Source organism: Danio aesculapii, chromosome 11, assembly GCF_903798145.1.
Source record: "Danio aesculapii chromosome 11, fDanAes4.1, whole genome shotgun sequence".
NCBI lineage: Eukaryota > Metazoa > Chordata > Actinopteri > Cypriniformes > Danionidae > Danio > Danio aesculapii.
This window is the reverse complement of record NC_079445.1, coordinates 30322216-30394304: the sequence shown is the minus strand read 5'-3', so window position 1 is coordinate 30394304 and position 72089 is coordinate 30322216. Positions and strand designations below refer to the sequence as shown.

The window sequence follows — 72089 nt, the reverse complement described above, 5'->3', positions numbered from 1 at the left end:
TCAGGCCCGGTGGTCCTTATTCTTCTCCAGATTTCAGTTTTCCATATCATATCGACCAGGATCCAAAAACATCCGAGCAGATGCACTTTCCAGAATCCATGATCAGCAGGAAATCATTGAGAGCCCGGCCAAGATCCTTCCAGATCAGATCACTGTTTGTCCCATCACATGGTCCGCTCCTACAGTCATTGCCACTCCAGAATCCAGAACTCCGCCGGGCTGGTCCCCCCAATCGACGCTTCATCCCTGAAAATCAACGGGTAGATCTCATTCATTCCAGCCATACATCTCTGGGCACAGGGCATCCCGGGGCCAACAACACCCTCTCGCTGCTATCCCAACGCTTTTGGTGGCCGAATATGGCAAGGGATGTGAGGAGATACATCCAAGGCTGTAGAGAATGCGCTATGTCGAAGAGTCCTCGCCATCTACCTGCAGGTAAACTCCATCCCTTGCCCATCCCGAACCGCCCCTGGTCACACCTAGGAGTTGACTTCATGACAGATCTCCCATCATCTGAAGGTAATACCTGCATTCTAGTCATTGTAGATCGATTCTCAAAATTCTGTCGTCTGATTCCTTTGAAGGGCCTGCCCACAGCCCTAGAGACCCATAGAGAACCCATAGAGAAACCTATTCAACCATGTCTTTCGATGTTTTGGGTTACCTGAAGATATAGTCTCGGACCGAGGACCCCAATTCATCTCCAGACTATGGAAAGCCTTCAGACTCCTAGGTTTGACCGTCAGCCTCTCGTCTGGCTATCACCCACAGACCAACGGCCAGACAGAGAGGAAAATTCAAGAAGTGGGGCGGTTCCTCAGGACCTTCTGTCACGGTCATCAAAACTCCTGGAGCCAGTTTCTGGGCTGGGCGGAATACGCCCAGAATTCCCTGCGGCAACCTACCACCAAACTTACGCCATTCCAGTGCATCCTGGGATTCCAACCTCCACTCTTTCCCTGGGATGGCGAACCTTCTGATGTTCCTGCAGTGGATTACTGGTTCCGGGAGAGCGAGAGGGTCTGGGACGATGCTCATCACCATCTCCAGAGGGCAGTTCGCAGAGCCAAGGAGGTGTCCGACAAGAGGAGGATTCCAGGTCCTATCTATAATCCGGGGCAGAAAGTCTGGCTCTCCACCAGAGACATCCGCTTGCGACTGCCCTCTCGAAAACTTAGTCCCAGATTTGTTGGTCCCTTCACCATCCTGCAACAGGTCAACCCAGTCACTTATAAGTTACAGTTACCACCACAATACAGAATCCACCCCACATTCCACGTATCACTCCTCAAACCCTTTCACGACCCTCTGATTCCCTCCACAGAGCCTGGCCACGAAGAGGAACCCCCTCCCCCACTGATGTCGGAAGAAGGGTCCATCTATAAAGTCAAGGACATTCTACAGTCCCGACGTCGTGGTGGTCATCTGGAATACCTTGTCGACTGGGAGGGATATGGTCCGGAGGAGAGGTCTTGGGTCCCCAGATCCGATATATTAGATCCCGCACTTATGGAGGAGTTCCACTCCAATCACCCCGAGTTCCCAGCACCTCGTGGACGTGGTAGACCACCACGACGTCGGAGGTTTAGGCCCTCAGGAGCGGGCCCTGGGGAGGGGGGTAATGTCACGGATTGGCCAGGCTCTTCCACCAGTATCACGCAACGAGCATCCTCACCTGAGTACTAATCATGCACAGCTGCACCCAATCACTTCAACACACTATATAAGCACACACCTCACCTCACTCATTGTCCAGTCTCGTTCCCACGAAGTGGACTCATAGCGAGTACCTCCTGGTAGTCACTATTATCTTATCTCGTATCTTGAACTTACATTATCTCTGTTTCCTTCCAGTCTGACCAGTGTTCCGGGTGTCCTGTCAGAGTTGTGTGTGTCGTCAGTCTGTCTTCCCCGCAAGCCCTCTGGTGTGTGCATTCGGTCTTCCTAAGTGTCTGTCATCCATCCTGCCCCGAAGAAGGATTATTAGCTCAACCAAATTTCATTCACATCCCCATTGTTATCCTTTTGTGCTCCACTGCTGTAATCAACATCTTTCATCATATACTCACCTTGTTTGTCCGTCTGCTTCCCTAACAGTTGCGTTGTTACAAACATAGTTCATTGATTTACTGTTTCCCAAATCCGTTGTTCCAACGAACATTCGCAAACTGCGTCGCAAACTTTTACACTTGTAACTACACCTCTAGAGCTGTAGTTAAGCATTGTTCCTGGTTGTGTTCTATTCCCAGTTATCCCCCCTATGCCCTATTCATTAAGAACGTTCCAACATTTAAACTCGGAATGATAAAAAAAAAACAATAATTAGATTAAAGTCGTCTCTCTTATGTGTAATTTGCTTTCACAGTATTTTTACAGTTCAGTTTTAGCAAGCTTCATATTGACAATTGTGCTCCCATCGCAGTGCACTTTGAAAACATTTGACATTTTGAACACAGCCGTGGCTCATTACGAAAGCTATAGGTGACCTATTATTTAAAAGTCTCCAAAGCTTGTGAAAACTAAAATTTATAGTATGGGTAAATAGTTTTAATTTATAGTAGGTTATTTATTAAGAAATGTGTCTGTAGCCACTGTATATGACATGGGCCTTAGCATTTCTGCAGTGGTTTGAAAGTGTCACAGTTGTAAAAGTAGACTTTTCAAAAAAATAAATAGACAATTTCCTACTTAATAATAATAATAATAAAATAATAATAATAATAACAATAACAATATAATAATAATAACAATAACAATAATATAATAATAATAATAATAATAAAATAATAATAATAATAATAATACAATAATAATAATAATAAAATAATAATAATAATAATAATAATAATAATAATAATAATAATAAAATAATAATAATAATAATAATTTTACAACCATAAACAATTTATATGATTTATATATAAGATTTGATTGTTAGCTAAGTAGTTTTATGTTTTAGCAAAGAATATGGATTATTCTCAATAATATTTGTTAATATATAATATTATTATAATATTTGTTAAAAGGAAACATTGTGCCGTTTACATATATTTAAGTTGATATAGAAAACGAGAGTATGTTTTTACTAAAACTAACATTTTTTTAAGTGTGTGTGTGCGTGTGTGTAAAACAAAATAATTTTATTTAAAAAATGATGGTCATTTTCTCTAAAGACGTTGTTACTCCGCCCCGTTTAGAGCATCATTATGGACATTTAACGTTATAACTAACGGGGTTAAAACGATGGATCTGCGACAGAGAAGCTACGGATTTGGGCAAACACTCGTCACTACATCGTTCATTTCCCAAAAGATACATGGTACTATGGTAGTTCAGCCACTAGTCATGTCGTTATTTGAGAAACGCACCCCTGGTTTGCACTCTGTAATAGTAATAGTAATGTAATAATGTGCCCTGTAATAGTATTGTTTACAAATTTTTTTCTTATATTTTTATATTATATTATATATGTAATTATATTTATTGTAATTTCATTTTTTAAATTCTACTTTTTGTTTGAGAGTAACACAATTTCGATTCTCTGCATGTCCTGTACATGTGGTTGAATTGAAAATAAAGCTGATTTTGACTTTGAATGTGTTTTTGGATGAACGTGCAACTCACAAGTAAGGTGGATCCTTCAACCAGAAGATCAGCCAATGACGTTGGAGTCAGATCCTCCACCTTTGTGTTGTTTATCATTATGAGTTTATCTCCCGTGCTGGAAAAAAAAGGGAGACAGGTTAAGGATATGGGAATTTATGAAGAAGAAAGCAATAAAGGACAAACAGACAGAGAGAAATATGTTTACCGTGTAAACATTCCTTTGTTATGGTTTAAAAAACCTTTCACTTCATACGAGTGTTTCCCAGCACATTCAGTATGAAACAACTTAACACCACCACAGACTGGACTCGCCTAAAAGAAGCCACACATTAAATGTTTTCAAATGGATATATTTTAAAAATAAGATACTGACTATGTCTATGTATAACGCAGTATGCATAGACAGCTACACATTTAACAAACTGAACTCCACATACCTCTGATGCCATGATGATCTCAGTGGATATTAGAGTCCGGAATCTGGCACACAGCTTTATGAAGTCCAGTCAACGTGAGAATTTGGTAGAAAGAGGAAGCTGCATTTGATGTCACTAAGTGTGAGGGTTGGCTAAAAATAGAGAAGTAAAAGTCTCTGGGGAAGGACATAAAATCGAAACCCGCTAAGCTGGGATAAGAAAGCGTTTGGTCAATTATTTTTGTAACTGATTTTTTTTCTTCTGTTTCTGTGCAAACAATAAATATCCTAAACAATGCTGTAACAACATTTGTGCATTTCAAAGTAAATGTTTTGTTCCTGAATGAAACTATTTTGAATCGATAGAAATAATGATTTAATGATCAACTAATAAAGACAGCAGGCTCTATTTTATTGTTCTAAGCATTTATGTAAAGCCACAGCACAGGTGCACTTAAGGCATGTCTGAATCCACTTCTATGATTTTAAGCATGGATTTTAAGGATTAAACAGTTGGGTCTTCCCTGTTTGAATTTTAGAATATTGAATTTGACTGTGACCTCACAGCAAGAAAGTTGCTGGTTTGAGTCCCGACTGGGTCAGTTGGCATTTCTGTGTGGAGTTTGCATGTTCTCTCTGTGTTGGCGTGGGTTTCCTCTAGGTGCTCCAGTTTTCTCCACAGTCCAAAGACATGCGCTATAGATGAATTGAATAAGCTAAATTGTCCATAGTGTATAGGTGTTTCCAACACAGGCTCATTCTGACTACGTACGTACCCCTATATACATTTCTGGAGAGAGCAAATTCCGCCCCAGGAGCTAAGTTTTTTTTTGTTTTGTTTTTGCAGTTTATCGCTTTTTCAGATCTCTCGCGAGTGCATTTGCACCTGCAGCGTAAATCCACCAGAGGCCGTTGTCGACTGACTTACTGACTGACCGAACGACCGACTGAAGCCCTCGCCTGATTATTACTACATTTTTAGATTTTACCACATTCTCACCCTGTTATTTACTTGTTATTTTTTTTACTTTTGTTTTTGTCCTACCTGCTTTCTGAAACCGTTCTTCACTGGACTCAAACCCCATCGTCGCAGTCAACTCCGCTCTCAAGTCCGTCAACGTAGATGTCGAATTACGGAACAAACTGGAAACAGCGGAAAAGCCGTCCATACGGAAGTAAGCAGTCAGCTGGTAACAAGAAAAGGAACGGCATCATACCTCCCCATAGCGTTCATTTTAAAGACAAAATGCAGCCATTCTGGCTACATATTTCACGATCTCCAGAAATTTATATAGGGCTACGTAAAACATATGCTGGAATAGTTGGCGGCCTCTGAAACAGAGATTAAGCCGAAGGAGAATGAATGAATGAATGAATGAATGAATGAATGAATGAATGAATGAATGAACGAACGAATGAATGAATGGTCCGAATTTCAACATCTTGAAAACTTGAAACTGTATTTTTAGCAACTGGATATCTGCAGTCTAGAAATGCAGAACAAAAAAAAAAACTGCCATAAAAATTTTTATCTTAAATTTCAGATGTTCAATATTCAAATTCAAATTAATAAATTCAAAAACTAAATTTAATGGCACATAATATTCACTTTTATTAAATTACAATTGTTAATAAATCAAATTAACACAATTTCATATTTGAATAGTTATGGCATACTTTAAGCTCTATATTTGGAGTGCCAGGAGCATGGTCTGAAAGGATTGTCCTTATACTCTTAATAAGTTATGGGTGTGTTTTAGGTGTAACGTGCATTAAAATCATCTCCCATTTTCTTTAAAATCAAGTTGCGAACATCCAAATCAAATTCATTATTTATATGCCGAACTTTTTAAGCAGAAAAACAATGCTTCACTCTCTTCTCATGCATGAGGCAAGAAGAAAATACAGTTAATGAAAGTGATGTTTTTAGATAGACATTGCTGATGTTAGGGGCAGTTGTGGTCTAATTGGTTAGTGAGTTAGACTTGTAACCCAAAGGTTGCTGGTTTAATCCCCCATCCTGAAAAACAATTGGGAGAGAATGAATTGCACACTCTCCACTTTCGATATGCTAGATCAAGGGTGCCCAAACTTATTCTCATGAAGTGCCAAAATCCAAGCTTGATTGAGAGCTGAGGGCCAAAAGCAAATAGAGCAAACTGTTCATTAAAGTTACCATTGGTAATTTCCTAATTTATTTTCTAATATTTATAAATATATAGAAAAAATTACTACAACAGTATCTACTAATGCATTCTAATTTTTGGAAAATATATGACGAGTCTAGATGCAAAAACCTCTAAGTGTCATCTGAAGTTTTCATCTAAAATGAACATTTTTCTGAGACTGTTGTGTGTAGTTTCAGTAATTTTACTCTTTGTGCAAATAATAGGTTGTTTTCATTGCCTTAATAACTAAACATAAACAGGCTGAGAAAAATGCTAATTTGGAGGAAATTTTCAGATGGCACTTAGAGGTTTTTGCATCTAAATTCTTCATATATTAGTTTAATAAACTTATTACAATAAAACCATAAAAAAATTCAAGAATGAAGTTCAATGCCAAATACACTATTCATGCTGAACCTGCCGATGCCTTGATTTGCACGCTGATGTCTTCGGCTTTGTCCCCTATTCGTAAAGGGATAGTATGTCAAATTTTTAAAAACCTAATTCATCTACAACGTTTAATTGAAACATTTCATTTCAGTTTGTTTTTTTTGTAGCTCAACAATAAAACAAACAAACAAACAAACAAACAAACAAACAAATTAAAATTTACATTAAAATAGAAATCACTTTACATTTGAAGGAATAAGAACATAATGTCTTAAATGCTTAACTGCACAAGCTTACACTCCCAAACCACAATCCTACGTACTTCCTAAAATTATAATATTAACAAAAAAGAGGAACAGATTGGCTGGAAGGGTAGAGGCATTGGATCAGTTTACAGCTGTTGTCAGATTTGATGTTTTTTTTTTGTACTTTGTCAATGAAAAGCAATCGAATCCACCCACTCACATCCATCCACATCTACTTACAGCAACTGCATAACACATACTTTAACAACAAAAAAGTGTATAAAATAGCAATCAAATTGCTTTATATAACTAGAGAAGAATATTACTAGTGGAAAAAGTGTTGATATTTCAGTTTGTTCCACACACATTTACACAGAATTTAATTTCTGGTTAATGCCTGACATTTAGATACTGTGGTTTCCCACCAGCACACAAAAACACGTCTGAAAAGCCACAGTTTTGGAATTTAAACACACACACACACACGCAACCCGACCTTTTCAATTCAGATTGGAAACTCATAATATCAAAAACTACTCTACAACACTAACATATATGTTGTTTATTAGTTATACAACACAAACTTTATCTTTACAGCCATTTCCTGCTTGTCCCCCCACAAACGTATATGTGCTTCCTGCCAGATATTTTTACACATTACAGAGAACAGGAAACAGTAGCTAAAATGAGAATGGTCTGCAGAAGAGCATCTCTGAACCGAAGCAGAATACACACTCCTGCCTGTTAAAAACAGGAAACTGTCTCTGCAACTCACAACAGAAGACAACAGAAGAGATGCGGTCTAATGAATCTCAATTAATGCTGTATCATTCAGATGCACAAAAGCATGGATCCCTCCTGCCTTGTATCAGATGTTCAGGTAGTGTAATCGTGTGAAGAAAATGATCCCGGCACACTTTGGGCCATTTAGTCTTACTGGGGTATTACTGCTGACCATGTCCATTCTTTTATGACCGCAGTGTTTACATCTTGTGATGCTATCCATAACATCACATCACATCACAAAGCTCAAATCACCCTAAAATGTTTTCTTAAACACAACTTTAATGGATTTAATAAACTGAAACAGCCACCATGCTAGATCTCAGTCTAACAGAGACATTTGGGATATGTTGAATGCAGGGTTCATACACAATTTTACTACTTAAAGTCCAGGACTTTTCCATTACTTTTCCAAAACTTTCAGGTAAATATTCATGAACTAATGTTTCCTGTAATGTCTATGTTCATGTGGTAAATAAGAAACAAAATGCAAGTTCAAATGTATTTGTCACAGCCAGGCCAGGTTCTCCCCACTCCCAATCACACGATTCACCCCTCTCAGGCACTCCAATCCACATGATCTCCATCACCTGAGTACTAATCACTCCCGCACCTGCACAGCATCATCAGTCATGACTTCAGCCCGATAAAAACCTGCACTCCTTCTGTATTCATCAATTGGTTTGAGTTGCATTAACTTTTTGGGTTTTACAGTGTAGCTATCTAGAAGCTGCTTTGACACAATCTACATTGTATAAGCGCTATACAAATAAAGGTGAATTGAATTGAATTGAAAAAGCTATCAGTTATACTTGCCTTGTCTGGTCCAGTTTATCTATAGTGTTATCGTCTCTCCTCCTAGTGTGGCTTCCCTCCTGGTTGGGTGTCTCCCAATCTCCTCTATGTCAATCTACACCATCAGTCTCCGGCTCATACCATCCTGGTCCACTGCTCATTCTCCTGCAATATAAAAGACTTTACCTGTTACCATATTACCTGTTCTCATCCAATAATACACTGTCATTTATATTCAGTTCGGGTCTCAATCACCCTTCTTGTGACAGTATTACAGCTTATCAAAAAATATGCAACAATCTATGCAATTTATGTCTGTAAAATTATTTACAATCTTGCTGTCTGTGAGGAAATAGTTTAGAAATGTTGGCATGTGTTTTCAGAAGACTTAATAATAAAACAGAATGGTACCAAATAGATTTTAGCACCCACAGTATCTCACTCCTGTAGCTAGAGGTTCCTGACTCTACACTCAAAATGTAGCTTGAATACAATGAAAGCGAATGATAGAGAGGCGAAACTGCAAATAGGTTTTTTTTTACCCCACACAATGTCACCCTGTATTTAAAATTTACCCAATATTATCATCTCAAATATTCAAGTACACAGACATTTGTTAAATTTCCATGACTTTTATAAAACATTATGGGTTTATTTGCTTTTCCAAAACTTTCCTAGGCCAGCAAAATGCCATGACAAACTTTCATGACTTTTCCAGGTTTTCCAGGACCGTATGAACCCTGTGAATGGCAAGTTTGTGTTGAAAAATCTGCAGTCATTGTATGATGCTATCATGTGTATATAGACCAGATATTTTGAGAAATGAACCCAGTACCTTGCTAAATCTATAACACAAATAATTAAGGCAGTTCTGAATACAAAAATCTGTGAAAATCAGATACTACAAAGAAAAGAAATATGTGTGGGTTGTGGTAAAGTTAGTGATTTAATCTTTTAGTCATAAATCAAGTTCAAGGACCCAATGAAATACCCCCATGAAATACCCTTTGCCACCTCTGCTCAGTGACATCAGCTGTAGATATTATCATCAGCAGATCTTACACTAGAAAAAAAGTAAAGATGTGCTGCTGTAGTAATGTAATACACTCTATGAATTAGTCACATTTCACAATTAGTCATTTCATAGGCCCTAACATACACCCAGCGCAACATGTGGCGAATGAGCAAGAAATATGGAACAGAAAAACTAGTAAACAAACATAACAAGAAAGTACTTTCTGTTCTTGCTTTTAGTATTAAGAGGAAGATGATGTATTTGTGATGTATCTGTTAGTTAGTTTAATAAACAAAATACCACTTTTTATGCTCAAATAGAGCTCTATATATTTAGTAACAATGGGGTATATGCACAGCTCATTCAATCACGAAAACTAAAATAAACTTAATTTATAACAAAACTAATAATGAATACATTGGGCCCTATCATACACAAGGCGCAATAATGTGCAAGATATGTTTGGCGTGATTTGTTGCTATATTCAGACCAGCGCAACCCTAATTTTCACGTTTTGCACAACGTTGTTTGAATAGCAAATCCATTTTGCGGACTCATGGGTGTGCTGGTCTAAAATAGCGGTGTGTTAAGGCGCATCGTTGGCGCATTGCTATTTTGAAGAACAGAAATTGACCTCCATGCGTCATCTCTGGGGGCTTTTTCAGTTTATTCATGACAATTTGCATTTGTATAATGTCATTATTTATTAGTATTATTTATTATATTCATATTTGTATTCGTTTTAATAAAAACAAGTTTAGATTTGTCCACCTGTCGGGTTTTGGAGACGTATGCGTCACTATCTGCATTAAATATGGGACGTGTGTTTGGATAAAACTTTGGATATAAGTTAGAACTGGTGGAAATTAGATCTGAATTTGAGAAAATAGTTTTGAAACAAATCGTTATGCTTAACAAACAAAATTAAATATGGCTAATAAATATCTTGTGCAGCACGATGGCACAGTGGGTAGCACACTGCCTTACACTAAGAAGGTCGCTTCAGTTGGCATTTCTGTGTGGAGTTCATTTCTATGTTCCCCCCTTGTTTGCGTGGGTTTTTTCCAGGTGCTCTAGTTTCCCTCACAGTCCAAAGACATGCACTATAGGTGAATTGAATAAGGTAAATTGGCCGTAGTGTATGTGAGTGTGTGTGGGTGTTTCCCAGTGTTAGGTTGTGGCTGGAAGGGCATCCACTGTGTAAAACATGTGCTGGATAAGTTGGCAGTTCATTCCGCTGTGGCGACCCCAGATTAATAAAGGGACTAAGCTGAAAAGAAAACGAATGTTAGATCGATAGACTGTCCTTAACCTAAAAAAAAAAAATTAGTTTTTACTCTCTGATAGTCAAAGCAAGTTAAAAAAAAAAAAATCTATGTTAAATATGCATTAAAAATATTCAGGAATAAGTGTTTTATGTAAATTTGGACCACGAGTCCACATGGACATCATTTTTCTCTCATTTTCTCATTTTACATCATATCAAAAGATGATACTTAGATTTTTATTCTAATTAGGTTCCAATAAGCCCAAATAGTAACGAGAAATAAAAAAATACACGTAAAAAAAACCTTGGGCCTTAAAAGGTTATAATAGCAAAAGTGGATTGGACCAGTGCCCTTAATGCTTTTGCGCCATGCACTTTAGACTCTGCGCCTAAATTGTTAAAATAGAGCCCAATTTGTTACATTGACATCATATTAACCAAATCTTTGATTGCTAGCTGCTAGTTAACACAATAGCCCAATTTCATGTGCTTTGTACCATAAAAAAAATTTTCATAGCTTAAAATATCCTCGTTATTACAAATAGTTATCAATTTAATCAAGCTGCAAAAATAAATAATCACACTGTATACAAAATAATTTTTTTTTTATTAAATGAGGACCACAGCAACAATAACAAAATGATATGCATATGAGTTAGCCACTGCAAATGATTTCAATTACACAGTTTTGACCTTATTCTGCGATGTGGGAGTTCGCTCTTTATGCAGTTCTTTTAGAACTTCAGATTCTGTTTCCTATGGGAGAAATGACTAGAAATAATAAATGGCAGAACACGATCAAACAACTTGCTCTACAAACAAGTGTGTTCATGAATATACATAAAAGAAGAATAATATAATAAGAAAATATCAGTTTGCAACATTAACAAATCAATGGAAGTGAATAAATTCTCGAGCCAAAGGAATTCTAATGGCTGTGCCTGCTCAAATTAAATTTTTTTACATCTGCGATGTAAAAAATATGCCGGAATAGTTGGTGGCAACCCCTGATAAATATGGAACTAATAATAAATGAGTACACCATTGTCATGTAAACATGCCCTTAATGACCGCTGATACAGAGATCTCACAACTTTTCAAATGATGTCATACAGTAACACACTATATCCCTTAATCCTTTAACAAAAGCTTTGTTAGCCAAACAAGAAGCAGGTCATCATAATGAGGAAACAAGGCAACCGCCGTTGAAAACAGGTGATACCAAGGTCATCAAAACTGTTGAAAACCTCAAATCATTGCACAATTCTGCTACAGGTGAGTGAGCCTGAAAACCCACATGCAAAAAAAACCTCTTTCCTCTCTATATGCACTAGACACTTTGTTATAAACACTCCATGTTACAAAGACTGAAATATAGAAAAGAAAAAACGGAATATCCTTGTTTAAAAAGCCCATTATATTGTACTTACACTCGCCGGCCACTTTATTAGGTACACCTGTCCAACTGTTGGTTAACGCAAATTACTAATCAGCCAATCACATGACAGCAACTCAATGCAATTAGGCATGTAGACATGGTCAAGATGATCTTCTGCATTTCAAACTGAGCATCAGAATGGGGAAGAAAGGGGATTTAAGTGACTGAACATGGCATGGTTGTTGCAAGACGAGCTGGTCTGAGCTGGTTATTTCAGAAACTGCTGATCTACTGGGATTTTCACGCACAACCACCTCTAGGGTTTCCAGAGAATGATCTGAAAAAGAGAAAATATCCAGTGAGCGGCAGTTCTGTGGGCGCAACTGCCTTGTTGATGCCAGAGGTCAGAGGAGAATGGCCAGACTGGTAGATAGAAAGGCAACAGTAACCCAAATAACCACTTGTTACAACCAAGATATGCAGAAGAGCATCTCTGAACGCACAACACATCCAAACTTGAGGCAAATGGGCTACAGCAGCAGAACACCATACCGGGTGCCACTCCTGTCAGCTAAGAACAGGAAACTCAGGCTACAATTGGCACAGGCTCACCAAAATTGGACAATAGAAGATTGGAAAAACATTGCCTGGTCTGACATTCAATATGTCAATAAGGACCAAAATCTCTGAGGAATATTTCCAGTACATTGTTGAATCTAAGCCATGAAGGATTAATGCAGTTCTGAAAGCAAAAGAGGCTCCAACCCAGTATTAGTAAGGTGTACCTAATAAACTGGCCAGTGAGTGTATATTATAATTTCAGATTAACTATGTATAAGCTTGCCTCTAACTCATTCACTTTTTCTGATTTTGATTGTTAATGTAATCACACGTACCTTGATTAAAGCTGCGTTGGAGCAATAATTATAACTAATCAAATGAACTTGAATTATATTGAATCAGATCTATCTAGACAGTTCAGATGTCATATACTGTAGACTTTGAGCCGAGTCTTAAAAGTAAGAAAATCCAGTGATTAAATGACAGATAGGTACGATATACATCCACTTTTTAGTTATAATTGAAGAAACATCAACATATTCATGTGAATGGATAGGGGAAAAAAAGAAGAAGACATAAAAAGCTGAACTAAAATGAGATATGATGAAGTTGTTACCAGATATAGATTTACCCAGAGTGAAGAAACAGAAAGATGACACCACCGATAATGACACCACAACCACGGTGGCAAGTTATTAGATTATGTTTCCCTCTAGTGGACGTTTAGATCTAATGTGCTGATGTATGTGCCCTACAGTGCCCTGAATTTATTTTAAATGCTAAATTTAAAATAAATTTTAAATGGGTCATATAAAATCAGAACAGAAACATTACAGATAAACTCTAGTAAATGTTTTGTTGTAATGCTTGTGAAATACAAAAGATAGCAAGTATCTAGAACTAAAAGATGATGAAAAATATGCGTCTGTAAACAATTACGAATCCTTTGGAAAGATCTGAAAAGTGAATAACAAAACTGGAGTGGGATAGCATCTACACAAATTCTGTTGTGTGGCATATTGACTAGGTTTACAGGGTTTTATGGTGCTATTAGACCCTGCGAGTCCTAGTCACCATTGCTCATCTGAAAAAGGCGAAAAAGAGCTGCAATTTAATAATAAATAAGCATAAATTGTATATTTCACTGTGATGTCTGTGATGACTTTCAATTTACAATTAAATTATTTAAATAAACATTTACAATTAAGTATAAGGTTAGTATATATATATATATATATATATATATATATATATATATATATATATATATATATATATATATATATATATATATATATATATATATAATATATATATATATATATATATATATATTTGTCATGTTTAAATATTTGTAGGCTATGTTATATTAAGGGTCCTAATTCTAATTGTTTTTGTTATTAAGTAGTCACACACTTTTGTCATATATTTAGTTTTTGTAGTTTGTTATATAGCTTTCAATCAGTATGCAAAAGTTTTAGGGTGAGCCTTTTCTTTGAATGCAGTGACATCCTTGTAAATATAACTTTCAGATACTCAGTGGTTTACTGCCAAAATGTCAAACCAAACACTACCAAACTCCACCAAACACAGACCAACAACTTCATACATACATGGTAAAATATTACCAGGGGCCCTAAATGGCGCTCTGACTCACATCAGAAAGTAAAATCATCATAAGTTCTTAAACACCCTCAAAGCCTTTATACGAAAAAGATAACAAACAACATGTGAAAAAAATTTACCACCCACAGTTTTGGGGTTGGCACACACAAACAATCAGTCTGGCACACAAACAGGTTCCTCCCTGAAGTGATCGTGCTGTCCCTACAACCATATTTGGATAAAATAAACAAATATGCAGCCATTTGGTATTTTGGATTTACATGTAGCCTGATCAGAAGTACTAATTATGAGTTATGCAATAAGCCTTCACCTATTATAATACTTTTCCCATATAAAAATTAATTATACAGTTGAACTTTGTCTAAATATGAAAATTTACCATTTACTTTCCCTCAAGTGGTTCCAAAAACATATAAAAAGAATGAACCACACATGTGAAATCTGTCTAATATGTGTATTTGATGACTAGTCTAGTTTTGGGCTATTTTTAAAGATTAGATTTTCAATGACAGCACAATTTTAGTCTTGTTTTAGCAAAGCTGTATATGTTTACATGAATTTAACAAAAAAATTGATTCAGAAAACCCTTTTTATATTAGGTAAAAACACAATGGAGGTCAATGGCTTGTCAACTGCTTTCCATTATCAAAATACTGTGGCTTATTTTGTGTTCAACAGATTAAAGAAACGCAAACAAGATTGAAGCCAGCGGAGGGCGAGTAAATGATGAGAGTTTAACATAAATATAGGGGTAATGCTTAAAATGTCTTTTTAAAGATACTAGATCAAGTCTAATTCACATCTAACAGTAAAATATTTCAGTGCTTGAACTCTTAAAACATTCTGGTTCCAAAAGAGGGTTTTCACACAATACCATAGGAGACCCATTCAGGAGTTTCCAAGAGAATGAACAGTTCTAAACAGAACTCTTATGTAAGTACTGTGACTTTAAAAATCCAATAGTGTTTTTGTACAATCAAATGTTTAAGTTTATTTGCAGATCAATCAATGCAAATAATAAAAAAAAAAAAAAACATTATTTTGCACCAAAGAATCTTATTTATACTAAAACTTGCAATATATTAAAGTTTAAGCTTGTTTAGATATTGGAGAGGAGAGTGAGCTAAAATTAAGCCCCTGTGCTCTAGGACAGAGCTATTCTGAGAGCGACACTCAGTCAGGCAGCCAATCGAGAGCTGAAGTATGTATAGACTCAGAGTGGACAGATAACACATGCAATGCTGTTTCCAAACGGAAAGCTTTTTGTCCAAAAGGATTTTTGTCAACGAGCTATAAACCTCATATTCAGGAAACATCAGCAAGTACCAGATTATTTTACTTTTTAATAACTATGACATGCAAAAATTAACTATCTCTAACCATATTCATTAGCTCGTTCCTCTCTTTTTTTAAGGAATGTTGGATGTATTAATAATTGGAGGAGGTCCTCATGCTCTAACCCTCGCTACATTGCTCTCAAACCCTGACAAACCTCTCTGCCAAGCTAGCATACTTCAAGGAATTCAACTCAGCAAAACCAGAACTAAAAGTGTACACCACAAAAACAAAAAGAACACCTCCAGTGAGTCAAACATTTTTAATGTGGACAGCTATTTGTTTTTTTCTTCTTCTATCCATCTATTCCTATCCGTTAGTCCTATTCATCTTTCCAACAGAGCAAGTGTCTGGCACAGAGAATGAGACCAAAGATCTGCCATGTCCTCCAATACACTTCAAAGTGGTGGATTCTTATGGAAAATGGACATCACTTTGGGAAAGTCAGTTCACTGCCCTGAACATCCCTCACCTTCGATCACACATGCTGGTACACACAGATCCATTTAATAAGGTAATTCAGCACTGGAAAGCATGTGTTGATATATGATTTTCATGATTGTGAAAATGCAGAATGAATTGTGAAATCAATTAGAAAGAGATTTAAGCCTAATTTTGGATGAATAAATCTAAAGTAAAACCACAAAAGTAAAAAAAGTAGTGGTGTAAACAAATCCCAAATCTCACAGTACGGATCACATTATGGTTTTTTAGTCATGAATCGGACCATTTTTTGGGTGAGCTAAAAGGGGGAGGAGACTAATGTAATTTGCTTTCCATTTATTACAAAAACAGTACTGCAAGAAACATTTGGTTTTAACAAACAAAACTCAAAACCTGTCATTTTATCAAAAACAAAATGAAGAAATAATCAGCTGAATAAAATAAATAGTAAAATATTACAATATAAATTGCATAATATGTTGCCGCTAAATGTATAACTCAAACAATATAATTTGTAAAATTTTTATTTATTTTTAGTCTTATTTCAATAAATGATTCAGTTATTCACTCATAAAACTTCATGTTTCATTGCTAGATGTGTCATTAATCAGTGGCATATTTTGATAGCTGGTTGTCGCCACCTATTGGTTAAATTATATACTTGCTGCAACTTTTATTTTTGAGCATATGACAGTGATAATCTTTACCATAAACATCAGTGGTTATATCTAAACTATAAACTGTTATCCCAGTACCAGTGATGGACAGAGTACTGAAATTACTCAAGTAAAAGTAACTTTACTTACCCAAAAATGTAGTGCAAGTAGAGTGAAAGTATTTGTTGTAAATATTACTCAAAGTATGAGTAAAAATTTGCCGTTTTAAAAGTACTCAAGAGTAGTGAGTATTACGCTGGGAAAAATGTATTTGTTTACATGCAGTTTGTGCAGGGATGTGTAAACGATAACATTCTATAGTGCATTTAGTGATCTTCCAACAGTCATTCGTTTCTTCCTTCCATTGTTTGCTTGTTTCTGTCCTTCATTCATTCAGTTGTTCATTTGTTCCTTTTATTCATTTGTTCCTTCTTTCATTCCTCCCTTCATTCGCTCACTCATTCCTTTGTTCCTTCCCTCATTTGGTTCTTTGTTTATTTATTCATTCGTTCATTCATTCCTTCGTTCCTTATTCAGTCCTTCCTTGAATCCTTCCTTCATTCGTTCATTAGTTCGGCCATTCCTTCCTATGTTTAGTCCTTCCTTCCATTCCTTGTTCGGCCCTTCCTTCCATTCTTCCCTTTCTTCCATATAATAATTGTTTGAGGCTGTTTGGTAATTTCAGTCATCATACAGTCGACATCCTTTATTTTTTTCATCTGTGATATGCATCTAATGCTTTTGGATCTTGGCTGATTGGCTGATCTTCTTGGACATTTTTTAATGCTTTCAAAAGGTTTGGTGAATTTATAAAGCGCCCATGTCTTGAGGTTGTTCAGTATGATGCAATTTACTTTCTTATGTTTGATTTGATTGGACAGGAATCACATCACTGATTTTTTTACTCAGCCAATCCTCATAAACAAAAAAAAAATTAAGTAGTGACTGCAGTATGAAGGAAAATACAAATAGTGGAGTAAAAGTATCGATGCAGGACTAAAAATGTACTCAAGGGAAAGTAAAAAAACACATTTTTGAAACTAATTAGCAAATTACAATTCCTGAGAAAAACTACTCAACCCAACCGTCACAGTAATGTAAAAACAATAGTTATACCGAGTATTATTTATGTTATCTATTAAATTACCCAATAAATTAAATTTTTTAACGCCTACCCCCACCCAACCGTCACAGTACTGTAAATATATGAATTTTTGTTATACATTGTCATAAAAAATGCTGCTACATTGATGTGCATATCACACTACCGGCCAACCACGTATCCGATCTAGACGTTACTAGATGAATGCTGTTATTTGCAGAATATCGCACGGCTATCAGCCAATCAGATTCAAGAACCAGACAGAACTGTTGTATAAATATATATTTGTTTCTTTACCTACTGTAAAACTCATGAGGCCAATAATTGATATTGAAATAGTATCTTAAAATCAAAGGTCACAGTTTGTAGGTTGTCTTTTATACTTTGTTGTAACATTTTAAATTGGTTAAACAAGTGATTTTGCCCATCAAAGGTCTGATAGTTTCTTCATCTCTGTGCAACAGAAGGCCTTGCAGGACTTTGTGTTGGAGCAAAATCGGCAGGCAGAACTGCACAGTCTACCTGAGCAAATGTACATTCAGGACGAGCATGCCTTTTTCAATGACAATCGCCTGGGAAAAAAAGACAAGAAGCTGCTTAGCACAACAAAAGGCCTGCAGAAAAACCTGTATTTCAGTCTTCCAGGAACACAGCTCAGTATAGACTTCTTCCAGGAGCAGGTCTGAGCGTCACTCAGCATGAGGAATTGAAAGAAATATCTGACTAACAATAATTAATAATAAACTGATTGTGAAAGACTGGCTTTAACAGCACTTCTGGTGGCAAGAAAAAGCTGCATGATGCAAATATGATCAATTATCTTATTTGGAATGCTATGTGTGTTAATACCTAAAGAATTTTAAGTTTTTCTGAAGACTCACTTTTTTAAACTTGTCTATCTGTGTGGTATGTGTTTGGTCGGTTTTATACTTTTTAAGGCCTCTTTATAAGTGTAAAGCGCTTTGACAATTACTTTTTAAAGGCACTAAACAAAAATAAATAAGTATTATTACTTGTTTAATGGAACGTGCATTATGGAAAAGCTAAATTTTGGATTACATTGCCAAGGACTTCCACTCAGGTTCGCAAATATGACCTGGAGAGTGTCTTAATCAGAGCCACGGTGGACAGAATCATCCCGGTCTTAACTGAGGATGAAAGCAAAGTGAAGTTTTTCAAGGTGACGCTAGACACTGGGGAAATTATAGAGGTGAAATCAGTGATCATGGCGACCGGGCCCTCAAGGGCGCAGATGGCAAACATCCCATGCTGGGTGCAGGCAATCCAGGAGAACTACCCAGAGGAAAGTCTGCGACACACAGTGCAGCTCATGCATAACTTCTGTACGCATGAAGAGCAGGGTGAACATTCTTCAGGTGGGCTTTTGACCAACCATATCTGCAGCTAAAAAATGAACTAGAATAATGTATTAGGATGATGTGAAAATTTATTAGTGCAGAAAATGAATGTGATCATTTCCTCAGGTTCTCCTACAGTGTGTCAGATGGGTCAGAGAGTTATGGTGATAGGTGGAGGTTTGACCAGCGCCCACGTTATTTCCATTGCACTGAAACAGGGTGCATGTCATGTGACCTGGGTCTTACGTAAACACTTACAGGTGAGTACAAAATTAAAACTAGATCAACTTATTGCAAAACATTTTACATGAAATTAACACAAAGTTAGTAACTCATGCAGTCTGTGATGATAATGTTGCCATCTATAGGCTAATGGAAAACAAAATACTTGTAAAATAATTGTAGATAAATAAAAAGATCTGTTGGGGATAATGTCTGAATGTTTAAAAAACTTTAAGTGTTTACCAGTTTGAAAGTATTCAAGTATAGATTTATCAACATTAAAATAGCATGACATTTCAAATATTGCCACTAGATGGCTACAGTAGATTGCTCATTTAGCATTTGCAAGTTATGTTATTGTTCATTTAGATTTCAGGGCAATATATTGCACAGCAAAACTAGTTATGGTTGCCTAAATGATGGCCAATGTCATGACCCAAAAGTTAGGATTTAAGTTAAATTAATTAACTGATAGGTTAAATTTAGTGATTAACAATGGCTATTTTACAGATAAATAAATAACGTATATGACAATTTGCTCTTAGTGACATTAGTAATTATCTGTGAAATTTATCACAGAATCACAGAAATAGCCTGCAATTTCTACAATCCGAAATGTTATTTTTACCTGTCACAAAGCGAAAGTTAGTCATCTTCCTCCAGTGATAAAGACATTTAACAAACTTCAACCATATCTGCTTCTTATTTCTTTTAAACCAGTTGTTGTAGTGTTTGTGGACAAATAATCAGCGAACATTAAGGACTTTCAAAACTCTAGAAACGCGCCTCTGAGTTATGATTTCTTAACTTCCGGCTTCCCATATATGGACTAACAGTTTAAAAAAGCGAAATTATTAATAATTATTCATCCACTTCAAAATGCTTTCTGGTTGATTAAGCTGATCACTCATTTAAGTAATTATTCATTCATTCATTACTGTTTATAGAGGCTACAGCTATAAGAGAGTCTTTGGGAGAAAATCCCAGGTAGCAAAGAATTTGGCCCAGATATGGCATAAAGTTGACACAGCAGGAATTCATTCAGCACTGGCATGTGGGCCAAACATGGCCTGGGTTTGGCAGAGGTGTCACCGTCTTTAAGGCTAGATGTAAAATGTAGTATTTGGACCAGATGTTAAAAATTGATAAGTGGGCCATGTAAGTTCGGCCTGTCTTGACCCACATTTAAAATACTTACTTAAAATTATTTTTGAGTAAAGAATATAATTCTACTAATTAGGGTCGCTTTGAGAAAAAGCATGCCCATAGTGTGCCTAAAGCGCCATGCTTCATGGGTTTATCAATTTCATTGCAATCACACACCAACCTATCTGGCCCACTTCAGACTCAGTTGTGAGTTATCAACTTGGCTGTGATTTGGCCCAGATATAGTCCATGTTTGGTGCTTGTATGGAAGCCAGACTTGGTCCAGTCATGCACCATAATTTACTGCAGCATGTGGGTCAAGCAAAACCTGATTGTGTGGGCCAGAGCCGGGCCAGAGAAATTTTGCTATGTGGGATGATTACAAAACTTTTACAAATAGGCTAACTGAGAAGAGATTACAGTGCCATGAATATACAATAATTACATTGTTGTGAACAAACACTTATTATACATATTATTGCAATACAATGCCCATTGCATTGTAAATAAAGATATAGTTAACTAATTAAATAAGTATATAAATCTACTCTGGTGAATATAACCACTGTATATTTTGCTCTTTGGCAGCTGAAGCAGTTTGATGTTGGGGATGTCGAGAGTCTTATTGGACGCTATTCACATGTTGAGCATGGGATCAAATTGGATGGCCTGGCCTACTTAAAGCAGTTCTATAATGAAAGAAGTCTTTATAAGAGACTAGTAATGATAAAACAAGCCAGGAAAGGAGGAGCAGTGACCCCTGAGGCCTATGAACAACTTCAGCCTTTCATTAAGAGCGGAAAGCTACTTATCAGAGCTCACTGTCAGGTTGGTCAGATTTTTTGCTGTACTGCAAGACTGCTGTGCTTGCATTATTAGCCACTCATCTGTATTCTGTGTTTTATCCTAAGGTGACTGAAGCTAAATGGTGTTATGAGTCCCAGCAATGGAGGGTCTCCTTGTGCAGTGGTAAACAATGGAGAGGAGAACGGATCTGGCTGGCAACAGGCTGCAAACTGGATGTTACTCAGGACCCTTTACTCTCTGATGTCAAGAGACAATTCCCCGTTCATGTGAGAAAGTAATAATGTATAAAGTTTGCATTATTCAGTTTCAAAATACAGTTGAAGTCAGAATTATTAGCCCTCCTTTGAATTTTTATTTCTTTTTTAAATATTTCCCAAATAATGTTTAACAGAGCAAGGAAATTTTCACAGTATGTCCGATAATATTGTTTCTTCTGGAGAAAGTCTTATTTGTTTTATTTCAGCTAGAATAAAAGCAGTTTTTAATTTTTTAAAACCCATTTTAAGGTCAAAATTATTAGCCCCTTTAAGCTATATTTTTTTCGATAGTCTACAGAACAAACCATCATTATACAATAACTTGCCTAATTACCCTAACCTGCCTAGTAAACCTAATTAACCTAGTTAAGCCTTTAAATGTCACTTTAAACTGTATAGAAGTGTCTTAAAAATATCTAGTAAAATATTATTTACTGTCATCACGGCAAAGATAAAATAAATCAGTTATTAGAAATGAGTTACTAAAACTATTATGTTTTGAAACGTGTTGAAAAAAAATCTTCTCTCCGTTAAACAGAAATTGTGGAAAAAAATAAACGGGGGGGGGGGGGGCGAATAATTCTAGGGGGCTAATAATTCTGACTTCAACTGTATAAACAAACTGGCAAATCCATTATTATATAAAATAATTGTGTAAAAAAAAAAAGCTAATTTAAAATACAATAAAACACAATTCAAACAAAGAAAACAAGCTATATATATATAAATATTTTCTTTCTAATAATTGTCATATGCGAGGAATCCACTATGATATAAAACAAATTGTGTAAAATAATATTTAAATACAATAAAACGTTCAAACAAAGTCAACAAATGTTACTAACTATATATATATATATATATATATATATATATATATATATATGACAAACAAAATTTTAGACAAAATTTGAGAAAATATTTGTACAATTTTGTATGATATTTGATACATCACATCTTAGAAATGTAGGCATACTCAATGAAATAATTCCTTGACTTTTTATACTCATGATATATTTTAATTTTAAAAATTACTAAAAGGCTGTGGATGTTTTGATAATGTCAATTGTTAATTTTGAGGTCTTTGATTATTTCTTATCAAATATGATACAGAAGACTTCATAGCATTAAAATGCAACTCACAGTTTTATTCCCTATTCTGAGCTCAAAGGCCTTATTTCCCATATATTCCACACATTTATTTCTTAAAAATTGAGCATCATTTTTTATTCTTGTTCATGTGTATATTTGATAACTATAAGTTAGTAAATCAGCACAAAGTAAAGCATTTGCTGCTTGACAGGTCCTGGAGGGCTGGCCATGCATAACAGAATCCCTGAAGTGGACAGCAGGATGCCCTCTCTATCTGATGGGACAATATGCAGCACTTCGGGTAATTTTATGTTATATGCTTATGTAATATGACCAAGTGTAAAATAAGGTGAAAGAAGTGAGTCATGGTACTGTGAGTCATCACTGAGAGATTCATTGTTATTCAGCACACTAACACAATATCATATTTAAGACTGCACATACTACTAAGGGTGTGTTCACATTTTTTCACATCAGTTCGCAGTTTTGGTTTGATTAACCCTCCGGTTGACTGACAGGTCAAAAATTCCCCGGCTCAGCAGAAAAAAAGCGAAACAATATTTTTTCATCTTGAAATTTGGTGATTTTTTTCTACAATAACTGCAACATAAGAAAAAATTCATCACTTTATATTTTTATGAAGGCTATAGGGTACAACTGTTGTCCTTTGGGTCAATTTTGACCTGCAAGCTATAAAGCTATTTTTACATGACAGAAAATCCTGTCACACACATGCACCGAAACATACACGCACAATAAGAATCTGATACCTTTTTTATGAATACAGCCTTGCTAAAAATGTTTTACACGTATGCAGGTAATTTAAGCATTAACAAAAATGCTAAAGCAACTTTTTTACTGTAGTCAAAAATGTGTGATGCCACGGATTAAACACTGATGAAGAAATCCAGACTGATCAGAATCAGAATCAGTTTTATTGCCAAGTGTGCTTCACACACACAAGGAATTTGTTTTGGCTACAGAAGCTTCCAGTGTACATAAAGTGACAAGTGACAACACAAAATAAATATGAAAAAAAAAGATAAACATTAAACAGATGCGGTTAGTCAAGATGAGGGAAAGCCTTAACATTCACAGACTTTGTGAGGAAGATGGGGTTGTTTCTACATGCAAAATAGATTTGAAAACGAAGTTAATTAAATTTAGCTGCTTTATTTTTGCGGTTTAGTGAAGGTGGGTCATTTTTGACCCAATGACTGAATGGCGTATAAAGAATTCTAAGACAGCAGGAGGGTTAAAATAAACTCAGTTGCTAATGCTCTGTTAGTACAGTTAATTTAAATTAAAGTAAACTGCCATCCAAACTTTTGCACGCAATAAAGAAACCATGTTGCATGTTCATATTTCAGTGGCATCAGAGTTTGTTTGAAAGAAGACAAAATCATCTTTTCAGAGCTCTCAGTCTTCTTCCAAATTAACTCTGGTGAAATTTAACTAAAATTGTAATGCAACAAGGACCAAAGACATCAAAACAAACTAAAAACAAGTTCTCAAGGCCTACCTGAGCTCAAACTCCCCTCTCGCCCTTCAAACGGGAGGGAGCCCCAGGCTCTAGGATATTCTGAGCTCAGTGCTCACTCCCGGGACAGCATGCCAAATACGCTATATTATCAGTCATCAGCTAAGTGTGAACTCTTGAAATTACGTTTTACCCCGCCACATCTTTTAAAAAAAAGACCCAGTATTTTGAATGGTGTTTCAGCGCTCGCCTTCTGGTACTGACAGGGCTAGCGGTTACAAGTCTTTGGACTGCTTGGACAACTAAATGAATGCTTAAGTCTATTTAACTGAATATATTGTAATTACATTACAACATTGATGCTGTAAAAGGAACCTTATGAAATTGAAAATACTCACATTAAGCTTTCACCAGAAGTTTAGCATTGGCTGAAAAACACTATGTGTGCACATAGCCCATACAGGCACCAAAACGTGTGTACTTGTAAATCCTGTATTTCATGTGACTGTTAGGGTTAGGACCAGGGGCGGACTTAACCAATAAGCGAGGCAAGCAGCCGCTTAAGGCCCCGGGGAATTAAGGGGCCCTGACAAATGGCAAAAAGCCTATATTAATCATATAGCTCTATTATAAATTTTCTATCATATGTTGTAAAATCTGTTTATAACCGTTAAGAGTATAGGGTCTGTTCAAATAAAATTAAATTTGCCCAATGAAAATTAACGGCTGCCAATTCACAAACAGCAATTATTCAATTCATTTAGTTGGATTAATCTTGAATAATTTTTTTTTTAATTTATATGAAAATGTATTAATAAAAATGGCTAATTTAGTTTAAACAGTTGCAAATTAATTAGAACTTTTTGTGTATGAATGTACTGCATTTGGTTTTACATTAAGAAGATAAGGGTAAATATTGAATTGGCCCCATATCCCGAATTGCTTAGGGCCCCCAAGTCACTAAAGGGCTCCTGGTTAGGACTGCTTTTTTGACATCACAATTTTAAAAGATCTTTAAGATATAGTAAATACTATCATATTTACAGACCTATGGTGAATGCCAACAGACCATTATGATCCATTGTTTTGCATATACAGTAAGCTCTGTCGCAACATAGAAAATGTTAACAATTTCATATAAAAAGAAAGGACAATACCGGTTACATACTTTTAGATTAATTCTTAAAATTACACTATGAACACTAAGCAAACTTACTTAATTGCACAAAAAAACTCTTTTTTAAGTGTGAACACAAACACATGCACTTACAGATAATAACTATATGAAATATCCACAGATTGGGCCACATGCTGTGAACCTTGCAGGGGGTCAAGCTGCAAGTATACGGATTTTCAAAGACCTCATGGTTCAACACAGTGGACTAGATGACAGTAAAAAAGCATGCATGGAGAAGACCTGCACTGAAGAGTATATTTCACACATGCATGGTCTCATGTGGCTGTAATACACCTGAGGAGAGAGGAGGAACCAGATCAACAGTCTCTTATGTCAAGCTGACAGCTTCAAGGAAGAGAATGATTCATATACAGGAAATGCTGAGAACAGCTTTAAAATGTTGCTTTAGGACAGAAGATGACTAATAAATTGCTCCAGTTTTGTTAAGAGGCTCTCATTTTCTTAAACTCCCATGTCATATGCAAATGCACAGTCACTGTTTTGTGGCTGACAATATTGCATAGTCATTGTGACTTGCACTGCCCCTTTAAATAATCCGAATCTGAAGACATGTCATGTGTAAAGGAAGTAAGCCATGGCAAACCCAAAACGTCAACACAGTATAAAAACACACCTGTCGTAGCATGAACTATACAGTAAGAGCGAATAATATTGTGTCTAAATCTAAATAAGCGTCTTGATCAGTCTCGGTGTATTTGGACACTCGCAAACTGAGAACTGAAGCTAAATATTGTGATCATAGGGAGATATAAAGGTGTTTATGATGATCAGAAAAGTTTCTAAGGTCGTTTTGAGCGTCGAACAGTCTGAAGGAGTCGGGGCTCGAGTTCGCAGGAGTATTGGACGGAGGGAGGTACGTTTTATTCTGATTTCAGCATCATTACTATTACGGGTTTGACATGCATGTTGTTGTTGTTGTTGTAACTTACTATTATTTAAAATGCATGTTAACTGTAATGCACAAAATTAATTATGTTTTTCAGCTGAAGAATCTGGACCCTTTCTTGATGCTGGATGAATTCTGTATCGCCAAACCAGCTGGTTTTCCTGATCATCCTCACCGTGGATTTGAGACGGTAAGCTATTTACCAGGAGCAAAGAAGCTATTAGATCGATAACGTATACATTCTGAATCACCACACTGCTGCGAGTGGAAATGGCGACACTTGTTGTCAAATCGATGACATTAAATTAAGTAAGTGGTCTACTAATATCACTAGCGAGTAATTTAAAGTTGTTTAAATTCAGAACAATACCCTATCTTCCACCAGAGGGCGTGTGGTGTATCATATCATGTCTCATAAAACGATTTTCTTATTTGGATGTATTCAACTCTCATTTATTTTTTTGTCCTAAGAACACACTGGTACAGGTCAGTGTTTAATTGTATAAATCTATTAGGCGCCTTATTTTTCTGACATACAGTAAGAAACCTGTTCACAGATAAATTCGCAATGACAAACGGCTGTGATTAGTTCTCGCATAACATCGATGATAAAAGTAACGCGTACAGCATGATGACAGTTTCCTGTCCTCATGAACGGTGTTTATACTGCAGCCTGAAGGATTACATATTACATTTTCCACCTAATTAATGACATTGAATGTCTTCAACATTAATTTAATAGAAAATACAAGAAAAAAAGGGGGAATTTGTCATCAAAATTAGAGAGTAGATACACCACTTTGTCCACTAGAGGGCTCGCAGGTTCTTAAAAATTTAGCCAAAGTTTTAGGGCAGAAAACTTTTAGATTTTAGGGTCATGTGTATGTTAGCTTTGATAATGTCTATTTGTTAATGCACTACAAAAACGACGTAAAAAATTCACTTTTAGCAGGCATGTGTTTAACTTGTTATTACCATGTTATAACTTATCCCTACTGGAAAATCCAGCTAATACCAACTCAAGCTGGTCAACCAGCTAAAACCAGCTTTACTCAGCTAATAACCAGCTTGAACCAGCTACCCGTTTAAGCTGGTACTACCTGGATTTTTCAGTAGGGATATATATATATATATATATATATATATATATATATATATATATATATATATATATATATATATATATATAATATATATATATATATATATATATATATGTGGTTAAATAATATTGTCTCATCAAACAATGCACAAATATGTTATTGCTTGACCACAATGGGTAATTATGTCATTTTGTTTAGAACAGGGGTTTTCAGCCCGCAACCCCCAATAATCACCTCAAAGAATATAATATAATGATTTTAATATAATGTAATCACCCTAGGGGTCGCAAAAAAATGATGTCTATGATGATAATGTTGTCATCTATTGGCTACTGTAAAACAATGCAAGTGTTATTATAATTATAGATAAATAAAAAGATCTGTTGGGGCAAATGTTGAGATTGCCTTGAGAAAGCCTTATGTCTGAATGTGTGAAGTGTTTATCAGTTTGAAAGTATTCAAGTAAATATTCCGACCCCCACTTTGGGAACCACTGGGTTAGAATATAGAATATTCATAATGGTGGGCGATTTGGCCTAAAATCAAAATCTCGAGTAATTGAACATTTTAACTCGACTATGATTAATGAACGATTATTTTTATTTATTTATTTATTTTTTTGCCCTCATAGTTCACTGACAGGTTTTGTACCTTAAATATGCTCACATATTACAAGCAAGAGATTTTTGAATGAAGGGTGCATTACTGGATTTTAAAATAATTAAAGGAAACACACACTATCTACTATCTATGATTATTTATTGATCATCAGTGTTAAACAACTGAAATTAAAACACACATTGCCTAAAACAGTCACTTTTTTCTTATAGAAAAGTGAAAATAAATAACTTGCACAACTAAATAAATAATTTTTAATGTTTTTTATATTAAAAGTAAAAAATAAGCAGCATCTCTTCTAAATAAAATAAAGTAATATCATCAATGTGGTGCAAAGAAAGACTTAAGAATGGGTCCATTTTCCTACTTGACCAGAGATCAGATGTGGCTGCAAAGTGGCCACAGTGATATAAATTAGCCTCAGACTTAAGAGCAGGGTTACGTGACTCCACACACAGTAGGGAAAGTAATTACTTTTCGATTAATCGCACAGTCCTCTGGTAACTTTATGGTAGCATTCATGTGCATTCAATTCACAAATAAAATACTTTTTTTCCCCACATGTACACAACGTCATTCTTTCTTTCTTTTATTTCATTTCTTTTTTCTTTCTTTCTTTCTTTCTTATTTTCTTTCTTTCTTACTTTCTTTCTTTCTTTCTTTCTTTCTTTCTTTCTTTTTTCTTTCTGTCCTTCTCAATTTTTTTCTTTATTTCATTTCTTTCTTTCTTAATATTTTTCTTTATTTTCTTTCTTTCTTCTTTCTTTCTTTCTTTCTTTCTTTCTTTCTTTCTTTCTTTCTTTCTTTCTTTCTTAATTTTCTTTATTTCATTTCTTTTTTCTTTCTTTCTTTCTTTCTTTCTTTCTTTCTTTCTTTCTTTCTTAATTTTCTTAATTTTATTTCTTTTTTCTTTCTGTCCTTCTTAATTTTTTTCTTTATTTCATTTCTTCTTACTTTCTTTCTTATCTTCTTTCTTTTTTCTTTCTTTCTTTCTTAATTTTCTTAATTTTATTCTTTTTTCTTTCTTTCTTAATTTTTTTTCCTAATTTTATTTCTTTTTTCTTTCTTTCTTAATTTTTTTCTTTATTTCATTTCTTCTTACTTTCTTTCTTATCTTCTTTCTTTTTTCTTTCTTTCTTTACTTCTTTCTTTCTTTCTTTTTTCTTTACTTCTTTCTTTCTTTCTTATTTTCTTTCTTTCTTATTTTCTTTCTTTCTTTCTTTCTTTCTTTCTTTCTTTCTTTCTTTCTTTCTTTCTTTCTTTATTTCTTTATTTTCTTTCTTTCTTTCTTTCTTTCTTTCTTTCTTTCTTCTTTCTTTCTTTCTTTCTTTCTTTCTTTCTCTATTTTCTTTCTTTCTCTATTTTCTTTCTTTCTTTCTTTTCTTCTTTCTTTCTTTCTCTTTCTTTCTTTCTTTCTTTCTTTTCTTTCCTTCTTTCTTTCTTTCTTTCTTTCTTTCTTTTTCTTAAGAACCCCTTTAACACGATAGTACGCCAGCCCTTTAACACGATAGTACGCCACAAAGAAATTGAAATCATCTCTGGCAGTTTAAATCCTCAAGTACTGTTTGCACAGTGTTTCAGGATGTACGGTCATTAAAAACGCTTCCTTCAAATTGACAGTGTTTTGGCCAGAACCAGTGCTGAGAATGTTTTCTGAAACTTGACTAGAGAAAAGCCGATCAACTCACTTTGCCTCCGAGTTAGTCTCTTTGATTATTTATTTACAACATCTGATGTAGCCATTTGTTTACTCACAGTTTGGCAAAGTCTCTGGCACAAACCGTCCCTATGGAAAGTAGGTCTGTGCGACTGTGGAAATCATTAAGACTTGTTTATGGGTTTGAAGTCATCAATTGCCAGCACTTTAATCTCAAACTCTATAGAGAATGACTCACTCTGTGTGTCACCTTCTTTCATGAATGGATTTTTCTTCCAATATTTGTAAGCATAATTGAGAGATTTGCCTGGAAAGTGACTCATTAAGTGAGCACTCTCGAGCCAAATCCTGTAAAAAAGAAACATTTATTCTCTCTCTGGTAATTTGTTATGCAGAGATGTAAAACACACACAAACAATATACAACAGACTTTGGTCAAGATAGATGCAAATTAAAACGAGACTGTGAGGGATGAAAATGTACTTTCTAGAGGTTTAATTCAGGCAGAATCAGCGTCTTTTTGCCTGAGAAATGCAGGTGTGCTTGCTGTGAGTGGCCATGTGACCCTCAGATCACAGCTGTGCTTCAAGATCACAGGCTGCCTGTGGCCATGGGTCAAGCAGACCTCAAAAGTCAAACGCTGACCTTGTACCCTGCCTCCTGCATCACACTGAGAGTAACATTGTCTGGATGGGAGATTACATACAATATGTCCACTCTGTATATCGGACCATCTGAGCTCACCATTCAGATTCAGTTTTTCTTTTCAGACACATTAGCAATTATTCACATTTACATTCATGCACTTTTATCCAATGCGACTTACATTGCATTGAAGGCACACATTTAATCAATTACACAAACACAATCAATAATCTTGTTGTGCTAAAGGCATAGTTCACAGAAGAATGGAAAGTTTTGGTCCCATTTTATTTTAAAGGTGCAGTAGATCGCCTTCAGAAACATTTTTTTTGTTGTGCTGGTTGAAAGTCTCTTCACATTCCAATAGTAATGATTAAAGTAAATGATCTAAATGTATTTATATGTATTTTTATATTCTGGGTAAGGCATAAGACTAAAAAATGTTCATCCAATTAAAATTTGTCGGGCTGACAATTCCCATAACACGACACATGCACACGAGAGAGTGAGAGCAGTAAAATCAAATGCTGAATCAAAACTTTAAAATCCTGAATCAATATTGGAGTTACTTTTGCACGCTGGAGGAAGGATGACATGGCTGAAGTATTCCTTTTAGACAGTTAATGTCATGTTTTAAAAGTATTTAAGTCACGCAAAGCTTGTGTAGATTTTGCTTTTTTACAAATGGGTTATATGCACAGTAGTGTTTAGTCACATCAATCTTTCACTGGAAGATTTCAGTGGCTGTTTTAAATATTTAATAAGGGACCTTTTACACCATCGATAATGTAGATTTTGATTTAGTTTACAAACAAAACATTAGTAAATAGCGCTATTCTGCGTAGCCTGCTTTTTTGAGGTGAAGTTGGTTTTATATTCACATTGGTTCATTTTTAAAAAATGACAACCTGAACGCGCTCCCTATATTTTTTTTAACATGCTACCCTGAATGTTTAATCTGAAATAACATGCAAGTATGGCTTTGTAATAAGTAATAAGTGTAATTCCTGCATGCCACCAGCCAAGCACTAAGCATACAGTTGTCGCTTAAGAACAAAGCGCGTGAGAGAGTGAGACCTGCGATCCTTGCATGCATGAAATATTGCACATTATGACAAGTTTTGCTTGTTACACAACTGAAAACGTGTTAGATATAATACAGTTTTTCGTTAAGAATTGTAGTATTACTATACACTGTAGTATTACTATAATTGTAGTAGTACTATAAAGTTTCCAAACAGGGGAATGACATGATCTAGTGGGTCTCTGTCATCTTTAAGGTGCGCGATTGTGATTTCAGGAGGTGTGGCTTTGGATGGCAGAGGAGGGACTGTTTCAAAGAAATTCTGCAAACAGAGCATTTTGGCAGATTACCTACTGCACCTTTAAGTGGCCATACCTTATCTGTACTTTCATTGAAATGAATAATTTGTTACAATGTGCTTAATACTTATTGTGCACATACACAATTTTACATCGTACTTATTACATTTATTAATACATTGTACTTTATTAGATGTATTAAATAATTACATCTGTAATTAATTTCTGTAATTACATTTGATAATCAGATGACTAGTCTGATGAAGAGCCGTGTGCTTGAATAGTTACACGCTTTGTGTCAGCCTTTTTTAATTTAATAAATTAGCATTTTTGGAGGTTTGGTGTTGCCGCCTTTTTGAATACATATTTTGCACTTTTTGCATTTGGCTGAGCACCCAATTAAAAGTGATGTGTGTGCTTTTGTACATTTTTTTCATAATCAGGTGACCATCCCATACACCTGAAAATCTACTGTACCTATACCAACAAACCCGTCCCTAACCCTACCTGTATCCCACCTCAAAAGCACCAGAAGTGCTCTGTGTTCTACTTAAATACACAGTAAGAACATTGTATTTATGTTTTGATGCAAGTACATAGTAGAAAAGGGCATCTAATATAAAGTGGAACCCAATATTCTAATATTTATTCACCCTCAAGTGGTTACAAATCTTTCGGAGAAATTTTAAAGAAAGCTGGAAACCTGTAAACATTGACATGCATAGTAGGAAAAACAAATACCATTAAAGTCAATGGTTGCAGGTTTATAGCTTTCTTCAAACTATCTTCTTTTGTGTTCAACAGAAAAAAGAAATTTGAAACAGGTCTTGAACAATAAAGGGTGAGTAAATGATGACAGGATATTCAGTTTTGGGTGAACTGTCCATTTATGTCTCATGCTGTGTCTTGGCAGAACTATGTATAAAAGACCTTTAGGAGTGATTTATATAAAAATCTATATCTATATTTTAGTTTACTGTAGCATTTCAATCAAATGTTTATTTGAACGCCCATATGATAAAGTAAATCTGTTTTTTGCATTTAACTTTATAGTCCATCAGGACATTGCCAAAACCCCTTGAACATAAACCTTTTGTGTCTACTCTGTAAACACAGGGCCTGAAATATGTTTCACCTTTCACCTGTACAATTCCTGACATGTTTATTTTCCTCTAAATGAATGTCAAGTTGATGACTTTTCCATACTTACTGTCTTTTGCGTCAATATTTCTCTAAGGAGCTCCTGCATACTCGACTATTTAAACTTCACATCTGAGAGTTTTTGTTTGGTAAAACTGTGTGTGGTTAAAACCATTTGCTTTTTTGCACAGGTAACATACTTGTTGAGTGGAGTAACTGCCCATGAAGACTCCTGCGGTCACAGCGGGAAGCTGGAATCGGGAGACCTTCAGGTAGAACATCCATAAACCTGCTTAACATCTCTTGAAATAATTAAAGCAGTACTTGAAGTGTGGTTATTCTTACCATTTTATGGTGAATGTATGCACAAATCCAGCCATTTAATTAGTAATGCTAAATATTTACTCAGATTGCTTAAGTAAATTTGCAGTGCTGACAAAAAGGTTTGTTTAAAATGTCTTGAAATGCTGAAACATTGCTTAAAGACACTATGTATTTTTCATCATTAGACGGCACGTATTCACAACAAACAAAGGCAAAAGCATGTCGCTAGTTAAAATAGCTTATTGTTTCAACATTCTAGATTCAAGCATTCTTTGAAACATTTGGGATAATTTAAGTATTAGTCAGCAAAATATATAAAACTGTTCTAGTGGTATATATATATATATATATATATATATATATATATATATATATATATATATATATATATATATATTATATATATATATATATATATATATATATATATATATATATATATATATATATATATATATATATATATATATATATATATATATCCAAAAACCACTAGAACAGTTTTATATATTTTTTTACATATTATTATATATTATATTTTATATATTATATATTATATATATATATATATATATATATATATATATATATATATATATATATATACATACATATTTTTTATTTTATTGAGTTTTCAAAAGAAAATACATATATAATTTACATAATCTCTCATACAAAAAAAGAGACTTACAGATCTTGCATATGCTTTGTATTTTCCTCCCTTTAACAACAACAACAATAAACAGTAAAACATGGGGAGCTACAAATCCTTTAAAAGATTTACTTTAAAGAAGAAAAGATATATATTTAGCCAGATAATATTACATTTAAAAGTTACAATTCAAGAAAAATCTGGGCATATTGGTGAAATCTTCTCAATCCATTTACTACAAATTAGAAAAAAAGTATTCCGTCTGTGCTCTTAATGAAAAAGATTTTTCCATGACATATATAATGTGCACTTTATCAATCTATTCTTTAACTGTAGGTGACTCTAATTTTAACCATTATTTGAAATTACTTTTTTTACCAGCTGACAGAAGAATAAATAACAGTTTCTTGTCTTTAAAAATAAATCCATCTAAATCTATATTACCTAAATAGAAAGATTCACAAGTGAAGACAATCTCTACTTTAAAAATAGCGTCTAAATGTATGGTTTTTGGATATTTTAATAAAAAAAAAATCATACATACTATGCCTTTAAGGTGCCAATATTGCAGGGCATAACTTAGTAATTGCAAAAGTAATCCACACAATTATGAATTTGTGGACAAACCCCACCAATTTCAACTGTAATACAAATATATGCATATATAAAATGCAAGTTAAAATGCACATTTTACCAATTGACAAAAGAAGTTTGCTTAACATTTTTCAAAACAATAGTTAAGATGTAGTTTTTATTTGCGTTCAGCCATTTTTGTATGATGAAATCCTGTGATTTTAACAGTAATCCACAAAATTGCGAATTTTACAAAAGATTAACTTAGATGTTTCAGTGTTTCAGATGGGTTCACACTGTTAAACACAGCAGGTTTTCTTAATGTCTCTCTAAAACCGATAAAACATTATTTAATGCCATGTAATGTATATGTATGTAGGTGAAATCCAGTGATTTCAATAGTAATCCGCACACATTTGTAATGGGTTCAAATTGGTCATGTAAATTCCCTGTGATGACAAAAATGTGACATTTGCAAGAACTGTGCATCATGTATCATTACACCATTGACTATTGACTATTTTGCCTGCAAAATGTCAGTAAAATGTTGCTAATTAGAATGTAAACTGAAAGGGATAGTTTACCAAAAATGTTATCTCCATCATCATTTACTCACCCTTCACTTATTCAAAAAAGGTATTTGAGTTGTTTCTTCTGTTGAACACAAAACATATTTTAAAGAATTCAGTTTGATGCCACCCACTGACAAAACCAGTCAGTTTTGTCAAAAGTTTGTTATAGACAAAACCACCAAAATCAGTCAGTGGATACTATCAACCAGCATTTTTCAAAATATCTTCTTTTGTGTTCAACAGAAATGGATTAAAATGTATTAAAACCACACAAGGTAGTCAAATAGTGATACAAATAAAATTTTTGGGTGAGCTAAGTTATAGACTAAATATCTGTATTAAGTGCTGTTAAAGTGTAAGCCACCATTCTTACTGTTTCATATTCTAAGCTGTAAAAATAGATAGCAAATTTTAAAATGTCAAAACAATTACAATTAAATCCTTAATGAAATCTATTTAAGTTTAATAGGTAGTTATATTCAAGCACACACACATTGGCCAAATGGACTAGGAGCTAGTATGTCTGTAGGGCACTTCCTGAGTTTGAGTTTTCCTGTGCCGTAAAGCTGTCTCCCGTTCTCCCTGGTCAGTGAGAGAATGTTTTAATGGGTCTTTAATATGTCTGTAGCCCTCACTACTTTAACTACATCTTGCACCCAACCTCCAGCTACTGAGGTGAAACTGTGTCACCATTAAACACTCGGGGACTCCCTAATAATACAAAGAGCACAAGCTGTGAAAAAGCTTCTGAGTGTTTATGGCTATAGCTCCCCAAAAAGTCTGCTAAACTTCAGTACAAATGGAAATTTCCACTGAGAAAGAAAGAGGATAACAAAACGTAGCCCATTAGGTATATTAATCTGTTGTTGTAAAGCTGAAATAGAAGCTCATAAAGGTTTTGTATGCACAACATGAAGATGACATTAAACAGTTTATTCCTACAACTTAGATTCAGATATTCAGATTCCTACAACTTAGTTTTGCAATTGGGAGAGTAAATCATTTGTTTCCTTTCTTACTTCGATAAATGGTCGCTTTCTGTTGTGTAAGTGGATGACTGCAGGTCGTGGGGTGATTCATGCTGAGATGCCTGTGTCGGATGGACGCATTCATGGCCTTCAGCTTTGGGTAAACCTGAAAAGCACAGATAAGATGGTGGAGCCTCAGTACCAAGAGCTGAAGAACAAGGAGATTCCTAAACCTAGCAAGGAAGGAGTCACTGTGACCGTCATCTCTGGTGAAGCTCTTGGAGTGAAGGTATTTGTTTTAAAGTACAAGCTACAATCATGGTGTTTTATTAAGCTTGTGGTAATAGAAACCGCGAAATACAGTGGAGCTCTAAGTTTCATTATTAAAAGTGTGTAATCTTGTTTAAATCATCCATGTTAGCTTACAGTGCTTCCCACAGGTTTAAAATATACTTGTGGTGGTAGCCGGATTGAAGCACGCATAAATGTTCAACTACATGCAACAAACAAAACAACTATATTTTTATTTATTATGACACTGTTTATTAAAAGTGTAGATTATTTGAATAAGTCAAATTAGTTGATTAGCCATTTCTAATGGTGTACAAATATTTTGCAGCCATTATATTTTGTTCTCTCAGAGTATATGGTAGTTGTCTATGTATGGGAAGCACTGGCTTAAGTCTATAACTCAGAAAATCTAATAGATTCAAAAGATTGAATCAAAATATATGACTGATTCATCCAGTAATGAAACAAGTGTTTGTGATTGAATCATACCATTTTTAAATATTATATTATTATTGTTTTGATAAGTTGGAATGTGATTAAAATCTTGATTTATGTTTTAAACAAACAAGTAAAATGTGATTAAGTTTATCCTGAATCATGCAGCCCTATACAGAATGATTTCCACCAAATCATAAAAAAATCATAAAATGTTGTACTTTTATAGCAAGTGTCATTTGTTAGTGAATTATTTACTGGAGTTAGGCTATTTCAGTCAAAACTGTGACCAAAATTGGTCTGAATTAGTGGTAAGCGATATATCTAAATTAGAATTATATATATATATATATATATATATATATATATATATATATATATATATATATATATATATATATATATATATATATATATATATATATATATATATATATATATATATATATATATATATATATATATACACACACACACACACACACACAGTTTAAGTCAGAATTATTAGCCCCCTATTGAATTTTTTTTCCCTTTTTAAATATTTTCCAAATGATGTTTAACAGAGCAAGGAAATTTTCACAGTATGTCTGATAATATTTTTTCTTCAGGAGAAAGTCTTGTTTTATTTCGGCTAGAATAAAAGCAGTTTTAAATTTATGAACCATTTTAAGGTCAAAATTATTAGCCTCTTTAAGCAAATTTTTTTGACAGTCTACAGAACAAACCATTGTTATACAATAACTTGCCTAATTACCCTAACCTGCCTTGTTAATCGTATTAATCTAGTTAAGCCTTTAAATGTCACTTTAAGCTGTATAGAAGTGTCTTGAAGAATATCTAATAAAATATTATTAACTGTCATCATGACAAAGATAAAATAAATCAGTTATTAGAAATGAGTTATTAAAACTATTTATAAAAAAGTAATATAATAAAACTCTATAATAAAAGATTAGAAATGTGTTGAACAAATCTTCTGTTAAACATAAATTGGGGAAAAAATATTAAATAATTTAAAATCTTCCTTCTGTAATGATTAACAACTGACGTTATGGAAATTATTTACAAAAAAAGTGTGGGAACCCTGTAGGTGGTGATTCTCTTAGACAAAGATACTTATTTATGAGCCCAGGTTGTTTCTAAATATTTTTTTCCTCCCATAGTTTCCATTCATATTACTCGTTTCACCTGTAATAAATATCCCAAAGCCAGATATGATTTAAAAAGTAGTTTACTGGCTTAAGAAGGTGGAGGTTGGAGCAGTCGTTGTCATTTTTAGATATACTGAAGCATTAATCTGAAATATGGAGGATTTTGCCAGCCAAGAGAGCTGCTTGTTTATCAGGTGATTAAAAAAACAAGCTCTAAGTAATTATTCTGAACTCTCTGAACCAAACTAGTGAGTGGAAAAAAGTAGTCTGTACTCCTCTGTGTGCCTGACACTTGCATCTATTTATCGTCTATAAGTTTGCAAACGTGTTTATATGTCCATCATGTTTACCAGCATATTGAAGCTATTTCCCAGGCTTCTGTCTATGTCATTCCCTTCTATGATTTAAAGCAAAAGTACACAGTCCTGAAGTGACAATGAGATGCTATTATATTTGATCCAAATGTCCAAGTGCTTTGTAAGTGTTCCAGCCAATCATAACGTCCGATTTACAATCTGATCCTGGTCTCCATCGTGTCTAATTGCTGCTGCAAGGGCATCCTATCTCCCTCCTCTCAGACAACAGCAGGAAATTTGGAGCAGGCTTCATTGGAAGTGGTTTTTGTAAAATGTTTTAAATGTAAAATGTGGTCACGGAGGGTTTCTCTAGGGCAGATGGGGTGGATGCGGCGCTGAAGTTAAATGTGGGTCAGCCAAATGCTTAGGCTTACTGGAACCAGATCTGCACTGGAACTCACACACAATGTTTTTACATCTGTTAGAGCTCATAATTTAAACAACATCCAACAATTTCACTTGTTTTTTTAATCTCGTAAAATGGATATGTTATGAATAAAGAACATAAAATGTTGTTGTCACAGTAGTCTTTTGCTGTAAACCGTTATTTTTTCCAGATCATGTTGCGGTATTTACATGTATTTTCTATTTCAGTCAAAGATTTATACGAGGACTCCAACCATGTACCTTGACTTTTTGCTGAAGAAAGGTGCAATTCACACGCAGCCTGTTCCTCAAGGTAAAATGATTATTAAATATTAGTTTTTTCCCCCATGTAAGGGAAGAGGTGTTTTTCCAATAAATCCAAAGTCACTTAGATAAAGTGAAACTCAATGACTCACACGCTTGTCATTTATATTGGTCATTTTCCCCAGAAATGACCAATATATTGGTTTTCATTTTAAAATTGTATGACTGAAAACATCTCAGTTGAAATTTAGGATAAAACAGTATTGCTTCATTTTTGCTTCATCTATTGAGTCACAGTGTCTCATCTTTTGGCTCAACATGCTGAGATACTAAAGCAAAATGTTAAGTAAATAATCCTAATATGATGTGAAGAATATGATTCATTCAGTGCCTATGAATTGTGCTTGTATATTAAGGCTGCACGATATTGGAAAAATACTACAATATTTTATTTTTCTGTGATAAATATTGTGATATGAATACAGTGTCAGAAGATGGTTCGAATCGCTCTATTTGACAGTTTTCTGGGGAGTCTAACAGTATTTGTGTACAGAAATTGAATAATGAAAATGCTAAAAAAAAAAATCTTAGACCAAGTAAAAATATTCTTTAATTTCAGAAGTGAAAAATTATAGTTTTTTGCTTGTTTTAAGGAAATTATCTGCCACTGGGGTAAGTAAAATAATCTTGTTTTCAATTTTCAAAAAGTTTTTTTTATTTTTATTTTTTGCAAAAATCATATAAGTTCCATATAAATACAGTGATTAAATACAATTATGTAGCTCCTGGTCAACTATAATTCAGACTGGATATTGCATATCTTTGTGATGTGACTATTGCGAATGCGCATATTGCGATATCGATGCTAAAACAATAGATTGTGCAGCCCTACTATATATACAGTAGAACATGGACAGAATACACTGCAGTTTTTTGGCATCATTACCGAACATGTTGTACATCAGAAAATGGCCACATAGCATCACTCATGGCTGCTGTATAAAAAAAAATGCTAGTCTCTTCTTTCTGGTTTTACATCCATATGAATTATCAGAATGGGCTCGTGTGAGAAAATGGTGCTAAATAATTTCTTGTTCAAATTGATTGTTTCTCTTTATTGTACCTTAGTGTATCATCAAGAACCATGGGGTATTAATTTTGTTTTGCCTGCATATATATTTTTTGACTCTCAAACACTTAAATGGTTGTAATTCATGAAAACAGACTCAAGTTTGGTCTGTTTATTTTCAATTTAGTATAAAACTAATCTTTAATAAATATTTTACTATGAAGTTTTGATTTTTCACCACATATTATTTAAACTCCACAGAATTTTTATGCATTCTGTAACAAATCAAATTTGGTTACAGAATTATTTGTATCACAAAGCAGACAGAGAATGTGAAACCTTTCCAATAATATGTGTTTTGTCAAGACTGGAAAACTTTGATCGTATAGTAAATTGACGCCACCCCAATGCCAAAAAGTGGTTAAATTTGGATCCATTATGCCTACAATTGGTGCTATTATATAACTGTAGTTGCATTGTTTTTAATTGTAGCATTGCTTTCTCAGGTTGGACAGCTTTCATCTACACCCTCGCAGGTTCTTTATGCACTGGTGAGTTCAAATGAAGACTGTATAAAAAGAAACTTTGTCCTCCTGCAGGCGAATGCACTACCATAGCAGCTTTCTGTCCTTGAAATTCGAGCAGGTGCTTTCTGATTATTTTTCACTTCCTCTCCCTCTCTCTCTGACATCTGACAGACATTCAGACTATTCGTATGATCTTGTGCCAATGGCAACTCTAAACTCTCACATTGAGAAATGAGATTGCCAAAGCAGTGTTTGATATGTTGATTTATCAGATTGATATTGATGATTTCCAGGTTGTAGCAAATTAGGCATGCATTCATTAAACAGTAAATAATCCACCTGCGACTTCAAAAGAGTTTTGAGTTTCATTGTTCTCTGAAATACAATTAGCATAAATCGAGCAGCTGTTGTGAAATGGACTTCTTGAGAAACTATCTACAGTAAGTGGGTGGGATAAGATCTAGGACCATCTTTACTTTACAAAACATATCTCTTTGCTGACATTTATTCTGGTTTGTGGGGTATCTCGTGTTCAACAGCCTTGAGTCAACCTTAAGTTGTTAGCCAAGTCTAGTAATGTAAAATGATCTATGGTGTATGACTAGTTTTATAACATACTTTGTATAGGGTTGTGAATTCATTTTGGCTGGAAACTTATTTTTATTTCAATTCCCCTAAGGCCCAGACAATGATTTGCGGACAATAGAGCCACACCACACGGTGGTTTTGGAAGGTGGTGACTGCGTTAGAATGGAAAACAAGGTTTTTGTTCAACATTTTCTCCAAATTTACTCTGGTTATTGTACCATTTCAGTCAATTAATTATCTTTTACCATTATTATTTTCAGGGTGCTGAGGACTCTCACTTTGTGTTAATTGCTGGCGAACCCATTAATGAGCCTGTAGTTCAACATGGTAAGTTATAATAGTATTTGTTAGTGGTAATATTACACTTTTTTTATTACCAAATATTTGAATAGGGGTTTGAGTCAAATGTAAATGGTAATAAATTGATTTGCTCATTCATTAATCAAATTCATTTATTTGAATGTATCAGTATTTGTAAATTTGTAAATGTATGTATGTATATATTTTTTTATCAAGTTAGGGAACATTTGCATGACAACAGTGTGCTAAAAATGGAAATTGAAAAATGGAACCTTTTCACAAGATGGTTATGAGGCATTTAGTGGTCATCGGCATCTTGAATCATTAAAAGTTTAGAATTTTTCTTTTTTTTTTTTTTTATTTATGTACATTTATAAAGCTATTCTTTGTATTATATCATCTTTGCATCATATTACAAAAAAAATAATTACCACTTACATGAGGGGTTTCTAATGCAGTGTCTAAGGGTAGGACTGTAAATTTAACTTTATTTTTTATTGCAATATTAGAACACAGAACATACATAAGGGCAAAAATATAATATTAAATTGACATAAAAATAAATACAATATGGCGTCACGGTGGTGCAGTGGATAGAATGATCGCCTCACAGCAAGACGGTCACTGGTTCAATTCAATTCAATTCACCTTTATTTGTATAGCGCTTATACAATGTAGATTGTGTCAAAGCAGCTTCACATAAAAGGTAACAGTAAATAGGAACAGTGTAGTTCAGTTTGTAGTGTTTAGGTTCAGTTCAGTTCGAGCCCCGTTTGGGTCAGTTGGCATTTCTGTGTGGAGTTTGCATGTTCTCCCTGTGTTGGCGTGGGTTTTCTCCGGGTGCTCGGGTTTCCCCCACAAGTCCAAAGACATGCGCTTTAAGTAAATAGAATAAGCTAAATTGTGTGTGAAAAGGTGTGTATGGGTGTTTCCCAAGGACATCCACTGCGTAAAACATATGCTGGATAAGTTGGTGGTTCATTCCGCTGTGGCAACCCCAGATTAATAAAGGGACTGAGCCGAAAAGAAAATGAATGAATGAATAAATACAATATAAATATTAAAATAAAAAAATACAATAATGAGCAAAATACAATAATGAGCAAATTAACAATACACCAAATTTTGAAGTCAACTGTATTTTCATCTTTGAATTCCAATTCAATACTCACACTCCGCTTAACAAAAAAGAAAAGATCACCCCAAAATAGTTGAGTATAAATACAATCATACAATAAAATTTTGACATTGTTCTTTCTTCTGGCTGCCATTATCAGTATCACTATATATATGTCTTGATACCATTATCATTGTCTTTATTTATTTTTTGCATTTGAGAAAATAGGAATGCAAAATTATTTGTTATACTCTCCAATTCACTGCGCTCTAGGTTTACCCAACTATGACCCAACTTCTGCTGCTGAGAAACCCAGAAAAGGGTTAATGGAAATTATTGAAGTAAATTATCGAAAGAAAAAAAAAGCCGTATCTTGCATGGGTGGCTAATTGGCAAATCTGCACATATTTAACTGTTCAAAATGCATGCAGTCTTCCATCTTTAATTGAAAACTTTGTCATGTAGTGATATATTAGCATTTTTCAGGGAAACATTTTTCTCTCTGTGGCTTGAATAACGTCTGTATTCTTCAAATAGAGAGCATTAATAACCCTCAAGTGCTGCATCACTTCAAGGAAAACCAACATATCACACATTGGGGGTGACATGTTTAGACAGAAATCCATTAGACAGGCATTAATCATCAAACTGGCAAAACTTGACTTCAAGAGTCAACAAAGTAGATGATTGTTGATCAGTTTGAAGTGCAAATGAAAACAGAAACCTAGATTATACTTTACAAAGACAGCTATAATTATGTATATAATACAGTCTTTACTCAAGCTATGCATGGAGAGATGCTTTTTGCTGAAAAATGCACATATAGGCATATGTGAGTATTGCTCTGTGTCATGATAGATTTTGAACAGTTCTCTTCTGAGTTCTAGACAGACAAGATCTTAGAGAAAAAAACATGTGGTCAAACTGTAAATATGTGCTGTAGCGTTTCATGCAACTGCACTTCTCATCCTATGTACGACCAATTTATTCTGCTTTTTTTACTTTTATTACTTTATTATCTAAATCAACATTAACATATATCCGATATAATTTAAATACAGTAACCTTTGTTGTAATCTTCATACAATTAAAAATTTTTAATTATTTGTTTGTTTCAGGGCCATTTGTCATGAACACACAAGAAGAGATTGACAAGACCATTTCAGACTACAGATCAGCCACTAATGGATTCGAGAGAGCAAAAGTCTGGCAATCAAAGATTGGTCAACAGTTCTAAAGTTTCTGAAAGATCCCTCTCTGAGGGAATATATCTGCTTTGGTGCCTTTACCTTCAGCTACAGCAGCTCCAAACTTACATTATAATATTGAAATTGTACTACTGACATTTATTTTAAAGTAAGATCGTAAGATGTAATGACATTTTAAATAAAGTATTAGTCGTCTTTCTTGTAAGTTTATTAATAGATAATGTGCTCAAGGACACTTTCATACATCAGCAAAAATCCTCTCAGGGCTCAGTGTGTAAAAGTAAATTGAATTTGTTTGTCGGTCCCAATTAGTGTGATGATCGAATATAATACAATGACGCTGATATAATTTATGAGTAACTTAAGGGTCCACAATATGCTTAATATGTAAAATGTTACTCAATATATTGCTGACCATTACGTAGGTCATTTATTCTGATGTATTGCTTAAAATGTATTTTCCTATGTATTTCTGTTTTTGGTTTGTATTATGTCTCTGTATCGGATCACAACATGATTTCCTTGCATAATATCAGTGTCAAGTTTTCTTTTTTCACATCAACCTCAAAGAGTTTCGATCAGCATTTGACCACACAATTTCATAAAAGTGACCATGTTCGGAATCTCCACAAACAATCGGGTAATAGATTCCTTCGACTGCTGATAATAGATTTCTCTGAAGCTTTTAAAGTAAAAGCATTCAGATGGTCCGATAGAGTGTGGGTGCAAAAAGAACGGCACTCACAACCCATTACGCTGCATTAAAGCTCCCTCTAATTCCCGACTCGTATTACAGGCTCATTGTTGGTGCACACACATAGGGAAGGAGAGAAAGGGCATGTCGGCTTAGCTCCCCTCTTTTTTCATCCCGCCACTTTGCTGCATTTAAGTGGGATATTGGCCGGATTCAGTCTCTCTTCTCTTCGCACTCTCTCTCTCCTCTGTTCCCCCCTTCCCTCCTCCTCGTCCTCCCCCTCCTTGCCCTCTGTTGAGGTCTGGATCACATTTAAAACCACATGTTCATGTGTGCAAGCAACTGAGCCTGGAAGTCAGCAAGCAGGAAACGTGGTGACAGTGGAGTGGGACTGGAGCACACAACGACGGGATAGACATGCACGCCTCCCAGACGGCCTTGCACGCACTGGCGGATAGAGAACACTGGATGTAAGCCTGTGCCGGATTTTGCAAACACTCACGGAGTGTGACACGGTTGGATCTTGGGAGAAGCTGGGCCAAATTTGGCCAGTCAAATACAGATGACAGCATCAAGGGTTCGCCCTGATCAAAGAGAAACAAAACAAAATACTGAAGGAAGAAACTGAGAAATTCAAGTTTAGAGTGATTGATGTCTCTTTCTCCTCCTGTTCTCTAAAAGAGAAGAGCCCATTTGGCTCCGGAAAGCTCGCAGTGACAGGTCTCTATTGGTGTGCCTGTGTGGTCCCGTGTGAGAAACCTGCTACGTGATTTGTGAGCGTGCGCGAGTGTATACACAGACTGGCCTCCCTCACTGCTCAATCGCTGGACTGTACCCTGGAGAGTAAGTAGCAGGATGAAGAAACAGAAATGTGCTGGACTTCACATGTTGCTACTCCTGTATGTCAGACTGATGCTGGCCGTGGATGCCTACAGACCGCAGAGAGTGAGTATAGCAGCCTTCAGCAACATTTACAACGCCAAGTGCAGCCAGAATCACAGGATGTATTTGTTTTTTAAATGCTGAAATGTCCATTTTTAGTTGTTAACCTAAAACGTATCACTCTGAAACTCTGATTTACGCTTCTAAACATATAGACGCCAAATGGAGTTCTCAGAAAACACAGAATATTCATTTTGATTACTGAAGAAAGTAACAGTTTGTAAAACATCTTTATCTTAGTGTATAGAATATTTAAAGAACATTTGTTCGGGGGACATTTTGGCATTCTCCAAGTAACCTTCCAGTAAAGTGTTCCTAAAGGAAGTTCTTAAAGTTCTTAGTGTGAAGAATCTTGGATGTCAAACATTTTTCAAAGAATTTTTATTAGGAGTGCATAGATGTTAAGGATTCTTCTAGGAACCACAGAAATCTTTTTAAAAAATCCAAAAAGGGGGTTTGCAGCCATGTAAGATCCATTTTAGGTTCCACAAAGAGCATATCAAGGGTCAGTTTTTAAAAGAACTTGGTATGAAAAGCATTACCATAAATCTTGATAAAGAACCTTAAATAGTATTTTTAAGAGTGTGTGTACATATACTCATATCCTAACTTTAGACAAACACAAAACATGATTTACTTTGTAATTGTTCATATAAATTTAAATAATTGGTATCTAAAATGATATTGAACCACATAAACATTTGGCAAGAACTTTAGTCTTGGCTGATTCAAGAGGTTTTAACGTCATTTTGCGCTGACTCACTGAATAGGGACCTGCTGCAACCTCAGCAGGACCGGATGGGGCCTCCTAATAGCAAACTTTATAATTTTCCTGTGTTTCACTATGACAAATGAGGCTTGAATCAGTCTGACGTAATTGATCTTCAGAATAGGATGGAAGCACTCTGGGGAACCCCATGGCTACTAGTGAAAATTTCCAAAGAAGACAAGCTGTTAAGGCCATTCATCTGTTTTTCTGCATGTATATCAGTGGTAGGTTATGTAAGAAGGGTGGTGGGTTCCAAGCAGTGGCGCAATAGCATAATATCCTAGTTTTTACAGATACACTCCATAAAGAGCCAGTGTTAGCATCAGTGTTTGTGTATGTGTGTGGCATGTAGCCTGGTATTCCGATGCAGCCTCAGGCATCGGGCCTTTTATGTGCTCAAACTCTCAGTGTTCTCACCCAACTCATTTCTTTTTGCTTGTTAGGGGCCTCCACCTCATTAAGTCTGTCCAGGGAAAAGCATAGCTGTAACTCATATTTGTACTTTCTTTTAAACCCCTCCTCATTCTCTCGCTCTTTCTGTTTGTTGTTGCATTGTCTGGGTGGGTAAGTAGAAGCAGACGGCTCCACCCTAACATACTGAAGGGATCATAGAAGATCATGTCACTACACAACAGCAGGATGCGAGACTTCTCTTGTGATGACTTCCATATCGCGTGCCAGGCCTCTCCATCCCTGCCTCGGCTGTTTTACTTTCCACCCGCTTTGTGGCTTTCCCTTCTCATAAAAGCATGATTGGAAGTCCTTTGGCCCCTATTGCTCTTTTCTTTATTTGCCCTTTTTGTGGGACACACCCGGTGTGTAGTAAACATTCAAAACCGAATCTGTGTTGGTTTGTGCCTGCTTGAATAACTCAATATTCCCTATAAGTCATGTGGTATTGATTGAGAGGTGGTAGACTTTGGGGTTTCTGTATTCATGTGCACTCCAGCTACTTAAAAGAATAGTTCACCCAAAAATAATACAAAAATGTGGCCATCATTTCCTCACCCACAGGTTTTTCCAATCCAATATACATTTTTGTTTTGTTATGCTGAACACAAAGGAAGACATTTGAGAAAATGTCATAAATCAAACACATCTCGACACCGATTTGCTCCTATAGTGTTTATCTTTTTAACTGTTGCAGTGAACGGGGTGGCAAGATCTGTTTGGTTACTGACATACTTTCAAATACCTTCCTCTCTGTTCAGCAGGACAAATACATTTATTTATAAAGTTGGCCCATGGTAACCTTTGATTTGGCCTGCCATCCCATTTGAGAATGTTGGGGAGGGTTGGGGTAATGCCTTTACATATTGTCATTTCGTAATCTTTCGTTTGTTTGTTTTATTGTTAAGCTACAAAAATGCTAATTTACAATAAATGTTGTGAATGAATCCGATTGCTTTTTTAACATACTGTTGCTCGACGGATAGACCACAATTTAGAAGTCCTCGGTGAACAAATCAAGGCAAAGGCAGGTGCAGATTGACAAGTTTATTCAGCAATAAACTCTATTCTGTTGTAAATGGAATTCTTATGTTTTCCTTATTATAAAATGTAAAAGATATAAAATACATTAGGTAATATTATTATAATACATTAGTTACAATGATAGCAATGTGTTCTATTTATTTTGAAAGAATTGAGGAAATGATCCATGGCCCACAGCCCTCAATTAAGTTTGGTTTTTGGCCCTTCATAAGAAAAAAATTGGGCACCCCTGCTTTAAGCAAAGACCACGTTTGTAATTTTTTCGATAAGCTCTTAATTTAAAGTGCAAATTAAATTATGCAATAATGCACTAATAAAAAACAAAGATGGAGCAGCTCATTTTATAATTACCAATGCAATCTACCAATTTGTTCAAATTAGGTGTTCCAAAAGGTTGGCCAGCAGCCTGGATAATAATCAAGTGGAGTAATCATATAATACCATAAGCACAAAATGGGCTAGTGGTTAGTGCGTCGACATATACTGTAGCACCCAGGTGCTCGCGGCCACCCGAGTTCGATTCCCTGCTCGAGGTCCTTTGCCGAACCTTCCCCTCTCTCTGCTCCCCACACTTTCCTGTCTGTTAATCTCCACCGTTCTGTCATTAAAGTTGAAAACCCCTCAAAAAAAAAAAAATAAAAAAAAAATGGAGCACATACCAGTAAATTGACTACCACAAACATTATTTTTAGTGTTTACAACTGTGTGAAGTTTATGCAACGATTAACCGATTTCACTATTAACCACGGTTAATCGTAAAGGCTTCTCAACTCTGCATTTCTGCACAAAACAAAACTGCTGCAACTAAACAAATTTATGCCAACTGTGCATTAGTTTTAAGTTCTGAGCTTGTACACAGAGGCTAATACGCATGCACACTGGATTAACTATGGCTGAGGCTATTAACTAAGGGCCGTTTATATACTGTGTCTTTTGCGTGCACAAGTTCGTTATTTTCAATGCATGCAGAGCAATGTGCTAGCACTTTCTAGGCACACCTAGTTGAAAACATCTAAACTTTTAAGAATACTGCAAGCGCACCGTGAATCACATGACAAGAACTGATGGATCAGCTTAATACTTTGTGAAATGAAAATACCAAAGAATTTTATAATTGATCAAAAGGGTTTACAGAGGTTTAGCAGACTTTGGCTACTTATTTAAAAGGGGAAATACTTAGCTAATATGTAGCTTAGATTTGCATCAAACAAATACAATTTTTTTATTTATTTGTATTTTTACTTTTTTCAGTGTAAAATTATTACTGTTGTTTACATGTCACTTATTTTTAAATTAAAAAACAAACAAACTATTGTTTGTTTTTGTTATTACCTAGCAGGCATAGGACATCAACATGACATCAGATTGTACCCCAATCTTGTGGGACATTGCATTTTGATTGGAAATGAAAATCGAGTCCAACGTCAGGCCGACGTCAATGTCCAACATCGGACAGACATTGCATTTTGGTTACTTTCCAACACAACCCAAAAACAACAAAATATCAATGATGTTTCTAATGATGTTACAGTTTGATGTTGTGTGGACGTTACCAATATGACGTCTATCAGACGTTGGATTGTGGTTGCCATACCTGATTTATAAATGTCAGTATATGATATTGGTTTAAGATGTTGGCTCGACATTGGATTTTGGTCACTTTCCAACACAACCTGAAATCAATCAAATATCAACGATGTTGTGTGTCTGCTGGGTATTATTTTGTGCTTTGTTATTAGCAGTATTTTGAAATTAATGAATGCATAATAATAGTGATAACCATGAAACCGTGATCATTTCTCAGACTATATCGTTAAACCAAAATCTATAATCTTTGCATCCCTAGAAGTTTAATTATTACTGTATAAGATCGTTGGTTGCATGCCAATTTGTTACCAGCATTTTCTCCCACTTAAACTATGGCATTGAAGAAAACATGAAAAAACATATACACCATCTTTGGCATTATAATGCATTATTTACCCAACTATCTCAAGGTATCAGCACTGGCTCTGCCTACTGAAAGATTGACCGCTTGTGACTTTGTAAAGGTTACTGTACAGCTGTCACTGGGCACTTAGTAGTTATTCAATATATGTTTTGCAAAACAGCCATGATCTTCAGCTCATATTGGTGGCAAGCATCCCAAACTCCAATCCCTGGGATCTGTGTCTTCACTGAGCTTCTAAACAGGTGGTCCATACTGAGCTAATAGAGCGTATGTTGCAGTTGTTTAGAGTGGGCCTCAGCCAGAGGGTGTTCTGTGTGATTGGCTACACAACCTGGTTTCAGAGAAGAAAACTTGAACTTTATGGCCCTCCAGATTAAGTCCTAGAGATTATGAAGATCCAGTAGGTCTCACAGCTAGTATATGGCTGTCCAGTCCACAGTCCTTTAAAACTGCTTCATATTACCATAGAGTTTTTTAAGCCATGCTGAAGGTTGCCTAGTCATGTCAATATCTAAGGATTGGCAATAAATCATATGCGATCCAGCCTATTACTTGGTATATAAGGCACAGCAGAACCACACAAGGAACAGCTGCATCCTTTCCCTGGTGTAATACTGACTCTTTGCACAGCCCAAAAATGCTGAGGATTTACCATTGATTATCACTACCGCCCTCTAGTGGATACAAGTAGATCTGGTCATGCCTTAGAAATTACATCCTTCCAGTTCGCCTTTTACCATGGCAGAACTTCACACACCTCACAAACAGCAGGGAGTTTGTATGATGCAAGTCTTTATAGTGGGCTGTTAAGTGAAGAAAAAAGGTGTTCCTAATTTGTGAAAAATTACATCATTTCAAATCCTTTCATTTCTCGAACTTCCGCATTGCTCTTCCATTGCTCTTTTTGGCCGAATTTTACTCAACATGCCTCAGGCCCTTTTCCTCGAAGAATTTCTCCACTGTTGTATTAAAATCAGCAGTTCCAGCACTTTTTTTTTTAAAGATTCAAGATTATATATCTCCATAGGACACAAATCAGGAGAAGTGGGAGCAGGAATTGAGGGAAGCCGGGAGTCTGGATGAGCTTCTGATGTTGACTGAATACCCGGACTGGAAGTTGTGGAGATGCAGACTCAAGCTGAAGCACTTCGATGAAGTTACTCCACCTGAAAACCGCAGGTCAACTCGATATGCAGCCGCATCATTCAGCCCAGAGATGCTTAAAGGTTATGATCTTCTTTGAAATGTCTGATGTCTAAGCAATGTCTGATGTCTAAGCAATCATTGTGAAAGCAATGTCATCATAATTGTATAAACAAATCTGTTTTCCAGATATTGATGACGAATGGCAGAAAACACAGTGTATGCCAAGAGAGACGTGTGTTGATGTGGCTAAAGAGCTGGGCACCAATACGGCTGTGTTTTTTAAGCCCCCGTGCGTCTCTGTCTTCAGGTGTGGCGGCTGCTGCAACAAAGAAGGAGTTACCTGCCGTAATACAAGCATGACTTATGTCAATAAAACTGTGAGCACTACTCATTGCATTGCGTGGGTATTACATACAAATTAATGTCCAATACGATACGTTTGTTCTTCCTGAAATGACATTCAGTATGATGGGAATGTGATAATGAACACACTCGGGATGCATCCTTAGGGTGTATTCTGGAAAATTTTCTTACCCCTTGGTTTCAAATGTGGTCCTGAAAAATCTTTGTTCGAAGGGCTATCTACCCCTTGCCCTTAGCCTTCAAGCTAAAGAGAGTTGGGACACCTCTACCCCTTGGCAGAAGCGCGCAAAACCAGGTGTATGGGGTTAGGGGAAGGAGTAGAATTGTGATTGGGCCTAAAAGCACTGCATGCAGCTCAGCTTGCAACTGCACACGGTCTGCATCCAGACCCCTCTCAAGCTGATGCCAATGCAACATCCTAAATTGGGCAAACTGTCACTGATGAGAGCCCAGCTAGAGCTGATGAGTAGTAAAAACACCACAAAGGCAAAATTTCTAATTTTATGTTCCAAAAATGAAAGGTTTTCATATCCAGGTTTGATATTGTATGAGGGTAAAGAAATAAGGACATAATTAAAACGTTTGGCTTAACAATGCCCCTTTTGCATATGTGTTTATGTGCATATTATTCCATGTGTCTCTTAGTAAAAAAAAAAAATCTTTTCTTCACAGATTTTGAGTGTGAGTTTGGCTCCATATATATCTGGACCAGAGCCTGTGCTGGTGAAAATAGCCAATCACACTGAGTGTAAGTGCCAAGAACACTCGCTGATTCGCAGGCACGCTCGTGAGAGGCACAGGAAAAACAGGTCAGTATTGGATTCATTTGTAACAGAATAGTTTTGTGTGAAAAAATGAAGGCAACTTTGGCATGAAATATTACACTCACTCAAAAAAAACACTTAAAAAAACTAAAATTATGGGATATTTTACCCCAATTTGGGTTGAAACAGCCTATTAATTCTTTACAGTGTACATAATATTCGATAAGTTTGATTATACATATTAGATTTTTTTTCTCAGCAATTGCACTAAGTGCAATGCACTGCATTTTTACTGAAATTGGCAGGGTACTTCTTCTGGAGCAACATCAACCTCCTTGAAATGTTAGGCCCAACCCTTGTTTTTCTAGTGCCATGCTGTGTTATTCACTGTTGATACAACAATGTTGCTCTTGGAGAAATTACAGATTGTGTCTTGCTGAGTGTCTGCCATATGTAGGAGTTTGAGTGCTTTCTGATGTAATAATGTCAGTATGTGTATGTGTGTTGCAGTTGCTCTCCTACACGTAAGCCAGAAGACAAGAGGCTATGCAACAAAGGTTTAATATGGGACTGGATGGCAGAGCGATGTGTGACATATCCCTCCAATAAACAAGGTCAGTAAGTAATTGATTTCAGTGCCTGTACTGCCATGTCCTTCTAGAGCCCAATGTGTGAATGCCTTGTTAACGTTTTATTTATTATTTTGCAAGAATCATGTGCTAACAATAAGATATATATCTTTTGTACATTTATTACAATAGCAAAAATGCTTTAACGTAATTAAATGTTTCTTTTTATCTAGAACCACCATCTGCTATCACTGAAGAGGACTGTGAGATGGATGTAGAGCGATGTGAATGTATTCCAAAAGAATGGACACACAGATTACACTATACGTGACACAGTTCAACAAATCATCTACAGGTAAAATGATTTAATTCCAAATTTAAACTATCGTGTGTTAAAATTCATGTAATTTAAGCAATGTTTGAAAGAAAACTTCAGTGCTTTAATAACAGTTCGTGCAAGTTATTTTGTCATGATGGAATAATTGATTCTGATTGGTCAGTTGTGTCATTCTGTGGCCAGATACAGTTTTTATTATTTATCTTTCAACAGTGGAAATACTGAAATATTTCTAAATTCAAATCACCCGCTTTTGAGTCTAACAAATGCCACTGGTGCCATCTTGTGTCTAGTTCATCAATGTAAAATATGTAAAAAAAATAAATAAATAAAAAAAATAAATAAAATAAATCACCTTAGAGTACTTCATAATTGATATGACTATAATACTGTTGCAATGTTAGTCCTTTGCTTAAAAAACAGCACTTTCACACCAAATTAAAAAAATTAGTTCCCCAAAATGTAAATTTGCTGTTTATTTACTCACACTGAGATTAAACCCAATTTAACCTAACCTAGGATTTAGAATTAATTGTTAATCCTGGGTAAATTATGAGAAGTAAAAATGTTAAGCATACAATACTAAAACATTATTTCATCACATCACACAGTCTTGACAGCAAATGTTTTTATGTTAAACATAACTTATTAAATTAAGTTAATCAAGTTTTTATCTTAACCAATATATGATCTATTTTAGGTTAGTTAAATATAAATTAACTTTAAAAGATTTGTAAGGTCATTGGATACATCTTAAAAGATTTAGATTTTTTTACAGTAAAACTTACACTCATCGGCCACTTTATTAGGTACACCTGCCAACTGCTTGTTAACGCAAAATTCTAATCAGCCAATCACATGGCAGTAACTCAATGCATTTAGGCATGTAGACATGGTCAAGACAATCTGCTGCAGTTCAAACCGAGCATCAGAATGGGGAAGAAAAGTGATTTAAGTGACTGAACGTGGCATGGTTAATGGTGTCAGAAAAGCTGCTCTGAGTATTTCAGAAACTGATCTACTGGGATTTTCATGCACAACCTTCACTTGTTTACAGAGAATGGTCAGACAATGAGAAAATATCCAGTGAGCGGCAGTTTTGTGGACGCAATTGTCTTGCTGATGCCAAAGTTCAGAGGAGAAAGACCAGAGGTTCTATCAGAGGTTTGAGCTGATAGACCAGAGGTTCTATCAGAGGTTTGAGCTGATAGAAAGGCAATAGTAACTCAAATAAACACTCAGTACAACCAAGGTATGCAGAAGAACATCTCTGAATGCACAACACGTCCAACCTTGAGGTGGATGGGCTACAGCAGCAGAAGACCACACAGGGTGCCACTCCTGTCAGCTAAGAACAGAAAAATAAGGCTACAATTCACACAGGCTTACCAAATTGGACAATAAAAGATTAGAGAAACGTTGCCTGGTCTAATGAGTCTCATTCGGATGGTAGGGTCAGAATTTGGCATCAACAACATGAAAGCATGGATCCATTCTGCCTTGTATCAACGGTTCAGGCTGGTGGTGGTGTAATGGTGTGGGGGATATTTTCTTGGCACACTTTGGGCCCATTAGTACCAACTGAGCATCGTGTCAACACCACAGCCTGAGTATTGTTGCTGACCATGTCCATCCCTTTATGACCACAGTGGTCATAAAGCGATGACCACTTCTTCTGATGGCTACTTCCAGCCGAACAACACACCAGGTCATAAAGCACAAATAATCTCAGACTGGTCTCTTGAACATGACAATGAGTTCACTGTACTTAAATGGCCTCCACAGTCACCACATCTCAATCCAATAGAGCACCTTTGGGATGTGGTGGAAAGGGAGACAGCTGACAAATCTGCAGCAACTGTGTGATGCTATCATGTCAATATGGACCAAAATCAGGAATATTTCCAGAATATTTTAGTTCTGAAGTTCTAGTAAGGTGTACCTAATAAAGTGGCAAGTGAGTGTAGATTCCATTTACCATGGGTTTAGATTAATTGAAAAAAAGTCCTAATGTATCATGGGTATATATTTAATAATTTAGCAAATAGCCCTGTGATATGCCACTCCACATTGGGAAAACAGATATAACAACATTTGAGCTTTGTCTGTGATACTGATCATCAGATTGTAAATTATTTTATAGGATTTCAATGTTATGCAATTGTTCATCTGAATTAGATGATTATTAAATTATGGAGCTTTTATTATTCTTACGATCTCATCAATGACACACAGTTTTATTTATGTTTTACAGCTGCAAGAGAGAAAGCAAAGATGAACACAATGCCCTGACAATCTGCAAGTGCTGAACGCAGAGACAGCAAGACACCATTTAATTTATTTATCTCTCTATTTATATCAAATAAAAATACTTTTATTAACATTTATTCACTCATCTCATCAGTAACAGCAGTGATAGCAATCAAAATATAAAACTAAGGCTGCTTTTCTTGTCTGACCACATCAAACATCTCCTTTGCACTGAAAACAGTGTTTCAATCAAAAGAAAGCCAGTGGAATTACATTATTTAAATGTTAAATTTAAGTATGAATAAAATGTTTTCCGATTGGCCAGTAGGATCTGTGTGGGTGTACCCTATGCCATGTTTGAATGGCACAATAGAAGTACAAACTTAATTACTTAGCATTATGCATTGAGGAAATGGCCAATCCTCTTTTGAAGTTGAAGTGTTCACCACCGAGCATGCTGCCAACAGTAAGAAATTATGTACTGGAGATAACAGCTGTTCAAAATAAAAATGGCAATTTTATTAAATAAGCCGTTGATTGTGGCATTTTCAAGGACTGCGTACCATTATGTCATTCTGTATAAAAGCATATTGTTTGAATATTTTCAAAGAGGAAAAAGTTATTGTTGTGTTCGAAAGACATATTATAACTTAAACTGAGGAATAATTTAAGCCCATTAAATATTATCAAAAAAAAAAACATTCATGTGCTTTTACAATACCATTTCTATTTCATTGATTTATTATTGTTGCATCTGTCCAAACCTGAAATCAGTATTAATTCAACAGCAAATACTGTTCTTTTCTGATTTATTAAATAGCTAGGAAAGTTTGGGGAAATTGTCACAAGCACTAACTATGACACAAAAAGTTGTACATTTTAAATAATTATTGTGGGGTTTTATACTTGTTTAAAGGGTCCTGAAAAGTTATTAAATGGCCTACAAATGACTCTATTAGCCCATATAAAACTAGTTTTGTCACAATGGGAACTTGCCAGTAAATAGTCAGTCATTCACCCTACAGAAGGATGATAGAAGTTAGTGTTTCTGTAGAAAAAAAGACTTACCTTGAAACCTTTTTCTGGGACAAAAAAGGGACAACAAGCTGGGTCTTCTATGTTCTTCAACCTAACAAACGTAATGAATAAAAGAGCTGTTAATGCTACAGTATCTGGGAAAAAACTTTGCACTTATTTATAACAAGGTGGCTGCCCAGTGGTTTGGTCAAGGGGAATAGACTGTAAATATCCCTTTAAGTTGCTTCTGTTTACACAAACTACTACTTCAATGCTGGACTTTATTATTTCTTGAACAAACAGACATATTTTCCATGGAAATTCTTCTACAGAGGCTTATTACTGAAAGTGATAATAGCCATGACATGAATGCCAGGTCTAGCTTCGGGGCAGACGTGAATACATAAATAATTAATTAACATTAACAAAACTGTAAGAGCACGGCCATGACTCGTTGTGTTACCATCTGATGGTAAGCTAACTAGCATAGCATATGACTAATAAGTGAACCTGACCTTAAGGTGTCTCAGAAACAGCAGTGGAACCGTAGCTTTTCCGGTAAAGTATTTTTTGCTTGACAAACCGCTGAACCCAAATTTCTTCTTCAGTACTTTACAACTACTGCTTCATACTAAGGCGAGAATCGAGATAATATTTAACGCACTCTGATTCTCGGTCTTGCGCGCTCTCGCGTAACAGACGCGCGGAAACGTGAAACAGTTCACCATATGACTCGATCATTCATTTTACGCACACAAAAATTATACACGCACAAAAATATATATTCTGTATTCAATAGATTAAAGACGCGCGCGCACACACACACATACACATAAATGAGTGAAATCCCACCTCTGCCAGAATCTCCCGCATAATCCCAAAAATTGAAAGCAGACACGATAGAACAAGCATATATCTGTTTTAGCAAAATGGACACAAACTGTTTCATTCCGCTATACTTTTCTAGAACAGGGGTGTCCAAACTTTTTTAATGAAGGGCCAAAAACCAAACTTGATTGAGGCTAGTGGGCCGAAGGTAAATATAGTTGCCATGGGTAATTACTAATTTTTAAAATAATATTTACAATCACTAGAAAACATTGCTTTATATTAACTAATGCAGTATAATTTTGTTTTACATTTTATAATGAACTTATTACAGTAAAAACAAAAAATCTCATTTACAGTGTGTAAAGTAACTAAATACTTAAATTACTGTAGTTTTTTCTCAATAGTACTTTACTAAGTAGTTTTTTAAAATATGTACTTTTATTTTCCCTTAAGTACATTTTTACTGCTGTATCTGTACTTTTTTGTCCAAGAAGATGTGCAAAATCTTTACACGCAATGACCCAGAGACTGTTTAGATGCATGTCACTGATGAAATGATGACAGATGTTTACTGTATGATGACCGAAATGGCCTTAAAAACTCAGCAGGCACAAGACGTCAACATGACGTCAAGATTGACGTTGTACCCTAACGTCATGGGGACATTGCATTTTGTTTGGAAATGAAAAATCGGGTTGATGTCAGAACCTAAAGTCAGGCCAACATCAATGACCAACGTCCAACCTAAAACCAACCAAATCTCAACGTCCATTGATGTTGCCATACCTGACGAATAAATGTCAGTATTTGACGTCTATATGATGTTGTTTTAGCCATTTTTGGGCTAGTAATGGTACTTTTACTTGAGTATGATTTTTCAGTACTCTTTCCACCACTGCTCATTTATAACAGAATGGAGTTACACTAGTTTTTGCCTTGATTTGCTCTCCAGCGTCTGCTGCATAGTCCTCCATCTGTCGAGTGGCAGTATTGACATTTTTAAAAATCTGATTCATTTGCAACATTTAGTTGAAACATTTAATTCAGTTTGCTTTTTGTAGTTCAGCAATAACAAACAACAACAACAACAAAAAATTATGTTTAGTGGGATGGTGGTCCAAATGAAAGGCCAACTTTGGACATCTCTGTTCTAGATCAAGATGTACTAGTCCATGGTCGGGCATCATGAATAACATTTAAGAGCATTGCAAGTCTTTGGAATGTCAGATGAGTTAGGCTTACAGGTTTATGGAAAAATTGGCTAAACATTTTTTAAATATTTAAAAATAAAAAAATATAATATTAAAACATATTATTTAATATTTTAAAATATCACGGAGTACAAACCTAAAATAGACATTTTTTTAAATTAACAAAATGTTGATTGAATAACCTAATAACATATTATAATATATATATATATATATATATATATATATATATATATATATATATATATATATATGCAGTATATAAACTAAAATCCACAAAGCATAATGTACAGCGTTTCTACATCCAATGATTTTAAAATTTAACAGGGGATTCAAAAAACTATTATAGTAATTGATACCTATCTCAGATTTTTTTGCTTTTCAACAATTTCACAATAGAAAGAAATCAAAATCTATACAAAAAAATTGTTAATGTGGAAGATGACTTAGCAAATTTCTGTTTGTGTATGTGAAATTTTGCCAATAAAATAAAGAGACTTACAATATATTTGAGACGACTTTTGTTGGATTTGTTTTCATAATAAAAAAAATACCTTTTAATGTAAAATAATAACTACGTTTTGTCATTTTAAAAATAAATTTTGTTAGATCCTTCTGGAAACTGTTTACAATGTTGCATTCAAAAAATAACCGACAAAGGCTTACTTAATCTGCAACTAAAGACATCATCAGATCATCAGAACGCATCCTTGAACTGATCTCCATCAAATGACGTCACTTCCTTTGAGTCGTAGCCCTAAAGGTGTATTGTAAATTTATTTGTAATATATATTTGTAGTATTTATTTGTAGAATTTATTTACATAATTTCGTGTTTTTAATCAATTGATGTGAATGATACCAACTTAAACGTTGCTATTTCTGAAGTATTTTTTTTCCAAATAACAGTTTTTATAGCATAACAAAATTATTAAAGCTGTATGTTCAATTGGCTGAAGATAAGGACAATGACAGGGTTTGTACATTTGTGTTTTTAAGTGTTTTTAATAATGAAAAATAATCTGAGAACCAAATGAATGACATATTCATTTACAGAACAACTCACACAAATCAACCATCAATCCATTTTAGACATTTTTGGGATGAAATACTTTTTATTCACTGTATTTGTTTTTATTTCAGTGACAGATCATGTACTTTTCTGGTAGAATGTCCCTCATATAATGGTGAAATGCTTTCATAATATTGAGTGATGAACTCAACCAGGAAAGCTAATTTGCCAGTAGTTTTCTGGAGATTTTCCAATGGGTTTTTATATAATGGGATTTTGTCTGTGGTACTTGAACAGTGTGCTCTACAATGGCCATTCCACACACACCCATGGTGAAAACTGTTTATTTTGTAAAATGTCTGTTTTAATTAGTAGCTAGATAAGAACATTTGAGTCATGCAGTTAAAGTTGCAGAGAAAAAAGTATAATCAAATTATGTTTGCCACACTTCTTATTTCACATATAAATTCAAAACTCACTTATAAAAACCTTTGAAGCAACCAGTGGGAATTACTTTTCTGGGATTTGACGTCACAACTGCAGGACTTTATAGATGTCTGCGATGAGATTTTGTGGTAAATGGATGGAAGGAACAAAACGTCCTGTATTTCTGTGCTGAAAAGATGTTTTTTTCCCCTCAGAAGAAATATATTTCACAAAAAAGACATTTCGACTCAAACACCTTTTCATCTTCTCAATCTTATCTTTGACAACATGGCCGCCCTCTTTCTCCAGGTTGTGACTTCTCCACACACTCTCTCTGTCCATTACTGTTGAAGGTCACGCAGTCTTTGCCCCCTGGAGGGTTAAATGGCTGGGAGTCATTCAAAGTATCTTGACCTTTATGGATCACTTTGCAGCCACTTTGTGGACAGTCTAGCCTTTCCACGTCCCTAAAAATAGGAAAAACACGGCACTCACTCCTCACACTCAGACGCTTGTTCATGTCTTGATCATATGACCACTTAAAAACAATAGATCAAAATGCTCCTTATGAGCTCATGCATTGTTCACATTTCTTGTCTATCTGGTGACTCCACCATGATTATATTAAAAAGCCCCTATTATGGGTTTTTGAATATGACTTTCCATGCAGTGTGTACCAAAGCTCTAAGTGAAGTGAAATATCCAGCTAAGGCTTAAATCTGTGTGCCCTGTGTGAAACTATTGTTTCATCTATAAAAGAGTCGACTCAGAGTGGTTTAAATGAATCATCAGGGTAACAAATCTTTAGCTGTGTCGGCATGACTTCGATAAGGAACTCAAGGCCCGCCAACAGACCAGGGAAAATTGAAACCCCACCTACAAATGCTGTAGAAAGGAAAAGAAGAAGACAAACACTGTACCAGATCCCAGTTGAATCATGTCGCGAAGTCACTGTCCTCTGTAGTGTGAGGGAAAGTTAATGTTATTTTCCCTATCCAAAGATGAGGCTGTGAAGAGATAGTGGTTGAAGATTATTTTTTGCAAAAATACCTCAGCATTATGGCCCTAGCCGTGTGCTGTGTCTCCGTCATTTTTCTGACGAGTGCTTCAGCAATCTACACACTTGAAACGGGGGATTCATTGGCCGTTTGTTAAAAGATGGATCAGAAAAGGCTATTGATGTATGGGGCTTTGTCAGTAACAATAATACACAGTTCACTGACCAGTTTCTTCCTCCATTTCACAAGTGTAAGTAAGCGGGATTGAAATGGCCGCCTTCTTGTTTTCTCTAGCTTGCAAACTATGTATTTAATTTTGTTTTGTTACTTATAACTAGGCCCACACGGAATCTGCGCACGCAGAATTCCGCAGATTTTCCTCAGAATTCTGCATATTTTTAGCCCATCATTAATTATTTACTTGAGTAAATGTGTGTGTAAATCTATCTTTATTCAGTTTTTAAATTAATGACAGTAATATTATTGATTAATATGAAAATGTTCATCTGATTTATGTACAATGCAGTTTGTAAAGTATACAGCAGTCTTTTAGTAGATATATTATATGAGAGACTTGCTTTGTTTGCCAAATTAAGTGCATCTAATTGGATTTGCATTGTAAACATTAAATAAAAGTTAAAAAGATAATATTTTGTATTTCACATATTAAGGTTTTAGTTATAATACTCCCAAAATAATTCTGCAGATTTTTACCAAAATTCTCAGCAGAAATAGCAAAAAACGTCCGCAGATTCTGTCTGGTTCCCAATTTTCGTTGGGAAAATTAGGTAAAAATAAATTCATATTATAAGACAATGAAAGTGTTTTTTGACCTTGCATGCATATCAGCCTGTTGTTGGAGACCCACAAAAACAAAATATGACCTTTTATAATACATCATAGGGGCTCTTTAAATTTATTTTCATGTAACAAATGGTCTTTCAAGCTTAAAACAAGCATGTGAATATGTTAGGCCTATATTGTAAATTAGAGGAACTTCAAATGGGATCATATCACACTTTTTAATTATTCAAATTTTCCCTGAGGTCCAATCGTGCAATTAGTTAAGGGACACAATGTGCATTATTTTGTTTATCCCCATTTTCTCTCTGACAGTGTCTTGTTGTTGTGCCTTGAAAAATAAACAAATAAGAGAATTAATCTTTTCTGTTGAGTCCAATTTTTGCTGAAATGTTCTGCACAAGGTCATACTGAAATTATTTTAGTTGAGTTCATTCAATTATGACGTACAACAGAATAATACATGTTTTTGTCAAGCCTCTTACCTTAAAAAACACACACATTATTTCGAAAGGTGAAAATCAGTCAAGAAAATGACACAAAATTAACTCAAACTTTTTAAGCTGGATTCCTAACAAAATTTTAATGATCATAATCACGTTTATTTGTTACAACTGGATAGATTTGATTAGATTTTTTGCAGAATCACAATTTAAACACTATTGTTTGTAAGCCCAACAGCAATCAAGATAATTTCTAGCATGAAAAGAAGCTGATAAATTATTGGCTAGCTAATTCCTGAGTCAGATTTGAGGAAACAATTTTAGGATACAAGCCTATAACATTTCAGCAGCAGAGTTTGACAGCAGACTGACCTCTTTTTTTCTGTTAATCTGAAATCATACTTGTCATAGAGATTCAATTTCATCTTACAGCTCTGATGCTCCAGTGCTGTCATGTCCACAACGATCCTCAACATATTCGACAGGCGCTTATTCGATGTGTGGATGGGCGGCATTTGACCTCGTAGCTATACATCAAAGCCTTCTGGGGCAAAAAAGACAAGACAAATATGAAAATTTGAAAATTGAGAGTGTCTCTGTGATATTTACCTCTGCATTCCTAGATCACACTGGAATATCTGTGCCCTAAACTTGTCAGAACTGTGTGCACTTTCTTCACTACATAATTATGACTTATAATAAGCTGTGATCTTGTTTAGATATGTCTGTCTGGCTCTGATCTAATTTTCGTACCGGCCCCAGATGGGAGTTCAAAAATGTACAGTCCAGCTCATATAGAGGTATGTAATGTAGGGATGTTCCGTCATTTGATTTTGAGTATCTACTGATACCGAAACCTGATTCGATACTTCTATAATACATAAAGAAATATAAAGAAGAACAAAAAAACAGATCCAAGATCAAAAATCAGTGTTTACATAGTAGACTCTTAATCAAAGTATTGTCCTTATCATATTAAAATCGCATTATTGGTGTCCATGTAAACGTAGCAACATGCTAACTCATGCTAGCAACGTGTTATTTATGTGTGAGCTAAAACTACAATTCCTATCCATATTTTTAAAAGAGTTAAAAAGTGTCAGTGCTGATTTTGTTGTGCTATGGGGATGAGTGGAAAGAAACTTCATTACTGCTGAATTTTCCAGTGTTTAAGAGAAGCAGTGCAGCAGCACAGATAAGGTGGATCTTATCTACTTTCTGGAACTTTCATTTTAGTGTGTTTGTGTGTTAAATATTTCCAGATTAGGAAGGTTTATTAGCTATGCTCTCTGATATCCAAAATGCTGATAAGCACCGTTTGAACTTGTGTCTTTTGTTCTTTATTACAAAACAAACTATAAGATCATGTCGTTCACATGCAGTTCTTTACTAGCAATTTCATGCTAGAATAGTTTCAAAACAGTTTCAAAACTAACAGTGTTTGTTTTAGAACTATAGAAATTAAATACAAACATCTTTCCACTCACTTGAATCACAAAATTTTCCATATAAAGATCATACAGACATGTTTCACATGCCATTGCACTATTAGGAATGGCTTTTCTTTCAGAAACAGGATTTAAGCTTATGGTCATGCTAGTTATTTAATGTGTTAAAGTATTTATTTAACCCACCAAACAGAGGGTAATTCTTAGTATTTGTTTTCCACAAAACAAAAATGTGTGAAAAAAAGATTTGATGGAATAAAAATGATTAGATATCTGCCACTGTGAAGTGTCTGGTGAATACATTTTGGAGAAATTAATCATGTTCACACAGACATGTATGATTTTTTTATTTTTAAATGAATTCTTAATTAAAGAAACAAGGAAATTCTAAGTTGAGTCAATCAAAAAGTTTGTGTGTAATTATGATGTCTTGTTTGCACTCTGCATCTGCTGATTGTACAGTAGGTGGACAGCTAGGACTTGGATGTGGGCACATAGTCATTAAAGGGCACCTATCATACAAAAAATCAAGCTGTTTTTGACAGAACTGTGTGTAGGAATAGTATGCACATCCATATTAGAGTGGTATAAACACATTAAGTCTTTTTTTTTTTCATTTCCTACAATTAAACCAGGTCCAAAACCCAGTGCTTTTGAGGCCAACCAAACTGTGACTGCTACAATGAGTAACATAGGCTCATTCTGAAAATGTAGCCCTATATACAATTCTGGAGATTGCAAATTATGTAGCCAGAAGTATATATGGTTGCATTTTGTCTTTTAAGTGCAAGCTACGGTGTGGTATAATGCAGCTTTGTTACTTCCATATGGATGGCTTTCCCGCTGTTACCAGTTTGTCTAGTAGCTCGCCATGTATGTCGGCGGACTTGAAACGCAGATAGGAGTTGACCACGATGATAATGTTCGAGTACGGTGAAGAAGAGTTCCAAAAAGCTGACAAGACAAAAACAGAAGGCAAAAAATAAAATAAACAAGTGAATAACAGGTTGAGAATGTGGTAAAATCTGAAAATGTAGTAAAAATCAGGTGAGGGCTTTTCTTTTTCTGGATTGCTTTTTAAAACACTGTCAATTGGGTTTTAGGGAAGTGAGTGGGCGGGGCAGTCTGAGCTTTTGAAAACACTATTGATTGGGTTTAGGGAAGGTGGAGTGTAGGCCAGTCTATCAGTCAGTCAGTCAAACAGTCAGTCGACAGCAGCATCTGGTGGATTTATGCGAGAACAGCAAGCGTGAATCGCACTTGCGAGAGAAATATGAGATCTGAAAAAGCATACACAGCAGCCTCAGGTAGATTCGCGAAAAACAAAAACTTAAAAAACTTGCTTCTGGAAAGTATTTGGTGCTCTCCAGAAATGTATATAGCGGTACATTTACAGAATGAGCCTTGGTTGGCAATGAGGGTTTGACAACAAAGATGGAGTGGATTTATATAGAATGAGTAGTCTTTATATAGATTTACAAAGAATGGTAAGCTAAGCAGACATGCAGAAAAATAACAATGTAAAGGTAATCCAAAAATGCTAAATCAAACAGGCGTTGAGGTAATCGGAAAACAATCACAAAACAAAGAACAGTCCAGAATCAGAACAGCCCCGCAAAACACAGGAAACAAAAATACTTTACTAAGGTCAATGACATAAAACACAAAACAACCTTCAACAATGAAGGTGTGTGAGCATGGTGCTTAAATAGTAGTAATGTCTTGTCATTGCGGCAGTGTAATCAGTGTCAGTATTGATAACAGCTGTAGATGGTTGATTACCACAAGAAATGATGGGATGTGTAGTCCGATTGAATGGCTGGTGGAGTGTACATATACTGTAGCTGGAGTGGCCTCTAATGAATCTGGTGGATACTTCAGCTAATATTTGTGACAGTAACGTAGCAGTGTGTTTATCAACGCACATTTATATTGACTGACAGGCATGTATTATCATGTCTGCAGTATTTGCAAATATGATCATGTTCGCAAGGCAGGATTTAACTGGGATTAAAAGATGGATCTGTTCCAACTATCTGTGATCCAGCTGCACCTCAAGAAGTAGTAAACAGTAATTTTTTTTTTATCTAGCATTTTGAAGTAAGTGCCATATAAATCATCATGCCAGTTTCACAGCAAAGGTTGCTAACATTATTATTGCCATATATAACAGAATTTAAATGCATTGGCATTTGTGTGTGGCTCATCCATTGTTGCATGAAGGCTGAATAAATTCTAAAAATAAATTTTAAAAAAATTCGGAAACTTCCTGGTTCAGTCTTAACTTTAATATTTGTGACTTCAGTGTCTGAGTTGTTGTTTAACCAGCTCATTTGCATCTAAAAGAATAGATGCAAAACAGCTGACAAAAAAAAGACATTTTCAACTTCAGTCACATTCTGGAGATAATAGTAGCCCTCAATTTCTGTATTTTGCAACTCCTTATACGAGCAATGCATGGAATAAAATGATTATGTTTTTTGTCATTTCCCTCAATTGCACAGATGATTGTGCTTTCAAAGTAGGCTTCTTATAAAGTTGTGTTGATAGGAACAAAGGATTTTTTTTTTACCTACAATCATCTTTGAGGCGAGAGTAATTACTGGAGGAGCCTTTCCAAGAAACCATATGCATACATTTTGAGGCACGAAGTTTTTCATGAAATTCATGTATGTGCGTTTCATGCCATTTTATGTTCATTCACAATGTCCACTTGCTTCAAATATAATATTTACAGTTGGTCTAATTACTGGGTTATTTGTCTAATATATAATTATATAATATTAATATACAATTAAATGTATTTTATTTTCTTCTGAGAGCAATTTTCTAAATGTATTTCCTTCTAGGGCAATTAAGCCACCTACCTTCTGGATGTTCTCTGTATGCTATGTCTCGTCAAATTTTTTTAATGATCAAAACTGAAAAATTAAATATACTTCCAAAATTCAAGCATTATATCTTACAGGCTTACATCCACCGTGTTCAAGAGATTCAGACTTTCATTTAGCTGTCAACCCAGCTAACAACCCAGGCTCAGTCTGAAAACGTACCACTATATACATTTCTAGAGAGTGCCAAATACATCCCAGGCGGTACGTAATTTTGCAGTTTTTATTTTCACAAATCCACCAGAGGCCGCTTCTTTTGAGATCTCCAATTTCTTTTGCAAGTGCCATTCACGCCTGCTGTTCTTGCATAAATCCACTAGAGGCCACTGTCTATTGACTGACTGACTGACCGATCGACTGATCCACCCTCCTCCTTCCCTAAACCCAACCAATAGTGTTTTCAAAAGCACCGATTGATCCCAAAATGGCTTCTATTGTTGCCTCACCCGCTTTCTAGAACCATTCTTCACCGGATTTGAAGCCTGGTGTCATGGTCAACTCCACACTGCGTCTCAAGTCCACCAACGTACATAGAGACCTACTGGACAAACTGGTAACATCGGAAAAGTCGTCCATATGGAGATAAGCGGTCAGCTGGTAAGTGTGAAAAGAAACAACATCATACCGCCCCGTAGTGTTCGTTTTAAAGATGAAATGCAGCCATATGTTCTTCTGGCTACATAATTCACGATCTCCAGAAATGTACAGTATATAGGGCTACGTTTTCAGAATGAGCCTATATGTTGGCAGTTGACATGGTAAAACGTGCTTAACAAGTTTATGTTAAATCTTGTCAGTATGCTTAGTCATACTATCAATGAGTTCAAACATGCTAACATTATTTATTATAGGCTAGCCATGGATAAAGCATATACCTGTTATAACATGCTAAAAACATAGCACATGCTATACATACAAAAGTATTATCAGTGTGTTATATGTTAGAAGTATGCTGACCTTTTAATTCATGCTAGCATAGTATTAAAAGATGCTACAAACATGCTAATTCTGTTAGTAACATGCATAAACAAGTTAGTTTGTCTGTAGTCCTTCACTGACTCTGTAGGTGCAGATAATAGTGTCAAACAGCCGTGTGTATAGATTATTCTGTTATAAAATGTGGTGAAAATTCTACACGACAGTAACAGTTTTAATAAGGTGTTCACATATCTGTACTAAACTTCAATAATACGGCTTAAATTGGCATATTCCACGTCTTAATCTGATTTCTGTTTAGTTAGATTATGACTTTAATCGGATTAAATTAATCAAAAATTGCTGTTCACGTGGTAGAATCTTTATCAGAGTATCGTCTTAATCATGTTAAAATCAGATTATTGTTGTCCATGTAAACGTACTCCATGTGTTTAAACATGCTAATGGTAATTCATGCTAGCAACATCACATGCTCATGCTAGGCACATGTTAGTTTAAAATGTTAAATTAAGCTACCAATGTGTTAAAACCTGCTAGAAATATGCAATTATTTCACCTTAATTTTAAGTTTTAAGTTTTAAGTTAAAACTTAACTGTTTTAAACATTCATGAAAGGCTTTGTCAAGCTAACATTGAAATTTGGCCCAACTAAAATTGTAGTCTGACATATTTTTGATCACATATTGTACAGTATATTGGTTTCATTCTATAATCATTGATTTCTCTCAAGAAAAGGGATACTTCACTTAAAAATTAAAAGTCTGGCATTTTCTCCTGCTTTATTTTCATACAAAGAAAGGCCAATGTCAAGTTCCAATATTACCCGAAATCACAGTAAAAATGTGATAAAAAGTGAATTGTATATGGGTAACAATAGCTTTGAATAAGAATCTTTTGCTTTTTACAAAAAATTACAGCTCTAATCAATCACCATTCATTATATGAAGAAAATGGGCAAGATTTTCTTTTTAAAATTCCCCTTTTGTGCTTCACAGGTTTGCATACACGCTTTTCAATAAACTATACAATTTAGTGCTAATAACTGCTTTCTATCTCTTCAGTCAATAGCAAAGCAGTGAACACTTTTCCAAACTTGTTGATTTCTTTCTCTATTTTGGAGTTTCGGTAATTTCCGAGAACTTTCTAACATCACGTCAAGCTTTTCATTTCAGATGACAAGGTGTCAAGAGACACAACAACCATGTTCTTCAGGGCTGTCAGTCATTCAGAGAGAAAAGTACAGTTTAAAATCAAATTCATGACCAAGAGTTCAGTCCACCGAGGCCCAGAACTGGGGACTATTTTTTCATCCTGACACTTCTACATTTAATCCATTTCACCTCACAGACCCTTTCAAAACAAGTTTTTGTTTTGCTGATGTCACTGACTCACATATGAGTGATTTTTGTACAAGTACGGCATGGTCAAATATAAAACCACAATCTCAAAACAATACCTTTCATATTCAAGCAAACCTTTCCATATTTTAAATAGGATTTTTTTTCATGTTTTTAGCGGAAATAACTGCACATTTTGAGGGGAAAAATTACTTTACTGTATATAACTGAAGCTCTGTGAATTTTCAGAAAATTGACAATGTCTCAGTTTGGCATTGTTTTGCTGGGACGCCCAATCCCATGATGATCCACAACCGTATTAAATGTTTTCCAGTTGTAATGAACTCATCCTCACCATAGTCTTGTACAACCTAAAACTGCTGGGTGGTTTTAACCCAGTGTTGAATGTCAAATATCGACAAGCCCAACATTTGGGTTAAAAATGTCATTTAAATTATTATTGAAATCGATACAATGGTTGTGCTTGTCCATATTTACCCCTTAAAATCAGGTTAAAACAACCCAGCATTTTTAGAGTCATTCATTTTCCTTTGGCTTAGTCTCTACTTCAGAGGTCGCCACAGCGGAATGAACCGCCAACTATTTCAGAATATTTTACACAGCGAATGCCCTCTTAGCCGCACATCAGTACTGGAAAACACCCATACACACTTATTCACACACACTCATACACTGCAGACAATTTAGTTTATTCAACTCACCTATAGCGCATGTCTTTGGACTGTGGGGAAACTGGAGCACCTGGAGGAAGCCCACGCCAACACAGGGAAAACATGCAAACTCCACACAGAACTGACCCAGCCAGGACACAAACCAGCAACCTTCTTGCTGTGAGGCGGCGGTGCTAACTATCACTGAGTGTATTCACAATTTCAACAGAGGCTCATTCAGAAAACATAGCCCTATATACGTTTCTGGAGATCACAAATTATATAGCCAGAAGAACATATGGCTGCATTTCATCTTTAAAATGAACGCTATATGGGGTAGTATGATGTATTTCTTTTTTGCACTTACCAGCTGACCAATTACCTCCCTGTGGACAGCTTTCCTGTGTTACCAGTTTGTCCAGTGGCTCATCGCATATGTCGGAGGTTGAGGTCATTAATATTTAATCTCACCCCTAAACCAAGACAAAATTTGAATTTGAATGATTTTTCAGTACATGTTGGCTTTATCAGTGGGTTTAATTTCTTGATTGACCAGTCATGAAAATCCTGTCATCAATTACTCACACTTGTTTCAAATCTTTTTCGATTTTCTTTCTTCTGATGAACACTAAATAATACATTTGGAAGAGTGTTGGAAACCAGTTTTTACTTGATTGATTTACTTACAATGCTGTTTGTAAAGTAGTAATTTCCATATTTTAGTAGATATATGGTTGCTGTATTATATGAGAGACTTGCTTTGTTTCCTAAATAAATGGATTTAATTGGCTTTGCATTGTAAAATTTAAAGTTAAAAATGTATTTATTTATTTTTTTAACATATTAAATTTTTTGTTACGATACACCCACAATCATTCCACATCAATCCGCAGAATATTTTACAATATACAATATCATAGGCCCTACCTATGATCTCCAGTGTCTCTCCTTCCTAGTGTGGTTTCTCCTGGTCCCTTCTCTGGTTGTCATTAATTTCCCCGAGTTAGTCTCTCTGTGTGCCTGGCTTTCCATAGCTCCTCTGAATCATCTGATCTTCAATATCCATCCTACAAAGCATCCTCATCTGAGTTCCGTTTACATCCTGCCATCCTCTTTAATAAACTGTTGTCATACTCGCATCTCTGTTGCTTCTCCTGTGACAGTATGTCAATGGCTACTGGTTTCCAAATTAGTGTCCTCCTTTATTCAACAGAAAAATATAACATAATGCACACTTTAGACTGTTTGTCAACCAATCAGAATCAACAGCCATTATAGTATAAATAAAAGCGGACAGTGACATGCTGAAATGTTTTTGAGCATCTGTCGACGAGTTCCTCATGCCAAATTAAGAATTAATGAGATATCCTGCAAAGCTTGTCAGAAGAAATGTTTTGATAAAAGAATTCTTTACTCTTAAAAAGAAAAATGAAAACCGCATGCCGTTCTCATTTCCCAGGGTTTACTTGATTCCCACAGGGAGGAACCGTTATGTCTGTTGTAAATATGGAAATATGGTTTTTACAAGTTTAAGTGGATTGAACATAAAACAATTAAGTTGCCCCCCAAACACATCATGAATTGTATTGTTGCAGCTCATTTGAAATAATTAGTTTGATCAAACAGCAAGCTTAATTTTTTTGCAAGCCAGGCTCATTCTGAAAACATACTGCTGTATACATTTCTGAAGAGCACCAAATATGTCCCAGGAGCTACATTTAGCAGTTTTTGTTTTCGCGAATCAACTAGAGGCTGCTGTGTATGCTTTTTCAGATCTCAGATTTCTCTCGCGAGTGAACTCCACCAGAGGCCGCTCTCAACTGACTGACTGACTGATCGACTGACCCACCCTCCTCCTACCCTAAACACAGTTTTAAAAAGCAGTCTAGAAAAAGAAAAGCCCTCGTCTGATTTTTACCACATTTTCAAAATTTACCAGATTCTCACCCTGTTATTTACTTATTTTTTGTATTCTGTTTTTGTCTTACCCACTTTCTGGAACTGTTCTTTGCCGGACTCGAACCCCATTGTTGTGGTCAACTTTTCTCTGCATCTCAAGTCCACTGAAGTACATGGTGAGCTAACTGGACAAATTGTTAACATTGGGAAAGCTGTCCATATGGAGGTTAGCGCTCAGCTGGTAAGCGCAAAAAAGAACGACATCATACTACCCTGTAGTGTTTGAAATGCAGCCATACGTAGCTCTGGCTACATAGTTCACGATCTACAGAAATAGAGATACGTTTTCAGTACCTCAGTTGTTTTTTTGAGTATAGTACATTTACTTAATCATTTTAAGGCATCGGATTTGATTCATTTTTTAAGTCAACTAATGTAATTTTACAGTGTTTATTGTTTTTTGCAAGATAAATGGTTAAAGCTCTTCCAGTCATTTTAATAAACCAGTGTAACGCATGTTGTGATTCGAATGAACAAAACATTAAAACACACACAAAACATATTTTTGCAGCTTGTTTAAACTACTTTTATGAAATGAGCTGAAACAACACAATTCTTGAGTTTTTTGGGGAGCAACTTAATAGTTTTATTTTCAATACACTTAAATTTGTTAAAACGATTACGTTACCTTAATCGATTTGTGTTGGGATGACGTCAAGGAATTGTGTGGAATCTAGCATTTTTTTTTCAGTGCATTGTGTTCATAATTCATGCATGGCAAATTCTCCTAATGAGCTTATTTGGTACTTATGAAACCTGTTACAGTATCAGTGCTACGACTGTAAAATAAACAAAATAAAATGATCTGCCCTATGAAATGGAAATGGCAGTATAAAGTTTTTTTTGGCAATTTTTGAAATGCATGTGGCAGCATGGTGGCTCAGTGATTAGCGCTGTTGCCTCACAGCAAGAATGTCGTTGGTTCAAGTCCCGGCTGAGTAAGTTGGCATTTCCGTGTGGAATTTGCATGTTCTTCTCTCTCAGGGTTTCCTCTGGGTGCTCCAGTTTCCCCCACAGTCCTAAGACATGCGCTATAGGTGAATTAAATAAACTAAATTGGCCGTAGTATGTGAATACAAGAGTGTGTGGGTGTACTGGGTTGCGGCCGGAAGGGTATCCGCTGTGTAAAACATATGCTGGATAAGTTGGCAGTGCATTCAGCTGTGGTGACCCCTGATGAATAAAGGGACTAAACCGAAAGAACATGAATGAATGAAATTAAATCAAGTGTTGATAAAATGTATAAATGCCTCTTTAGTATATATTATTTAAATTTAAAAACAGCCTTAGCCTTAATTATGTTAATCACATGCTATAATTAATGAATAAAATATATGCATATTATTTAAGA

General features: G+C 35.3%; 4 protein-coding genes across 4 annotated transcripts in view; 3 read left to right on the top strand and 1 right to left on the bottom strand.

The window, feature by feature from the left end:
• Positions 1–4166, bottom strand: part of il1fma (interleukin-1 family member A) — a 12994-nt gene extending 8828 nt beyond the window's left edge. Inside the window, exons 1-3 of the mRNA XM_056468639.1 lie at positions 4047–4166; positions 3815–3921; positions 3628–3724 (exon numbers count right to left, since the gene is read on the bottom strand). Of these exons, the coding sequence (XP_056324614.1) occupies positions 3628–3724; positions 3815–3921; positions 4047–4058 (216 nt within the window). The 5' untranslated portion in view covers positions 4059–4166. The remainder of the gene's footprint in view (positions 1–3627; positions 3725–3814; positions 3922–4046) is intronic.
• Positions 4167–15441: 11275 nt separating this feature from the next.
• Positions 15442–25775, top strand: zgc:113276 (uncharacterized protein LOC553748 homolog). The gene is made up of 10 exons (XM_056468140.1): positions 15442–15574; positions 15667–15834; positions 15929–16101; positions 18254–18469; positions 18871–19165; positions 19274–19407; positions 21104–21343; positions 21427–21588; positions 22883–22972; positions 25450–25775. The coding sequence occupies exons 2-10, from the start codon at positions 15669–15671 to the stop codon at positions 25615–25617; spliced, it is 1644 nt and encodes a 547-aa protein (XP_056324115.1). The 5' UTR covers positions 15442–15574; positions 15667–15668; the 3' UTR covers positions 25618–25775.
• A 102-nt stretch (positions 25776–25877) lies between these two features.
• pir (pirin) lies at positions 25878–43999 on the top strand. Its single transcript, XM_056468142.1, has 9 exons — positions 25878–26202; positions 26333–26425; positions 32910–32990; positions 35890–36096; positions 38635–38719; positions 40246–40290; positions 40946–41028; positions 41115–41181; positions 43390–43999. Exons 1-9 carry the CDS (start codon positions 26110–26112, stop codon positions 43506–43508), a joined length of 873 nt encoding a protein of 290 aa, XP_056324117.1. The 5' UTR covers positions 25878–26109; the 3' UTR covers positions 43509–43999.
• A 332-nt stretch (positions 44000–44331) lies between these two features.
• On the top strand, positions 44332–55287 carry vegfd (vascular endothelial growth factor D). Its single transcript, XM_056468777.1, has 7 exons — positions 44332–45118; positions 50357–50555; positions 50662–50852; positions 51511–51647; positions 52113–52216; positions 52405–52526; positions 54763–55287. The coding sequence occupies exons 1-6, from the start codon at positions 45029–45031 to the stop codon at positions 52500–52502; spliced, it is 819 nt and encodes a 272-aa protein (XP_056324752.1). The 5' UTR covers positions 44332–45028; the 3' UTR covers positions 52503–52526; positions 54763–55287.
• The last annotated feature ends 16802 nt before the right edge of the window (positions 55288–72089 follow it).

Bases quoted from the DNA above. Each gene is read 5' to 3' on its own strand.
- zgc:113276 (XM_056468140.1), top strand. From the start codon at position 15,669: ATGTTGGATGTATTAATAATTGGAGGAGGTCCTCATGCTCTAACCCTC. The intron at 19,166-19,273 runs GTGGGCTTTTGA...TCATTTCCTCAG, and splicing joins GCAGGGTGAACATTCTTCAG to GTTCTCCTACAGTGTGTCAG. The intron at 21,589-22,882 runs GTGAGAAAGTAA...GCTGCTTGACAG, and splicing joins AGAGACAATTCCCCGTTCAT to GTCCTGGAGGGCTGGCCATG.
- pir (XM_056468142.1), top strand. From the start codon at position 26,110: ATGATGATCAGAAAAGTTTCTAAGGTCGTTTTGAGCGTCGAACAGTCT. The intron at 26,426-32,909 runs GTAAGCTATTTA...TTTTTTGCACAG, and splicing joins CTCACCGTGGATTTGAGACG to GTAACATACTTGTTGAGTGG. The intron at 32,991-35,889 runs GTAGAACATCCA...CTGTTGTGTAAG, and splicing joins TGGAATCGGGAGACCTTCAG to TGGATGACTGCAGGTCGTGG.
- vegfd (XM_056468777.1), top strand. From the start codon at position 45,029: ATGAAGAAACAGAAATGTGCTGGACTTCACATGTTGCTACTCCTGTAT. The intron at 50,556-50,661 runs GTTATGATCTTC...TCTGTTTTCCAG, and splicing joins CAGCCCAGAGATGCTTAAAG to ATATTGATGACGAATGGCAG. The intron at 52,217-52,404 runs GTCAGTAAGTAA...CTTTTTATCTAG, and splicing joins ATATCCCTCCAATAAACAAG to AACCACCATCTGCTATCACT.